Source organism: Heterodontus francisci, chromosome 14, assembly GCF_036365525.1.
Source record: "Heterodontus francisci isolate sHetFra1 chromosome 14, sHetFra1.hap1, whole genome shotgun sequence".
NCBI lineage: Eukaryota > Metazoa > Chordata > Chondrichthyes > Heterodontiformes > Heterodontidae > Heterodontus > Heterodontus francisci.
Window position 1 is genome coordinate 104,763,643 of NC_090384.1, and position 72,089 is coordinate 104,835,731.

Consider the following 72,089-nt stretch of genomic DNA (forward strand, 5'->3'; position numbering starts at 1 on the left):
GCACAAGCTAAAAATAACTGTAACAAAACCACCTTTTTAGTCCAAAAGTTAAATTAACATTGGAGCCATTTACCTGTGATAGAGTGTGTCCGACCCGGCCCGACCCGAGCCCGAGCCTGAGTGCCGGACTCGGAAATGCAACCCGACCCGACCCGAACCCGACACATGTCATCAGGTCCCATCGGGTTCGGGTCGGGCAGCAGGTCTTTAGTTGTGATCTGGAACGCGCTGCCTGAAAGGACAGTGGAAGCAGATTCAATAGTAACTTTCAAAAGGGAATCGGATAAATAATTAAAAAGGGAAAATTTGTAGGGATATGGGGGAAAGAGCAGAGGAGTGGGGCTAATTGGATAGCTCTTTCAAAGAGCCAGCACAGGCACAATGGGCCGAATGGCCACTTTCTGCGCTCTGAGTTTAAGATTCTTCAAATTAGGGCCGTTTCGTGCCTGGAGCCCATTCCCAACGAGACCATCAGTTGAAAGTGTCCTAAATTCACTTCACACTGGTCTCATACAGCCATCAGACACAGGATTGTGTAACTAGCACCATCACAGGTACAGTGCAGCAACCAGCCATTCAGCCCATCTTATCGGGTGTCAGGACTAGCTCCTTGGCTGGATCTATCTACTCTAATCCCATGGCCATTCGTTCCCTGCCTCCTTTTATATCCTTCCTTTTCAAGTACTTAACCTATTTCATTTTAAATGATGTTACAATCTCCGCTTCAATGGTCTTGTGATAACACAATTCATATATCCACCAGCACGGACACGATGGGCTGAATAGTTTCCTTCAGTGCTGTCAGAGTCTATGAATAACCATGTGTGTGCAAACATTATCTTCTCACTTCCCCGTTTGTTCTTCTATTGACAATCCTCAATCTGAGCCCCTGTGTTACCAATTCACCAACCAGTGGAAATACTCTCTCACTGTTTAACAAAGAACAAAGAACAGTACAGCACAGGAACAGGCCATTCGGCCCTCCAAGCCTGCGCCGATCTTGATGCCTGCCTAAACTAAAACCTTCTGTATTTCCAGGGATCGTATCCCTCTATTCCCATCCTATTCATGTATTTGTCAAGATGCCTCTTAAACGTGGCTATCGTATCTGCTTCCACCACCTCCCCCGGCAACAAGTTCCAGGCACTCACCACCCTCTGTGTAAAGAACTTGCCTCGCACATCCCCTCTAAACTTTGCCCCTCGCACCTAAAACCTATGCCCCCTAGTAACTGACTCTTCCACCCTGGGAAAAAGCTTCTGACTATCCACTCTGTCCATGCCGCTCATAACTTTGTAAACCTCTATCATGTCGCCCCTCCACCTCCGTCGTTCCAGTGGAAACAATCCGAGTTTTTCCAACCTCTCCTCATAGCTAATGCCCTCTAGACCAGACAACATCCTGGGAAACCTCTTCTGTACCCTCTCCAAAGCCTCCACGTCCTTCTGGTAGTGTGGCGACCAGAATTGCACGCAATATTCTAAGTGTGGCCTAACTAAGGTTCTGTACAGCTGCAACATGACTTGCCAATTTTTATACTCTATGCCCCGACCGATGAAGGCAAGCATGCCGTATGCCTTCTTGACTACCTTATCCACCTGCGTTGCCACTTTCAGTGACCTGTGGACCTGTACGCCCAGATCCCTCTGCCTGTCAATACTCTGAAGGGTTCTGTCATTTACTGTATACTTCCCACCTGCATTAGACCTTCCAAAATGCATTACCTCACATTTGTCCGGATTGAACTCCATCTGCCATTTCTCCGCCCAAGTCTCCAACCGATCTATATCCTGCTGTATCCTCTGACAATCCTCATCACTGTCCGCAACTCCACCAACCTTTGTGTCGTCCGCAAACTTACTAATCAGACCAGCTACATTTTGCTCCAAATCATTTATATATACTACAAACAGCAAAGGTCCCAGCACTGATCCCTGCGGAACACCACTAGTCACAGCCCTCCATTCAGAAAAGCACCCTTCCACTGCTACCCTCTGTCTTCTATGACCGAGCCAGTTCTGTATCCATCTTGCCAGCTCACCTCTGATCCCGTATGACTTCACCTTTTGTACCAGTCTGCCATGAGGGACCTTGTCAAAGGCTTTACTGAAGTCCATATAGATAACATCCACTGTCCTACCTTCATCAATCATCTTCGTCACTTCCTCAAAAAACTCAATCAAGTTAGTGAGACACGACCTCCCCTTCACAAAACCATGCTGTCTCTCGCTAATAAGTCCATTTGTTTCCAAATGGGAGTAAATCCTGTCCCGAAGAATCCTCTTTAATAATTTCCCTACCACCGACGTAAGACTCTCCGGCCTGTAATTTCCTGGATTTTCCTTGCTACCCTTCTTAAACAAAGGAACAACATTGGCTATTCTCCAGTCCTCTGGGACCTCACCTGTAGCCAATGAGGATACAAAGATTTCTGTCAAGGCACCAGCAATTTCCTCCCTTGCCTCCCTCAGTATTCTGGGGTAGATCCCATCAGGCCCTGGGCACTTATCTACCTTAATGTTTTACAAGACGCCCAACACCTCCTCCTTTTGATAGCGACATGACCCAGACTATCTACCCTCCCTTCCCTAGGCTCATCATCCACCAAGTCCTTGTGAAATTTTTCATTGTTTCGAGATAAAACATTTTCAGGTTTCTTAAGACGAACACAACTTTTTGAACCAGTGCTTTTTTAAAAGAAAATTCTCTTTATTGGGCTGTTCATTTAAATACGACAGCAAAATCCAGTAATCAGCAAAAACAAAAAACAACTGCAGTTAAAGAGTTAATTTAACGTACTGCAGCAATTCAAAATCTCATTTGAAAAGTCTTACATTTCTCTAGCCCTATAGCATTTTACAATGAATTTCTTTTCTTTTGTAGTGTAGGAAATGCAGCAGCCAATTTGCACACAGCAAGATCCCACAAGCAGCAATTTGATAATGACCAGATAATTTGTTTTAGTGATATTGATTGAGGGATAAATATTGGTCCAGGACACCTGGGAAAACTATGTTCATCTTTGAAAAAGTAACCATGGGATCTTTTACCTGAGAGGGCGGGCAGGGCCTCAGTTTAATGTTCTTTTTTATTCATTCGGGGGATGTGGGCATCGTTGGCTAGGCCAGCATTTATTGCCCATCCCTAATTGCCTTTGCAAAGGTGGTGGTGAGCTGCCTTCTTGAAGGCTGCTGTCATTGGGGTGCATGTACACCAACAGTGCTGTTAGGAAGGGAGTTCCAGGATTTTGACCCAGGGACAGTGAAGGAATATAGTTCCAAGTCAGGATGGTGTGTGGCTTGGAGGGGAACTTGCATATGGTGGTGTTCCCATGCATCTGCTGCCCTTGTCCTTCTAGGGGGTAGAGGTCGTAGGTTTGGAAGGTGCTGTCTAAGGAGCCTTGATGAGTTGCTGCAGTGCATATTGTAGATGGTACACACTGCTGACACTGTGCGCTAGTGGTGGAGGGAGTGAATGTTGAAGGTGGTGGATGGGGTGCCAATCAAGAGGGTTACTTTGTCCTGGATGGTGTCGAGCTTCTTGAGTGTTGTTGGAGCTGCAGCCATCCAGGCAAGTGGAGAGTATTCCATCACACTCCTGACTTGTGCTTTGTAGATGGCGGACAGGCTATGGAGATCCGTAGAATTCCCAGCCTCTGACCTGCTCTTATAACCACAGCATTTAATGTGGCTGGTCCATTTCAGTTTCTGGTCAATGGTGATCCCCAGGGTATTGATAGTGGTAAATTCAGTGATGGTAATGCCACTGAACATCAAAGGGGAGATATCTCATTCAAAAGGCGGCACCTCTGACAGTGCAGCAGTCTTTCAGTACTGCACTGGGAGATTCAGTCTAGATTTTGTGCTCAAGTCTCTGGGGTGGGACTTGAACCTCGGGGAGAGAGTGTTACCCATTGAGGCACAGCCAGCACAGTGTAGAGATTCAGTCGGTATTAGTGTATGTTAACACTGTCAGAAAATATCATTCTGGCTCTGATCATAAGGTCTAAAAGCTTTAATAACTGTGCAAAGGACTCTTTTAAAAATGCAAAAGCAAATCTGACCCTTTTGCCTGAGAAACCAGTGCCATTGTATTTGCTGGCCTCTGCTGTCCTCTGGTGGAGATTAATAGAATTGCAAGTCTTTCATCTCACACAGTTTGTTCTCCGTAACTAGTAATAGTTGATGAAAGAAATATGGGACTTTTGAGTGACTTACACAGATAGGTGGATCGATCATATTCCAGATTTATTTAGCATGTTATTAGAACCAAACATGTTTATAGCACAGGAGGTTGCCATTCACCCTATCATACCTGTGCTAGCTCTTTGGTAGAACAGTTCAAAACTAATCCAGTTGCCCTATACAGAGTCCTGTATATTTAAACCAGTGATCCTGGGATCATTCATGTCCACCTGAGGACAGACAGGGCCTCGATTTAACATCTCATCCAAAAGACAGCACCTCCAACACTCCCTCAGAAACTACACTGGAGTGTCAGTCTCTGAAGTTGGACTTGAACCCAGAACCTCCTGACTCAGAGGAGAGCGCTATCCCCTGAGCCACAGTATTGTAGGGATAGCCAAGGTGTCCTTGAAATTGCAATTGTAGCCTCGTGATCTCTTGGGACAATGCATGACAAGGCAGAAGGATCCCGAGAGAGGGGATAAAAACATCATTTCCCCTTTTCAATCCAAATATTCACCTCAGAAATGATAAGCCAGTCTATCTGATCTTCTGTCACCAACACTCGTACACATTCAATTGGTTCAGAGGTGCGGGTCGTAACGTTCTCCATTTCAAACTTTCCTGTGTTGAATGTGCCAAGTTGGCTGTAGGATTTGCAATTCTGATTGTTTTCTGGTCCCTTATCTCGGCCCACCTGCAGAATCCCAGAACGGAGAATGTCCCCTTTGTGTTCAGGCGATCCAGTCCAAATGCAGATTTTTATTATTTTAACCGGGTGCTCAAAGACGAGGAGGAAATAGTTTCCCTTCTTTGGGGACTTGCCCCAGAATTGGCCAGCTCCAAATCCGTAAGCCTTGCTGGGTAAGTGCTGATCATAAACTGGGATATCAGTGAGTACTGATGCAGGAGGGTTGTCAGGCAAACTGCCTGTAAACTCCCGGAACTCATCGTCCTTCAAATGGTTGTGCGTCCCTTTAAACGATGAGTAGGTGCCTATGTGTTGGAAGAGGGAAGGTTTAAATCTCATCTCGTTGGGTTGAGCCTTGGCCCTGTGGAAAAGTGCCAGCAGCCAGTCACAAGGCATTTCATCGTAAAACATCAGCAGGAACCTGGCCAGTTTGGGAAGGTCAGCACTGTGATAGAGCTTCCCAATGTAACCCAGCTTTGAGAAGGTTAAAGTTGTCCATGATGAACTCTTAGTCGAGTCGATAAATTTCTTCATAGAGGAGAGGAAGTTTTGAGCGGACAAAACGTCGTCCTCCAACATTAAGTAGTAATCGGATAGGTCAGAACAGAAGTTGACCAGGAAAGCATAATCCACGTTCTGCTTTGACCTGAACTGGACTCTCTCCTGAGCATCATTGTAATTTCTCTTGAGACCCTCCAATGTCGGGTAAATGTGCTTTGGACATCGGATGAGAAGTAGGTGCCCTGCACTGATGTGTGATGCAAATTTGTCTTTGACCTCTACAGCAGTCTTTAAGCTCCAGGACACATCAAATTCAGCGAGGTAAATTATCACCACCATCTGCTCCAGCTCTTCCAAGCTAGACTTCTCAAATATGGACCGGAGTGTGTCCATCAGGTAGTTTCCTCTTACTCGTCTGACTGATGAGATCCCTATTGACAAGTATTCTTGAGACAGCAAAAAAAAATTGCAAGTTTAAGGTAAAAGCCAGCAACACTCTAGTTTAGAAACTTCAGAAAGAAGGCACAAAGGGACAGAACTTGCTGGGAAATAACGGAGTGTTTAATGGCGTTCATTGTTATTAATGTGTAAACCGCCCGGCAATTTCTGACGCGGAAGATGCACGTCGGGCATTGCGAATCGTCACAACATACTGACCGATTTGCGTCAGTCTACTGTCAGCTAAAGCCTAGCTACCCGACCCGAACCCGACCAAACCTGACTACATGTGTTGGGTCGGGTCTGTATTCTGTGTCCAGCATTCGGGCTCGGGTCAGGTCGGGCTGGACTGTACTGTTTTGTTTCGTATTGTTTTCGTTTTAATCTACGATTTTTTTCTGTTTCATTAATATATTTGTTATTTTCGGGTCGGGTCGGGCATTTAAAAAGAAAAATAAAGGACTCGGGCCCGGGTCGAGTTCAGGTCAGGTCGGGTCGGGTCAGGTCGGGTTTTAATTTTATACCCGTGCCAGGCTTTACTGTCAGCCTTGTGAAAATGGATGCTCACCCTCAACTTCCCTGTGTGTTTCAAGAAGTTGTACATTATAATTACCCATTAAATGCACTACAGAAACATAGGACTGGTATTTAATAGAGTAGATTTATGTTCCTGTAATTCTATTCAACCTCTTTGTCCCAGAAAGAGAACTGAAACTGTTCAATCTAATTCCTGCAGGAAGTAAACTGATTATAGATCTTTAAAATTTAATTTCTTTAATTTTTTTAAATTAGTTTTCCTTTCTGTCTTTTTTTCTCTCTCAATTCAATCTTTCTTTCCCTCTCTTTATTTCTCTTTCTGGACCTGATTTGACTCGAATTTACCCGATTTCCTTCTCCATCGTTCCTCTGTTTCTTTCTCAATCCTTCATTCTCATTGGTTATGGAGACAAGACTGTTGCTCCCATCATTCACTGAGGTTCCAGATACCCAATTGCCTTCCCCACTCACATTACCAGCAAGCTGCAGGGCAAAAATCATTTTGAACTGAAGGATGCATGAAAAGTCTAACTAATGGGGTGTGTCACAAGATGCCCCTGACCTCCCAACCCCAGCAAAATCTGGGCCAATGTTACCTGCAGGTCAGAAAATGTTGCAAAAATAGTGAAAGCTTTAAGTTCCACATATCTTGGTTTCAACTCATCCAGAATTCTGCTGCCTGTATCCTAACTCACATCAAGTCCTGTTGACCCATCACCTCTGTGCTCACTGACCCATGTAGACTCCCAGTCTGGGAACGCTGCAATATTAAAATTCTCATCCTCATGTTCAAAAGCCTCCATGGTCTTGCCCCTGTCTCCTTCTGTAACGTAGTGGCTGGAGCAGACGACAGATATAGGGAGGGGCGAGGCTGTGGAGGGATTTGCAAACAAAGATCAGAATTTATTTTGAAATCGAGGCATTGCCAGACTGGAAGCTAATGTAGGTCAGCGAGCACAGTGGGGATGAGTGAATGGGAGCTAAGATATAATCAGCAAGCACTAGGATGAGCTGAAGTTCATATAGGATGGAAGATGGGAAGCTGGTCAGGATACAGTGTTGGTAGTCCAGGGAAGGAATGGACTTAATGCTCCAATTGTCTATCCTTATTCCGGTCCCACACATAGTTTTTGCCTCCTTCAAAAACTATCAGAGTGGAAAAATTGGGAACGAGATATTGACCAATGTTTCAGGACTGCGTACAGAATGTGTACAGGGACATTGAGCTGATGGGGACCAGATGTGGCGTAGTGATTTTGTTACTGGAGTAGCAATTCAAAACATAGACTAAATAATTCAGATAACATAAATTCAAATCCCACCGTAGGCAATTTGAGTTCAGTCTTTTAAAAAAAAAACCTGGGATCAGTAAGAATGATCAAGAAGCTGCTAGATTGTTGTCGAAACCAAATTAGTTCACTAATATCTTTAGGGAAGGAAACTCTCCGTCCTTACCCAGTCTGGGCCGATACGTGACTCCAGTCCCACACTAATATAGCTGACTCTGAAATGGCCTTGTAAAGCACTGGGTGATACCAGAGATGAACAATAAAAGATGGCCTTCTAGGTGATGCCACCATCCTGAGAATGAAACAAAAGGTAGAATGTGTTTGTTGGAGGGCTTGAAGGAAAGGAGCCTTAAATTCCATCCTCCGGGAGACAGGAAGTTGATGGTGAAGAGGAAAGTGTTGGGCCTCCAGTGCCAGGGTGATGCAGTTTACAGATGGTGAAAGTAAGGGGGAAATGGACTGGAGAAATCTAACCTGCATTCATGTTGGGCTGTATCTTAGATTAAATAAAGCCTAAAAAGTAACTGGACAAGAGAAATAAAATTCCCCATGAAAATTCTGCATACTTACTTCTACTTTTAGGAACAGTCCCTGCTAAATACAAGTAAGAAACATTCAAAGGTTTGGAAAACTCAATCTCCTCTGGGTTCCGCCATTGTTGTTTCGAAATTTTCACCATTTCTCTGCTTTTATTTTGTTCATTCCAAATAACGTCCTGAAATTGAAGCATTGTGAAGAAAATGGAAATGCGTAAGAGCCAAATTTTGTTGCAGAATGATATTTCCAATGTTTAAAAAAAACACTTGCTAAAACCAGGATAAAGCTGGAATCCTGGAGCATTTATATGGAAAGTCTTGAATTTCTACAGCTTTCTACCCTTTCATAACCTCAGGACCTCCCAAAGCGTTTTACAATCAATGAAGCACTTTAAGTGTAGTCACCGTTGTAATGTAGCAGCTAATTTGCGCACAGCAAGCTCCCACAAACAGCAAACTCATAATGACCAGATAATCTGTTTTTGTGATGTTCGACGAGATTAATATTGACAGGACTCTCGGAGGAAACTCTCCTGGCCACCTGTGAAATAGTGTCATGGGGTCTTTTATGGCCACCTGAGAGAGGAGACAGGACCACAGTTCGATGTGTCATCTGAAAAACAGCACCTCCAACAGTGCCGCACTCGCTCCGTACTGCACTGGGAGTGTCAGCCTGGATTCTGGGCTGAAGTCTCTGGAGTGGAGTTTGAACCCACAATCGTCTGACTCACAGGCAAGCGTGCTACCCACAGAACCACAACCGACACTAAACCAGAATGACTACCGTCTGCTTTGTGCGTCAGCCCTTTGCCAATTGTTGTTTGGCAGAGTTGTCTTTGTTTGATTTCCAAACCTGTTTTCTTTCTCTAAGTGTTTGTAAGATATTCTGAAGCCCTGTTTGTACAGTATAAATCTCTCCCTCTGATTTCATACACTATCTAACCTGCCAGTCTCAATAATACATCGGACGGCAAGGAGACAAAGAGGAAAAGTTGTAGAAGGAATAACTCTACATTTCTGGCAGTAGGAATACATATTCCTGGAAGTTTCAGCATAGGGCATTCCATTTTCAGCCTTTTTCTCACCATCTCCAATAGTTTTGTAATTTTTAAACAAAACAGCCCAAAGAAAATGAAAAAAAGCACAAAGTTCAAGATGTTGATTCCCCTGTCTTTTCCCGCCTCTGTACTTGCTTAAAACCGGTTACATCTCGAACATTTCCAGTTCTGATGGAAGGTCACTGAAACGTTAACTCTGCTTCTCTCTCCACAGATGCTGCCAGACCTGCCGAGTATTTCCAGCATTTTCTGTTTTTATTCCAGATTTCCAGTATATGCAGTATTTTGCTTTTGTTATTCAGGAATGGGGACTCACACATCCCATGGTTTTCCTACCATCTTACCAAAATACTGACAGGCAGAAATCTGAATTCTCAATGCAAACTCCTTCACGTGCAAAATTCATAGAATCATACAGCACAGAAGGAGGCCTTTCGGCCCATCATGTCTGTGCTGGCTCTTTGAACGAGCTATCCAGTTAGTCCTATTCCCCCCCCTGCTCTTTACTCATAGCCCAGCAAATTTCTTTCCTTTTCAAGTATCTCTCAAGGTTCTCCGAGCTCTCCACCACTGGGTCTGTTGCAGACTAGTTGATAGCGATTGTAATTAGGAACCTACTGACCCTGCTCTGACCTACTTGTGACTCCAGCCCCACTTGATGTAATTGATTACAGAGATAGTCCACATCAAAAAAGACAGATATAGTGGAAAGGATTCAGAGAACGACAATGAAAATTACTATGGATATTATTGAATGCTGCCCTTGGTCGAGGTAACATTCTCGCCTCAGAAGTTTATCCTTTATTAATTCTGTTTCCATTGATTCCCTGCAGCATCCTGTTAAAAAAATCACTGACCTTTATTTGTCTTTTAACCTCTTAAATGTCTCTATTTTAAAGAACCCGAGTCTCCTCATTACTAAAACTTCTTATCCTTGATGTCATCTTATTGAATCTCTTCTGTGCCGTTTCCATAGTCTCAACATTCTGCCTATTATGGTCTGTTGTGGAGCTGCACGTAACTCAGCCTGGGAGATGGATCCACACTGAACACAAGACAGGATACAGTTCCCCATTTGGGCGCAACAGGATAGTGTAACAGAACACCACCGTTTTTTATCCTCTCTTCCGATTCGAAAATATTCCTTGATATGTTTAGCAACTGTAACCTGGTGCAGTTCTATTAATGCAGCAGAAAACAGGCTCCTCCACAAAATTAAACATTTTTGACAAGGGTAGGCAGTGAGTAATCAAACTGAAAATCACTGACAAAAGAACTACACTGAACCATCGAATAGTTTCATTGGTGTACCCTAGTTAGTTTCCTAGTGAGTTAAATATTTTGAGTCATAGTGGCGTATGAGGCCATTCAGTCCATCAATTCCATGCTGGCTCTCTGTAGAGCAATCCAGTCACTCTCACTCCCCCACTCTTTCCCTGTAGTCCTGCAAGTTTATTTCTCTCAAGTGCCCATTCAATTTCCTTTTAAAATCATTCATTATCGCCGCTTCCACCACCCTCATGGGCAGCGAGTACCAGCTCATTACCACTCACTGCATTAGCAAATTCTTCCTCACATCCCCCCCTGTATCTCTTGCCCAAAAGTCCTTGTACGATCAGCTAATGGCAGCAGCATTGCGATGCCTACTTTATCTAAACTTTCCATAATCTTGTACACTGCGATGGGCAATCCACCACCGACACACAGTGGCAGCAGTGTGTACCATCTACAAGATACACGGCAGCAACTCGCCAAGCCTCCTAAGACAGCACCTTCCAAACCCACAACCTCTACCACCTAGAAGGACAAGGGCAGCAGATGCATGGGAACATCACCACCTGAAAGTTCCCCTCCAAGTCACACACCATCCTGACTTGGAACTATATCACCGTTCCTTCACTGTCATTGGGTCAAAATCCTGGAACTCCCTTCCTAACAGCACTGTGGGTGTACCTACCCCACATGGACTGCAGTGGTTCATGAAGGCAGCTCACCACCACCTTCTCAAGGGCAATTAGGGATGGATAATGAATGTTGGCCTAGCCAGCAATGCCCACATCCCATGAATGAATGTAAATAAAAACACCTCTATCAATCTCCCCTCGATCTCATTTGCTCCAAGGAGAGCAACCCCAGCTTCTCCAACCTAACCTTGTAGCTAAAATCCTCCATCCCCAGAACCATTCTGGTAAATCTCCTCTGCAGCCTCTCAAGGATCCTCACATCCTTCCTAAAGTGTGTTGACCAGAACTGGATGCAATCCTGCAGTTGGGGCCTAACCAGAGCTTTATAAAGGTTCAGCATAACTGCCCTGCTTTTGAACTCAATACCTCTATTTATGAAACCCAAGATTTTGTCACGGAACACTTTTAAAACTTATACAAAAGCAAAATACTGTGGATGCCAGAAATCTGAAATAAAGAAAAATAAAGACTTACAATTATTTGTGCTTTTCACAAAACTGGATGTCACAAAATGCTTTACAGCCGATGAAGTACTTCTGAAGTGTAGTCACCGTTGTAGGAAACGTGGCAGCCAACTTGCGCACAGAAAGCTCCCACAAACAGCAATGTGATAATGACCAGACAATCGGTTTTTGTGCTGTTGATTGAGGGATAAATATTCCAGGACAGTGGGGAGAACCCCCCCTGCTCTTTGACGAAATAGTACCACGGGATCTTTTACATCCACCCGAGTAGGCAGATGGGGCCTTGGTTTCACATCCCATCGAAAGACAGCACCACCAATAGTGCAGCACTCCCCCAGTATTACACTGGAGTGTCAGCCTTGATATTTGCAAGAATAACACAAGTGGAAGTGGTTTTGGGTGTAACTCACTTGTGCTTCAAATTCCCCCAATCTTTTGCGTGGGTTCGACTGATTTTGCCCTGATTGAGTTGTTTAGTAATGCAAACCCGACCCCAAAGCATTTATATTTTCACTAGCACATCTCCTGTGTTGTTGCTCAAATTGAATCAGAGATTGCATTGTTAACAAGGAAGGGTGGGTTGATGGTGAGGCTGCAGTTGGCAGGGGTCAGCAGGGATGGGTTTTGGGGGGGGGGGGGGGGTGGAAGTGGAGAACACACATAATTTATGGGCGGCACAGTGGTTAGCACCTGGCGCAGTGGTTAGCACCGCAGCCTCACAGCTCCAGCGACCCGGGTTCAACTCTGGGTACTGCCTGTGTGGAGTTTGCAAGTTCTCCCTGTGTCTGCGTGGGTTTCCTCCGGGTGCTCCGGTTTCCTCCCACAGCCAAAAGACTTGCAGGTTGATAGGTAAATTGACCATTATAAATTGCCCCTAGTATAGGTAGGTGGTAGGGAAACATAGGGACAGGTGAGGATGTGGTAGGAATATGGGATTAGTGTAGGATTAGTATAAATGGGTGGTTAATGGTCGGCACAGACTTGGTGGGCTGAAGGGCCTGTTTCAGTGCTGTATCTCTAAATCAAAAATCAAATAATTTGTGAAAGAATTTTCTCAAAGGACAGACATAGTGGAAAAAAAAATCTCTCAGCCTCTCCTCACTGTTTTTATGTGACTTCATGTATTAAGATCTGTTCAGCCTGAAAAGGCTTTGCGTTTTAAGTGAATGGTGTAGTTTTAAAAAAAAATTTATTCATGGGATGTGGGCATCGCTGGCCAGGCCAGCATTTGTCGCCCATCCCTAATTGCCCTCGAGAAGGTGGTGGTGAGCTGCCTTCTTGAACCGCTGCAGCCCAGTGTGAAGGTACACCCCCAGTGCTGTTAAGGAGGGAGTTCCAGGATTTTGACCCAGCGACAGTGAAGGAACGGCGATGTAGTTCCAAGTCAGGATGATGTGTGGCTTGGAGAGGCTTGCAGGTGGTGCTGTTTCCGTGTGTCTTTAAACACACCTTTTCGACTTAAAGTATTTTAATTACTGTTTTTTTTGGATCACTGAAAGCTGGGTGCCACCTGTCAAGCCCTGACTCACTCTGGGAAAGTAGCTAGATCGCTGTCACAAGGCAGCGCTGGATTAATTTGTGATGCATTGGCACCATACTTCTGTCATTAGGGTATTCTGGTTCTGCACTTAGTGTTAGATATCCAGGCACAGGGTATGGGTTAGAAATTGGACTGAAATGGTAACATTCGGGCTGTTGTACAGAGTTTTAAGATGGCTGTTGCATTTTTTAAATTTGCACTAGGTAGAGGTTTCTAAAATCACAATTCTCACTGATGATGTTTTGAAGTTTTATTTTTTAACATGAGCCAAGTTTCCATTTCTCTCTTTATTTCAGATTTCCAGCAACTCCAGTATTTTACTCCGGTGTTCCTTTTAAATGTGTCTTTTTTTGTATCGGATATTTATTCGGACACTTGTGGTTCAAACAGGCCTTGGTGAGGTCACACCTGAAACATTGTGTGCAGTTTTGGTCTCCTTATCTGAGGAAGGATGTTCTTGCTATAGAGGGAGTGCAGCGAAGGTTTACCAGACTAATTCCTGGGATGGCGGGACTGACGTATGAGGAGAGATTGAGTCGGTTCGGATTATATTCGCTGGAGTTCAGAAGAGCGAGGGGGGATCTCATGGAAACCTATAAAACTCTAACAGGACTTGACAGGGTAGATGCAGGAAGGATGTTCCCGATGATGGGGGAGTCCAGAACTAGGGGTCATAGTCTAAGGATACCGTGTAAACCTTTCAGGACTGGGATGAGGAGAAATTACTTCACCCAGAGAGTAGTGAGCCTGTGGAATTCACTACCACAGAAAGCAGTTGAGGCCAAAACAGTGTATGTTTTCAAGAAGGAGTTAGATATAGCTCTTGGGTCTAAAGGGATCAAAGGATATGGGGGGAAAGTGGGAACAGGTTACTGAGTTGGATGATCAGTCATGATCACAATGTATGGTGGAACAGGCTCGAAGGACCGAATGGTCTACTCCTGCTCCTATTTTCTATATGATTGGTGAGACCAAAGGAGTTTGACTTAATGGGCCGTTATTTTGTATAATTTCTGCTGAATTTGCTCCCCGCATGTTGTTCGATCATCGGAACAGCCTCCAGCTGTTGCCAGGAGAACTCAAGACCGGGCATCCCATAACTTGTCTTGTGACACTGCTGATTGGTCATTACATTTAGCTGAATCAACGTTCAGCACCTACCGTGAACGTACTTTGCACACAGATTATAGAAAATCAAAAGGGTGAAGATCTAAAATAGAGAAATAATGTTGCAGAGATATTCCTATTGAGGGATTAAAGGATTAAGTCACAGGACAAGGGCATACAAAATGTTCATGGTGATTATTCATTGACTGGGTGACTTGTCAAGGGACTCGAGTGGGTGGATGCTGGGAGGGTGTTTCTTCTGGTTGGGAAATCAGGCTCAACATCTCAGGATCGAGGGTTGTCCGTTTAGGACTGAGATGAGGAGAAATTTCTTCACTCAAAGGGTTGTGAACCTTTGGAATTTTCTATCCCAGAGGGGTGTGGATGCTCAGTCATTGAGTATATTCAAGATTGAGATCAAGAGAGTTTTGGATACTAGGAGAATCCAGGGATGTGGGGATAGTGCGGGAAGGTGGAGTTGAGCTTACTGAATGCTCAAAGGCCAAATAGCCTATTGTAGCTCTTGCTTCTTATGTTCTTATGTTAGGGACAGTCATGGAAGTTATGGTTTTGTTTGCAGGAGGAGGAGGGGTCTATTTTTTTATTCATTCATGGGATGTGAATGTCACTGGCAAGGCCAGAATTTATTGTCCATCCCTAATTGCCCTTGAGAAGGTGGTGGTGAGCTGTCTTCTTGAACTGCTGCAGTCCTTGGGGTGTAGGTGCACCCACAGTGCTGTTAAGGAGGGAGTTCCAGGATTTTGAACCAGCGACAGTGAAGGAACAGCAATATAGTTCCAAGTCAGGATGGTGTGTGGCTTGGAGGAGAACTTACAGGTGGTGGTGTTCCCATGCATCTGCTGCCCTTGTCCTTCTAGGTGGTAGAGTGGTTTTTATACTAGCTTCCCAAACCAAACCAAACTACTTCAAGGAGATCTCTTTTTTTCATGTAGGAATTTAACAGTAAGGTCCAAAGTGAAACATTAGGAATTCTGTTAATCTAACAAGTCTAATTAAGCAAAGTGAGAAAAATAATCGTGGACAAAAGTACAAAGTCCAAGCACTAAAACAGAAAATGCTGAAATACTCAGCAGGTCAGGCAGCAGCTGTGGAGAGAAAAACGAGAGTTAACGTTTCAGGTCCATGTGACCTTTCATCAGAATTGGCAAAAGTTAGAAATGTAATCAGTTTTGAGCGAGTGAAAGGGGAGAGGGGGGGTGGGGGGTGTGGAAGAAGAACTAAGGGGAAGGTCTGTGATAGGGTGGTGAGCAGGACATCAAATTGAAAGAAAAGGTGCACAATGCTACAAAGAAGATTGGGGAAAAAATTTAGAAACCAGCAGAGGATGACTAAAAAATAAAGAGGGATGAAGTAGAGTATGAGAGTAAACTAGCAAGAAATATAAACATAGACAGTAAAAGCTTCTACAAATATATAAAAAGGAAGAGAGTAGCTAAAGCAAGTGTTGGCCTCTTGGAGGATGAGACTGGGGAATTAATAATGGGAAACAAAAAAATGGCAGAGACTTTGAACAAGTATTTTGTAACTGTCTTCACAGTAGAAGGGTCAAAAAGCAGCCCAAGAATAGCAGATCAAGAGGCAAAAGGGAGGGAGGAACTTAAATCACTATCAAGTACTAGGAAAACTAATGAGACTAAAGGCTGACAAGTCTCCTGGACTTGATGGCCTGCATCTGAGGGTCTTAAAAGAAGTGACTGCAGAGACAGTGGATGCATTGGTTGTAATCTTCCAAATTTCCATTGATTCTGTAAAAAGTCCCAACAGATTGGAAAACCACAAATGTAACACCTTCTATTGAAGAAAGTGTGTGTGTGGGGGTGGGGGGGGGGGGGGGGTGACAGAAAGCAGGAAACTACAGGCCAGTTAGCCTAAAGTCTGTCATTGAGAAAATGCTAGAATCCATTATTTAGGAAGTAATAGCAGGACATTTAGAAAATCATAATACAATCAGGCAGAGTCAACATAGTTTTATGAAAGGGAAATAGTGTTTGACAATTTTATTAGAGATCTTTGATGCAACAAGCAGGGTGGATAAAGGGCAACCAGTAGATGTAGTATATTTGGATTTCCAAAAGGCATTCGATAAGGTGCCACATAAAAGGTTACTACACAAGATAAGAGCTCATAGTGTTGGGGGTGATTTAGTCACATGAATAGAGGATTGGCTAACTAACAGGAAACAGAGAGTCGGGATAAATGGGTCATTTTCAGTTTGGCAAACTGTAACTAGTGGAGTGCCACAGGTATCAGTGCTGGGGCCTCAACTATTTATAATCTATATTAATGACTTGGATGAAGGGACCAAGTGTATCATAGTCAAATTTGTGAACAATACAAAGATAGGCTGGAAAGCAAGTTGTGAGGAGGACACAAAGTGTCTGCAATGAGATAGGTTAAGTGAGTGGGCAAAAATTTGGCAGATGGAGAATAATGTAAGAAAATGTGAGGTTGTTCACTTTGGCAAGAAGTATAGAAAAGCAGATTATTTACATGGAGAGAGATTGCAGAATTCTGCAGTAGAGAGAGATCTGGATGTCCTTGTACATGAATCACAAAAAAGTTAGCATGCAGGTACTTAGGAACATAGGAGCAGGAGTAGGCCATTCAGCCCATCGAGCCTGCTCTGCCATTCAATACGATCATGGCTGATCATCCACTTCAATGCCTTTTTCCATACAGCAAGTAATTAGGAAGGCAAATGGAATGTTAGCATTTATTGCAAGGGGGGTGGAGCACAAAAGTAGGAAAGTCTTTGTACAACTGTACAGGGCATGGGTGACACTGCACGTAGAGTACTGTATACAGCTTTGGTCTCCTTACTTAAAGAGGGATATACTTGCATTGGAAGCAGTTCAGAGAAGGTTCACTAGGCTGATTCCTGGGATGAACATACAAATATACAAATTAGGAGCAGGAGTAGGCCACTCGGCCCCTTGAGCCTGCTCCGCCATTCAACAAGATCTTGGCTGATCGGATTGTAACCTTGACTCCACATTCCTGATAACCTTTCACGATAACCTTTCACCCGGTTTCATACCACCAAGTCAAGGGGAGTCATAATGGGACAAGTAAAGCAACAAAAGATGTGTCTGGATGAGGGATACAGAAGAAGAAATAGGAGCAGGAGTAGGCCATTCAGCCCTTCGAGCTCCTCTGCCATTCAATGAGATCATGGCTGATCTACTTCAACACCATTTTACTGCTCTACCCCCGTATCCCTTGATGTTTTTAATATGTAGAAATCTGTCGATCTCATTCTTGAACATACTCAACAACTGAAGCCCCACAACCCTCTGGGGCAGAGAATTCCAAAGATTCACCACCCTCTGAGCGAAGAAATTCCTCCTCATCTCAGTCCTAAATGGACTGTCCCTTATTCGGAGACTGTGTCCCCTGGTTCTGGACTCCCCAGCTGAGGGGGGGCAGGGAAGATCCTTCCAGCATCTACCTCACTAGTTTACTCTCATATTCTATTTTCCCTTTCTTAATCCTTTTCTTGGTCCTCCTTTACAGAATTCTGAAATACTCCCAATCCTCAGGCTTCCCATTTTTTGGCAACTTTATTTGCCTCTTCCTTTGCTCTAATACAATCCTTGATTTCATTTGTTAGCCACAGTTGGAACACTTCTCTTGCTGGGTTTTTGTGCATTAAAGGAATTTTTTTTTTGTAATCTATGCATTTGTTCTGTAAATGTTAGCCATTGCCTGTCCACTGTCATACTTATTTTTACACAGTTTCCCAATCCACCATAGCCAATTTGCCCCTCATACCTTCATCGTTTCCTTGCTTAGATTTAAGACCCTGGTTTCTGATTGAACAACATCACTTTCAAAGGTAATGTAAAATTCTAATGTAAATGGCAGGATTGCAGACACAAAGTAAAGGATTAAAAAAGAAACAATGCAGGGGAGGGAGTGCGAGGAACCAAAAAAAGAAACAGCAAATAAAATACAAAAAACAAAAAAAGGTAGGCAGAGGTTATGATCTACAATTATTGAACTCAGTGTTGAGTCCAGAGGCTGTAAAGTGTCCGATCGAAAGATGAGGTGCTGTTCCTCGAGATTATGTTAATCTTCATTGGAACACTGGCAGCAGGCCCAGGACAGAAAGGTCAGAGTGGGAGCAAGGTAGAGAATTAAAATGACAAGCGACTGGAAGCTCGGGGTGGCGCTTGTGGGCTGAACTGTGGTGGTGAGCCGCCTTCTTGAACCGCTGCAGTCCATGGGAGGTAGGTATGCCCACAGTGCTGTTAGGAAGGGAGTTCCAGGATTTTGACCCAGTAACAATGAAGGAACAGCGATATAGTTCCAAGTAAGAATGGTGTGTGACTTGGAGGGGAACTTGCAGGTGGTGGTGTTCCCATGCATCTGCTGCCCTTGTCCTTCTAGGTGGTAGAGGTTGTGGGTTTGGAAGGTGCTGTCGAAGGAGCCTTGGTGAGTTGCTGCAGTGCATCTTGTAGATGGTACGCACTGCTGCCACTGTGCGTCGGTGGTGGAGGGAGTGAATGTTGAAGGTGGTGGAATGGGTACCAATCAAGCGGCCGCTTTGTCCTGGATGGTGTCGAGCTTCTTGAGTGTTGTCGGAACTGCACCCATCCAGGCTAGTGGAGAGAATTCCATCACACTCCTGACTTGTGCCTTGTAGATGGTGGACAGGCTTTGGGGAGTCAGGAGGTGAGTTACTCGCTGCAGAATTCCCAGCCTCTGACCTGCTCTTATTGCCACAGTATTTATGTGGCTGCTCCAGTTCAATATCTGGTCAATCATAACCCCCAGGATGTTGCAGGCCTGCCAACATTTGGCAAGCTTCAAATTGTAATGATCCATGGGATCAGCAGTGTGCCAAAGACACATGACCAGAATAGGTTAGATCCTATCGAGTCCACCCAAGATTTACAAGCAATGTACCCAGACCATTTCGACAAAGTGGGAGGTTTCAAAGGAGAAGCTGCCCTACAGGTGAGGGACAACATGTTTCCTTCAATAGATCAACCAAGGAAATAGAGCGACCAAGTCATGGACAAGCTGAAAACAGCTGGTTACTATGGAGAGGCAAAGAATCATCAGGCGTGTTCAACAGCACACAGATTGGTGCAGCTCGGTAACAGCTATAGTCAAACAGATAGCATCATCCGGGTGTGTTTGGACCCCAGATGGCCTAACAAGGTGTTGAAACACTGTCCTCACAAAATCCCCACATTAGAAGAGCTAAATCCAAAATTCGCAAAGTCCAAGTTTTTTTTTTGAAACAGATGCAAAGCAACACGAGTTGAGGGCTTTCAGGACTCCGTTTGGGCAATATTGCTTCTTGCACCTACCATTTGGCTTATCAGTAAGCTCGGATTTATTTCAGCAATGCATGGATCACATTACAGAGAATGTGCCAGGATGTGTATGTATTGCTGGTGATATTGAAGTTGTGGACACCACAAAAGAAGAATGTGACAGGAATTTACATATCCTGATATTTAACAGTGAGAAATGTGCCATAAACATGATACACATTAACTTCGTTGGCTCCTTTTATTATGACACAGGCATTAGATTGGATCCCAGCAAAGTAGAGGATATCCAGTTTATGCCAAGCTTGCAGGGTAAAGACTCTTCAGTCTCTTCAATTTCTTGGCTCCTTACATTTCAAACTTCTCCGAGAAGTGTTTAATTCTACGGGAACTCCTCAGATAGGAAACACCATTTCTGTGGCATAAGGAACACCAGCATGCACTCAATTTGTTGAAGAAGTCATTATCAGCGGATGCATGTTTATGATCCCAACAAAGGCACCATTCTCAAAGTAGATCCCTCGCTTGTTGCAAGACAGATATCTGATAGCTCTCGGTTCAAAAAGCTTATCCCCCCACACAGGCTAACTATTCGAATCTAGAAAGGGAAACACTAGCACTGGTGTTCAGAATCACAAGCTTTCACACTTATCTCTTCGGGAAACACTTTGTGGCCAAAACAGATCATGAGCCATTAGCGATGATCTGGCAGAAGCCACTCACAAGCACGCCTCCCTGGCTGCAAAGGCTGTTGATAAAAGTGCAAGAATATGACTGCGAGGCCAGATACAAGCCAGAGAATCTCATGGTGATCTCTGATGCTTCAAGCAGGTTACCTAATCGCAGAAAGTGCAAAGATGTTCCACTAGACGTCCAGGTTGACATCAAGCTAGAGGTTGTATTCCAGATCGATTTGATGCATTTTGGGCAGAAAAAAACGTGAAGAGTTACAGGAAGAAACATCAAAAGACTCAGTCTTGAAGATGCTATGGCAACTCATCATTGAAGGATGGTCCTGACAGCATCCAGGAGGTTCCTGCGGAGCTCAGAACTTTTTGGCTATAACGGGATGAATTGGGCATTTCTAGCAGTGTTATCTTCGAAGGCCAGCAGGTAAGCATGCAGGTGCAGCAGGCAGTTAAAAAGGCAAATGGTATGTTGGCCTTCACAGCGAGACGATTCGAGTACAGGAGCAAGGATGTCTTGCTGCAATTATACAAGGCCTTGGTGAGACCACATCTGGAATATTGTGTGCAGTTCTGGTCCCCTTATCTGAGGAAGGATGTTCTTGCTATAGAGGGAGTGCAGCGAAGGTTCACCAGACTGATTCCTGGGATGGCAGGACTGACGTATGAAGAGAGATTGGGTCGATTAGGCTTGTATTCACTAGAGTTCAGAAGAATGAGAGGGGATCTCATTGAAACCTACAAAATTCTAACAGGACTGGACAGACTAGATACAGGAAGGATGTTCTCGATGGTGGGGGAGTCCAGAATCAGGGGTCACAGTCTAAGGATAAGGGGTAAACCATTTAGGACTGAGATGAGGAGGGATTTCTTCACCCCGAGAGTGGCGAACCTGTGGAATTCTCTACTACAGAAAGCAGTTGGGGCCAAATCATTAAAAATATTCAAGAAAGAGTTAGATATAGCTCTTCGGGCTAAAGGGATCAAGGGATACGGGGAGAAAGCGGGAACAGGGTACTGAGTTTGGATGATCAGCTGTGATCGTACTGAATGGCAATGCAGGCTCGAAGGGCCAAAGGGCCTATTCCTGCTCCTATTTTTCGATGTTTCTGTGTAGTAATTCTGCAGACGTTTCGCTCTGACATCCTCTCTCAGTTACATATTGAGAAGTCTAGAAGACTTGCTCGGGAGACAGTCTATTGGCCGGGTATGAACATTGAGTGAGTGGTAAAGTCATGTGATGCTTGCCAGCAGCACCAACCATGGCAGCACGAAGACCCACTCCTTCCTCACGACATCTTGTCATGTCCTTGGTCAAGGATAGCTGCCGATGTCTTCACAATCAAAGGTGATGATAACTTGTTGGTCTTGGATTACTACTCTAAATTTCCAGTAGTCAAGGGACACTTCGAGCGCATAAATTTGCCAACATCATAAGTGCAATTTTCAGCTTGTTTGGTCCCCCAGAAGAGACAGTATCGGACAATGGTCCACAATATGTTGCCAAGCCATTCCAAGACATGCAGGAGATGGGGGTGTAAACCATGTCACTTCTTCACCTCATTACTCTCGGTCAAATGGCCTAGCAGAAAGAATGGCTCATACAGTCAAATCAACCCCTGGGCAGCACAGTGGCTAGCACCGCAGCCTCACAGCTCCAGCGACCCAGGTTCAGTTCTGGGTACTACCTGTGTGGAGTTTGCAAGTTCTCCCTGTGACTGCATGGGTTTCCTCCGGGTGCTCCGGTTTCCTCCCACAGTCAAAGACTTGCAGGTTGATAGGTAAATTGGCCATTGTAAAAATTGCCCCTAGTGTAGGTAGGTGGTAGGGGAATGGTGGGAATGTGGTAAGGAATATGGGATTAATGTAGGGTTAGTATAAATGGGTGGTTGTTGGTCTGCACAGACTCGGTGGGCCGAAGGACCTATTTCAGTGCTGTATCTCTCTATGATTTACTGATGGTAACGTGTCATAAAACAAGACAGGATCTACATATAGCCATGTTACATCTGAGGGTGACACCAATTAACACAGGGCTGCCATCCCCTGCTGAAATCATGTTTGGAAGACAGGTTAAGACAACACTTCCAAGTTACCATCTCATGAAATCCTCCTCAATACAAGACAGGCTCTTAGCAAAATAAGATAAGATGAAGACGATGCACTAAAGCACGTGGGTGTAAAACTCCCACCATTACAGATAGGGCAGAAAGTCAGGGTAATCCATCCACAAGAAAAAGTGAGGTTCCTGCAGAAGTGTCCAAAGTCTTTGATGAACCAAGAACTTATGAAGTAACCACCCCTAATGGAGCAGTGCTAAGAAGAAATTGGAGTGAGCTAAGAGAACTAGCTAACAACACTATGCCTGACAACCCTATTGCATCAAAGGAGAGTCACACTCAGAGAAAATGACCAGCTTAACAAGCAAGCACAGGATGACTGTCAGAATACACACAGAATCCAAGCAAAGAAAGCTGATAAGCTGAGTTCTCTATCAATTTACACTGACAAGATCAAGTTGAGTCAGTAGACCACCTGTTGTGTTCAGAGATGATTAACGAAAGAGAGTGCAGGGAGAGGCTTCACTTCAAAAAGAGTGCGGAGTGTGGGGAGAGGCTTCATTGAAAAGAGCGCGGAGTGTGGGGAGAGGCTTCATTGAAAAGAGCGCAGAGTGCGGGGAGAGGCTAGCCTAGCCTAGCCCCAGTATAGCCCCTAGCCTAGCCTCTCCAGTATACTATCCAGTTCAGTGCAATGAGCCCTTCAAAGAAAATTAAGTGTGACAACACAGGCAAGCAGGTAGGTGATTGGTTGAAGAAGCAGCTAGCTGTTTGGTGAGTATCTGGTAAGTGGTTACGGTTATTCAAATCCTTCCTTTTAAAATAGTAATGGAACTAGTGGTAAGCTTAATAAAATATATAAAAAGAGGAAAATAAAATAAATAATTGAATAAAATAATTAAGTAGTTAATTGAAACACATTAAGGATGGCAGGACAGGTGATGTGACACAGCTGCAGCATGTGGGACCTCCTGGGTGGGTGCCAGTGTGATCCAGGGCAAACATGCCTGCAGTAAGTGTTTGCGGCTCGAAGAGCTTCGGCTCAGAGTCATTGAACTGGAGTCCGAGCTGCAGACACATAAGGGAGGGGGAAGTTACATGGACACTTTGTACCAGGAGGAGGTCACACCCCTCAGGATAGAGTCTTCTGATTTGGTCAGTAGTCAGGGACAGGAGAGGGTGGCTACAGCTGAGGCAGGTAAGAGGTGCCAGAGGGCAGGAGTCTCAGCCTTTGCGATTGTCCAACAGGTTTTAGGTTCTTTCAGCTTGTTTGGATGAGAGTGAGGGCTGCAGGGTGGATGAGCAACCTGACCATGGTACAGGAAGCCATTCAAGTGGAAGGAGGAAAAAGGAATGTAGTGGTAGTAGGGGACAGTATAGTTAGGGGGGTTGACACTGTTCTCTGCAGCAAAGAGCGAGAGTCCAGACTGCTGTGCTGCCTGCCCGGTGCCAGGGTTCAGGACATCTGCTCAGAGCTGGAGAGGAACTTACAGTGGGAGGGGGAGGATCCAGTCGTCGTGGTCCATGTAGGTACCACTGACATAGGCAGGACAAGGAAAGAGGTTCTGCATAGTCAGTATGACGAATTAGGCACAAAATTAATAAATGGAACCTCAAAAAGGTAATAATCTCTGGATTATCTGAACCATGTGCAAATTGGCATTGGGCAAATAAGATTAGAGAAATTAATGTGTGGTTCAAAGACTGGTGTGGTAGAAGTGGGTTCCGGTTCGTGTGGCACTGGCACCAGTACTGGGGAAAGTGGTGGCTGTACCATTGGGATGGTCTACACCTGAATCGTGCTGGGTCCGGTATTCTAGCGAGTCGAATAACTAGGGAAGTGGAGAGGGTTTTAAACTGAATAGTGGGGGCAAGGGATGAAATTTGGGTAGATAGGTTAAATTAAAGAGTGGAGACAAGGCAAGAGAGAAAGGTATTAATATGGGAAATGATAAACAGACTATGACAGGAAAGGACAGAGCATACAAATCTAAGAGCAAATCAACAGATAAGGCTAGAGGTTACAAAAATAATAAAAAGGACAAAACTAAAGACTCTGTATCTGAATGCATGTAGCAAATAGAAATAAATAAGTATGATCTGATAGCCATTACAGAGACATGGCTGCAGGATGACCTGGATTGGGACCTGAATATTGAAGGGTACATGGCATTTAGGAAGGACAAGATGAAAGGAAAAGGTGGAGGGATGACTCTGTTAATTAATGATGGTATTAACACAATAGAGAAGGATGGCCTAAGTTCAGGAAACCAGGATGTAGGAGCAGTTTGGGTAGAGATGAGAAAACAAAGGCAAAAAGTCACTTGTTAGGTGGCCTGTACACCACTCCCACATTAACCACTCTGTAGGATAGAATATAAAGGAAGAAATAATGGCAGCCAGTCAGAAAGGTACGGTGATATTCATGGGGGATTTTAACCTACATATAGACTGGAAAAATTCAGATGGAAAGAGGTCGCCTAGCTGAGGAGTACATAGGATGTTTTCGGGATAATTTCTTGGAACAGTATGTTCTGGAGCCAACCAGACAGCAGACTATACTAGACCTGGTATGGTGCAACTAGATAGGATTAATTAATGACCTCATAGTTAAGGCGCCCCTAGGTAGCAGCAATCATAATATGACTGAATTTTACATTCAGTTTGAGGGAGAGAAGAGTGGGTCCAAGACCTGTATTTTAAACTAAAATAAGGGAAATTATGAGGGCATGAAAGCAGAGCTAGCTAAAGTAAACTGGTAAATTAGATTAAGGGATAGGTCAATAGAGACGCAGTCGCAGACATTTAAGGGGATATTTCAGAATACACAGAATAAATACATTCCAATGAGAAAGAAAAATTCCAAGGGTGGGACCCACCATCTGTGGTTAACTAAAACAGTTAAAGATAGGGCGGCACAGTGGTTAGTACCGCAGCCTCTCAGCTCCAGCGACCCGGGTTAATTTCTGGGTACAGCCTGTGCCGAGTTTGCAAGTTCTCCCTATGACCGCGTGGGTTTCCACCGGGTGCTCCAGTTTCCTCCCACAGCCAAAGACTTGCAGGTTGATAGGTAAATTGGCCATTGTAAATTGCCCCTAGTGTAGGTAGGTGGTAGGAAAATTGAGGGAAGGTGGGGATGTGATAGGAATACGCGATCAATGTAGGATTAGTATAAATGAGTGGTTGATGGTCGGCACAGACTCGGTGGGCCGAAGGGCTTGTTTCAGTGCTGTATCTAATAAATAAAAAAAATTAAAATATTCAAAGACTCTGCTTCCACCGCCTTTTGAGGAAGAGAGTTCCAAAGACTCACAACACTCAGAAAAAATTTCTCCTCGTCTCTGTCTTAAATGGGCGACCCCTTATTTTTAAACTGTGACCCCCCTAGTTCCAGATTCTCCCACAAGGATAAACATCTTTTCCACATCCACCCTGTCAAGATAACTTGCAATAGTGAGGTTGGTTGAGAGGTAAATATTGGCCAGGACATTGGGGAGAACCCCCCTGCTCTTTGAAATCGTGCCATTTATATAATTCTCTCCCTTGTTTTTCAAATCCCTCCTTGGCTGCTCCCTCTCTCTAGTCTCCTCCAGGTCTACAGCCTTCCAAGATCTGTGCACATCCATCTGAGAGGGCAGACAGGTCCTGGGTTTAATGTCTCATCCGAAAGACAGCACCACTGACAGTGCCGCACTCCCTCAGCACTGCACTGGAGTCTCAGCCTTGATTTTGTGCTCAGATCTTAGGAGTGGGACTTGAACCCACAACTTTATGACTCCGAGACAACAACATGACTGAGAAATAGAAGTTAATTCTCTCTTGACCCTCAGTGTTCGATGCACTGACTCACTTTTCTCTTTTCTGATAATGACTGACCTGTTGTGTGTTTTCAGCAATCCCTGTTCTAATTTCAAATCTTACTTTTCTACTTTTAATTGTTTAGCTGTTTTGAAAGCAAGCTGCGCTGGCTCTTTTTGTTGTGTTACCTTGATGTCCTTTCCTCTTACTTGCAAGCTGACTGCTCTCTTGACTTGTTGAGTGTTTATTCTGCAGTGGAGGATTACAATGACTGCCAGGAACAGGATGAGCCAACACAGATTCCTGCATCGAATACACCGGGTAAACAATCTCCTTTTCATTGCACCTTTCCAACCTCCTGAAAATGCACACACAATCACAGAAATATTTATAACCTTCCATTGGTTCTGTTGCAAGAGCAATCAATCAGTAATCAATCTATTATCGTCCAAGAACAAACTTTCATTTCTAAAGCGTCTTTCATATCCTCAGTAAGTCCCAAAGTGCTTCACAGCCAATGAAATACTTTTGAAATGTAGTCACTGTTGTAAAGTAGGAAATGAAACGGCCAATTTGTGCACAGTGAGATCCCACAATAGCTATGTGATAATGGGCAATCTGTTTTAGTGATATTGGTTGAGGGATAAATGTTAACCTCTGTGAAACTTGCTGAAACTGCAGACTCAACTATTCCAACGCTCTCCTAGGCAGCCTCCCATCCTCCAGAAACTTCGGCTTATCCAAAATCTCCACTGCCCGTATCCCGATTCGCAATAAGTCCCATTCACGCAGCACCCCTGTGCCTTTGGCTCCAGGTCTGGCAATGCCATAAATTGAAATTTCTCATTCTTGTGTTCAAATCTCTCCATGGCCTCGCCCCTCCCTAACCATGGTACCCTCGGGGAACACAAAAACTGACTGTAAAAGTTTCTATAGGTATGTGAAGAGAAAAAGATTGGTGAAGACAAATGTAGGTCCCTTACAGTCAGAAACAGGGGAATTTATTATGGGGAACAAAGAAATGGCTGACCAACTAAATGCATACTTTGGTTCTGTCTTCACAAAGGAGGACACAAATATCACACCAGAAATGTTGGGGAACACTTGGCTTAGTGAAAGAGAGGAACTGAAGGAAATCAGTATTAGTAGAGAAATTGTGTTGGGCAAGTTGATTGGATTGAAGACCAATAAATCCCCAGGGCCTGTTGATATGCATCCCAGAGTACTTAAGGAAGTGGCCGTAGAAATAATGGATGCATTGGTGGTCATCTTCCAAGATTCTATAGACTCTGAAACAGTTTCTACAGATTGGAGGGTAGCTAATGTAACCCCACTATTTAAAAAGGGAGGTAGAGAGAAAGCAGGGAATTACAGACCAGTCAGCCTGACGACGGTAGTGGGGAAAATGCTAGAGTCCATTATCAATGATTTTATAGCAGAGCACTTAGAGAACAGTGGTAGAATCAGGCAGAGTCAGCATGGATTTACGAAAGGGAAATCATGCTTGACAAATCTGCTAGAATTCTTCGAGGATATAACAAGTAGAGTTGATGAGGGGGAGCCAGTGGATGTGGTTTATTTGGACTTTCAAAAGGCTTTCGACAAAGTCCCGCATAAGAGGTTAGCATGTAAAATTAAAGTGCATGAGATTGGGGGTAGTGTATTGCGATGGATAGAAAATTGGTCAGCGGACAGTAAACAAAGAGTAGGGATAAATGGGTCTTTTTCCGAATGGGTCTAAAGGGATCAAAGATATGGGGCGAAAGCGTGAACAGGCTACTGAGTTGGATGATCAGCCATGATCATAATGAATGGCGGAGCAGGCTCGAAGGGCCGAATGGCCTACTCCTGCTCCTATTTTCTACGTTTCTATGTATCCCTCTGCAACCTCCTCCGGCCTTACAACCATTTGAGATCGTTGCTTTCCACCAATTCTGACCTCTTGTAGAATTCCCTGCTTCGTTTCTCTCTCTCTCTCTCTCTCTCTCATATCCCTTAATACCTTTGATTAACAAAAATCTATCAATCTCAGATTTGGTATTAACAATTAATCGAGAGGGAGCGCTAGCGAAAGAGAGCGAGAGAATACATTGAACTAAAATGACCCTCACTCTACCAGTTGAATCTTGAGGCCATTGAAACAATATGCCTTTTTACAATTTTATGGCAGCGAGGCCTGGACAATGTATGTCAGCCAAGAGTGACGTCTCCATTCATTCCATCTTTGCTGCCTCCGGAGAATCCTTGGCATCAGGTGGCAGGACCGTATCTCTAACACAGAAGTCCTCGAGGCGGCCAACATCCCCAGCATATACACCCTACTGAGCCAGCGGCGCTTGAGATGGCTTGGCCATGTGACCCACATGGAAGATGGCAGGATCCCCAAGGACACATTGTACAGCGAGCTCGTCACTGGTATCAGACCCACCAGCCGTCCATGTCTCCACTTTAAAGACGTCTGCAAACATGACATGAAGTCCTGTGACATTTATCACAAGTCGTGGGAGTCAGTTGCCGGTGATCACCAGAGCTGGTGGACAGCCATAAAGACGGGGCTAAAGAGTGGCGAGTCAAAGAGACTTCTTTTTTTATTCATTCATGGGATGTGGGCATCACTGGCTATGCCAGCATTTATTGCCCATCCCGAATTGCCCTTGAGAAGGTGGTGGTAAGCTGCCTTCGCAGTTGGCAAGAAAAAAAAGACAGAAGCGCAAAGGGAGAGTCAACTGTGTAACAGCCCCGACAACCAATTTTTTCTGCAGCACCTGTGGGAGAGCCTGTCACTCCAGAATTGGCCTTTATAGCCACTCCAGGCGCTGCTCCACAAACCACTGACCACCTCCAGGCGCTTACCCATTGTCTCTCGAGACAAGGAGGCCAAAGAAGAAGAAAAGGAAGATGATTACAATTTTATAACAGATTCCCTCCCACCACATTAACAGCTCTTTTCTACCTTGTACTGCTTTAAAAGCTAAATAGGAAGGTGCTGACTTACACAACACGATCTGGAATATATAGTTGGTGTGACGCTGGTTGCCAACAGAAGGAATTAATCCAACTTCTCAATCAGTTTGTGTCTAGTAGTGGACCAGAACATGAGCTGTGGAAACATCAAGATTAATATAAAACATAAGCACTGCTTCCAAATAAATAAGGACCTAAACCCATACTGCAGGCTGTCACACTCCACGCAGTACTGAAGGTGTGCTGCCTTTTGTATGAGGCATTAAACTAAGGCCCCCATCTGCCCTCAGAGATGGTTGTAAATTATCCCATGGCACTATTCGAAGAAGAGCAGGGGAGTTTAACATAGACAATATAGAATGGTTACACTACAGGAGGAGGCCATTCGGCCCATCATGTCCATGCCAGTTCTCTGCAAGTACAACTCCAGTCCCCAACCTTTTCCCAGTAGCCCTACAAATTTTTTCTCTTCAGATTATTACCCAGTTCTCTTTTGAAGGCCTTGTTTGAATCTGCCTTCTCCACACTTTTAGGCAGCGCATTCCAGATCCTAACCACTCGCTGTGTAAAAATGTTTTTCCTCATGTCATTGTTGCTTTCGCCAATCGCCTTAAATCTGTGCTCTCTGATTCTCAATCCTTCCGCCAATGGGAACAGTTTCGCAATCTACTCTGTCCAGACCTTTCATGATTTTGAACACCTCTATCAAATCTCCTCAATCTTTTCTTCTCCAAGGAGAACAGACCCAACTTCTCCAACCCCACATAACTGAAGTTCCTCATCCCTGGTACAATACTCCAGCTGAGGCAGAACCAGTGTTTTATACAGGTTTACCATAACCTCCTAGTTCTTGTACTCTATGCCCCTATTTATATGGATCACATATGCTTTATTAACTGCTCTCTCAGCCTGCTCTGCAACCTTCAATAATTTGTGCACATATACCCCCAGGTCCCTCTGCTCTTGCACCCCATTTAGAATTGTATCCTTTATTTTATATTGCCTCTCCTCTTCGTACTAAAATGAATGACTTCACACATCGCTGCATTAAATTTAATCTGCCACTTGTCTGCCCTTTCCACCAGCCTGTCTATATTTTCTTGAAGTTCATCACCATCCTCCTCACAGTTCACAATACTTCCAAGTTGTGTGTCCTCCGCAAAGTTTGAAATTGTGCCCTGCACACCCTAGTCTGGGTCATTCATATCTATCAAGAAAAGCAGGGTCCCAACATCGACTCCTGGGAAACCCCACTATATACCTTCTTCCAGTCTGAAAAAAAAACGTTCACAAGTACTCTGTTTCCTGTTTCACTCAGCCAGTGTCGTATCCATGCTGCTACTGTGATCTTTATTCTATCGGCTCTAACTTTTACTGGCAAGCCTATTATATGGCACTTTATCAAATGCCTTTTTGAAGTCCATGTACACCACATCAACCACATTAACCTCATCAACACTCTTTGTTACTTCATCAAAAAATTCAAGCAAGTTAATTAAACACGATTTGCCCTTGACAAATCCGTGCTGGATTTCCTTAGTTAATCCACATTTGACTATTAATTTTGTTGCAAATTATTGTTTCTAAAAGCTTTCCCACCATCAGGGTTAAACTGACTGGCCTGTAGTTGCTGGGTTTATCCTTACAACCTTTTTGAACAAGGATGTAACATTTGCAATTCTCCAGTCCTCTGGCGCCACCCCTGTATCTAAGGAGGATTGGAAGATTATGGCCAGTGCCTACGCATTTTCCACTCTTAATTTTCTAAGTATCCTTGGATGTATCTCATTTGGTCCCGATGACTTATCAACTTTAAGTACAGCCAGCCTACCTAATACCTCCTTTTTACCAATTTTTAGCCCATCCAGTGTCTCAATTACCTCCTCTTTCACCATGACTGTCAGCATCTTCTTCCTTGTTAAAGACAGATGCAAAGTACTTATTTAGTACCTCAGCCATGTCCTCTGCCTCCATGCGTAAATCCCCTTTTAGGTCCCTAATCGGCCTGACTCAGCCTTTTACCACCCTTTTACTATTTATGTGCCTATAGAAAAGTTCCTTTGAGCCACGAGACTCTTCTCATACTCTCTCTTTTCTTCTCTTATTTGTATTTCACTTCCCCTCTGAACTTTCTATAATCGGCCTGGTTCTCAAATGTATTAATCAACCTGACATCTGTCATACGCACCCTTTTTCTGCTTCATCTTACTCTCTATCTCTCTCGTCATCCAGGGAGCTCTGGATCTGTTTGCCCTACCTTTCCCCCTCATGGGAATGTACCTCAACTGTACCCGAGCTATCGCCTCTTTAAACGCAACCTATTGTTCAGTTACAGTTTTGTCTTCCAATCTTTGATTGCAATTTACTTGGGCGAGTTTCATGCTCACTCCATTGAAGTTGAACCTTCCCCAATTAATTATCTTTACTCTGGTTTTCTCCTTGTCTTTTTCCATAGCTAATCTAAATCTTATAATACTATAGTCACTGTCCTCTAAACATTCCCCTACTGTCACCATACTGTCACCACTTGACCCACCTCATTCTCCAGAACCAGGTCCAGCAATGCCTCCTTCCTTGTTGAACTGGAAACATACTGATGTAGAAAATTCTCCGGAACACACTCTACAAACTCTTGCCCCTCTCTGCCCTTTACACAATTACTATCCCAGTCTATATTAGGATACAATACCCCATTATTACTATAATCCTTTCACCTCTCTAATTTCATTGCAAATTTGTTCCTCTACTTCCTTCCCACTAGTTGGTGGTCTCTAGAAACCCCCAGTAGTGTAATGGTATCTCTATTGTTTCTTAGCTCTAACTAAATAGATTCTGTCCCTGCCTGCTCTAGGCCATCCTCTCTCTCCAGCACTGTAATGTTCTCCTTAATCAATACAGCTGCTCCTTCCCCTTTCCTTCCTTCCCGATCTTCCTTGAACACCTTATATCCAGGAATATTGAATACCCAGTCCTGTCCTTTTTTGAACCATGTCTCCGTTATTGCCACAACATCATATTTCAATGTGGCTATCTGCACCTACAGCTCATCAACCTTACTTACCACACTCCGTGCATTCATATACATGCACAGTAAACCTAATTTAGACCTTATTACATTCCCCCTTACTCTGACCCCACCTTAATGCCTTACTATTTCCTACTCTAGTGCTATCTGTCTCTCCCAATTCTCTGTGCATCTTGATTTTTCTCTCTAAATTTACCTCCTGGTTTCCACACCCCTGACAAGTTTGTGCTGTTGCTGAGGCTGTAAATTAACAAATCGCCACACATGGACAATGGTCCCAGCCCTCTTGAGATGCCACCCGTCTGGCCTGTACAGGTCCCATCTCCCCTAGAACCGATCTCCCCGCTGTCCAGGCCAATATTTTTCCCCTCAACCAACATCACTAAAACGGATTACCTGCTCATTATCACATTGCTGTTTGTGGGATCTCACCGTGTGCAAATTGGCTGCCACATTTCCTACATTACAACAGTGACTCCACTTCACTAAAGCATTTGATTAGCTGTAAAGCACTTTGGGACATCCAGAGGTTGTTGAAGGTGTTTTAGAAATGCAAGTTTGTTTTTTATTTGAACAGGTGCTGGAAAGAATGCCTGGCCTAACTCCCATATAAAGTAGGTCCAACGCTGTACATTGTGTGGAACGATAGCATAAATTGGCAGATCTCCTGCAGTGCTGCTAACAGTAAGTCAGTTAATGCGCTGTTTTATAATGATGGGCATGTTACATTATGCAGTGCTAATTATTTTAAAATGGCATGAGGTATGTTCACAGTTAAATTACTACTAGTGGGTAAAATTGATAGATTGGCTCTTATATTCTGAGCTCTGGGTCTAAAGAAACCGGTTGAGAGAATGACATTCTCTTTCGGTTATGTTTTCTTGCAGCAGTGTCCAGGAGATTGATCTTTAATTCATAGGGAATCCAGGATATCCTGGAGCATTGGTGCTTCGAGGTTCTGAACTCAGAACTTGCCTTCTTGGCAAGATGAACACTCTTTACTTGACTTGGGTGCTGTGTGGTTGTGGTTCCAATTATCTTGTCCAGCAGTGAAAGCTCAATATAATATAAAATAAAAACAAGAAATGCTGGGACCACTCAGCAGGTCTGGTAGCATCTGTGGAAAGAGAAGCAGAGTTACCAGACCTGCTGAGTGGTCCCAGCATTTCTTGTTTTTATTTCATATTTCCAGCATCCGCAGTATTTTGCTTTTATTTTAGTGAAAGCTCAATGCCTGCCTGGCAAAGTGCCAATCGGACACAGGCAGTTTGAGAGGTAAAGGTTTGTAGGGCAGGGCAGGGGAGAATCACAAGTCTCTAATCAATGAAATCAAAGTTAGTCCAGCTTGCTAAACATCCCCTAAAATAAAAAGCAAAATACTGCGGATGCTGGAAATCAAACAAAAACAAATGCTGCCAGACCTGCTGTGTATTTCCTGCAGGAGCACTTTGCAAGCCTTTCTTGGGACATTTCATTGTACGCACAGTCTGTGCAAGGACAAGCCCTAAATTTGTTTTCACATTACTCGTTTTGCATCAATGCAAAACAGAATTCACTGGTCTTGCAAGTCCATCATACAACAAGGAGATGAAACATTCAGAAACGAGGGAAAGACTTTCTTTTGGACACTTCTCCTCCCCCACCCAACCCTGAGCCCATTCCCAAGAAATGAGGGCACTAATAATGCAATGCACCCTCTAATTTTTTTTTTTGGTTGCACGGTTGATTTATTTAAGTGCACAGCCCCTTTAAATTTTTTGCACAGCCATGCATGCGCAGTAACTTAAAGCAGCCAACTTGTGCGTGGCCTGCTTCTGGGTAGCTGTGCAGTTGAGGAGGAACATTGCTTATGAGTATGCTGCTTGGTGGATATATCTCAATTCTGAGACAGCGGTTGTGGATTCACATCCCACTCTAGAGGCCTGAGCACAAAAATCAAGGCTAATACCCAGTGCCGTACTGAGGGAGTGCTGCACTGTCAGAGGTACTGTCTTTCGGGTGAGATGTTAAGCCAAGTCCCCGTCTGCCCCTTCAGGGGAATGTCAATGATTCCATAGCCACTATTTTGAAGAAGAGCAGGGGGGGTCTCCGCGGAGTCCTGAACCTCAAATCAACATCACTAAAAAGAACAGATTATCTGGCGACTATCATATTGCTGTTTGTGGGATCTTGATGTATGTAAATTGGCTACTGCATTTCCTACATTACAACAATGACTGCACTTCAAAAGTACTTTATTGGCTGTGAATTGCTTTGGGAAGTCCTGAGGTTGTGAAAGGCGCTCGATCAATGCAAGTCTTTCTTCTCCTAATGGAGTTCTGCTCAATAAAGTGTCATTTCCCTCAGGGCTGTTCCTGTAACTCAATAGGCCATTACTAAAAACCACCTAAGACAAGCTTAAACAGGCAGTTGTAACCACTATTCTAAATAGACTGGACTACTTCTTGATGTTATCACAGAATCTGTTGATTGCTGAAAATAAAACAGTGCAACAAGTCTCCTCATCGCTGAACAAAACAAAGAGAGATAAGAACACCAATAGCCCCCAGTCAAGTGAGGCACGAGGCCAGACTCCCAAAACAGATTGAGAAACGCAATGAATGGGCGACAACCCATGGCCAAATTACACAGATTTTTGAAGATGGCAGGACAAGTTGAGAGGTTTTTTTTAATTCATTCATGGCACGTGGGCGTCGCTGGTCAGACCAGGATTTATTGCCCATCCCCAATTGCCCTTGAGAAGGTGGTGGTGAGCTGCCTTCTTGAACCGCTGCGGTCCATGTGGGGTAGGTACACCCACAGTGCTGTTAGGAAGGAATTTCCAGGATTTTGACCCAGTGACAGTGAAGGAACAGCGATATAGTTTCAAGTCAGGATGGTCTGTGACTTGGACAGGAACTTGCAGGTGGTGGTGTTCCCACACATTTGCTGCCCTGGTCCTTCTAGTTGGTAGAGGTCGCGGGTTTGGAAGGTGCTGTCTAAGGAGCCTTGGTGAGTTGCTGCAGTGCATCTTGTAGATGGTACACACTGCTGCCACTGTGCGTCGGTGGTGAAGGGAGTGAATGTTTGTAGATGGGGTGCCAATCAAGCGGGCTGCTTTGTCCTGGATGGTGTCGAGCTTCTTGAGCGTTGTTGGAGCTGCACCCATCCAGGCAAGTGGAGAGTATTCCATCACACTTCTGATTTGTGCCTTGTAGATGGTGAACAGGCCTTGGGGAGTCAGGAGATGAGTTACTCGCTGCAAGATTCCTAGCCTCTGACCTGCTCTTGTAGCCACTGTATTCATATGGCTACTCCAGTTCAATTTCTGGTCAACGGTAGCCCTTAGGATGTTGATAGTGGGGGATTCAGCGATGGCAATGCCATTGAATGTCAAGGGGAGATGGTTAGATTCTCTCGTTGCTTGTTGGAGATGGTCATTGCCTGGCACTTGTGTGGTAAATGTTACTTGCCACATAGCAGCCCAAGCCTGGATATTGTCCATGCTTTGCTGCATTTCTACACGGACTGCTTCAGTATCTGAGGAGTCACGAATGGTGCTGAACATTGTGCATTCATCAGCGAACATTCCCACTTCTGACCTTATGATTGAAGGAAGGTCATTGATGAAGCAGCTGAAGATGCTTGGGCCTAGGACACTACGCTGAGGAACTCCTGCAGTGAGGTCCTGGAGCTCAGATGATTGACCTCCAACAACCACAACCATCTTCCTTTGCGCCAAGTATGACTTCAACCAGTAGACGGTTTTCCCCAATTCCCATTGACCTCAGTTTTGCTAGGGCTCCTTGATGCCATACTCAGTCAAATGCTGCATTGATGTCAAGGGCAGTTACTCTCACCTCACCTCTGGAGTTCAGCTCTTTTGTCCATGTTTGAACCAAGGCTGTAATCAGGTCTGGAGCTGAGTAGCCCTGGCAGAACCCAAACAGAGCATCACTGAGCAGGTTATTGCTAAGCAAGTGCCGCTTGATGGCACTGTTGATGACACCTTCCATCACTTTGCTGATGATTGAGAGTAGGCTGTTGGGGCGGTAATTGGCCGGGTTGGACTTGTCCTGCTTTTTGTGTACAGGACATACCTGGGCAATTTTCCACATTGCAGGGTAGATGCCAGTGTTGCAGCTGTACTGGAACAGCTTGGATAGGGGCGTGGCAAGTTCTGGAGCACAGGTCTTCAGTACTATTGCCAGAATATTGTCAGGGCCCATAGCCTTTGCAGTATCCAGTGCCTTCAGTCGTTTCTTGATGTCACGCAGAGTAAATCGAATTGGCTGAAGTCTGGCATCTGTGATGCTGGGGACTTCAGGAGGAAGCCGAGATGGATCATCAGCATGGCACTTCTGACTGAAGATTGTTGCAAATGCTTTCAGTTATGTGGAGGGACTGGAAAGGCTGGAACTTTTCCCCTTAGAGTAGGGAATCTTCAGAGGAGATTTAATAGAGGTGTTTAAAATTATAAAAGGACTTTGATAGAGTAAATAAGGAAAAGATGTTTCCACTGGCAGGACGGTCGATAACCAGAGGGCAGATTTAAGTCAAAGAACTGGAGGGGGACGTGAGGTTTTTTTTTGTGATCTAGAATGTACTGCCTGACAGGGTAATGGAAGCAGATTTAATAATTTTCAAAAGGGAAATGGGTAAATGCCCAAAATGGAAAAATTTGCAGGGCTATGGGGAAAGAGCAAGTGGTAGTAGGACAAATTGGGCCACTCTTTCAAAGAGCCAGCACAGGTGTGTTGGGCCGAATGGCCTCCTTCTGTGCTGTATAAATCAAAGCCAAACCGGGGACTGTGCCGCACCTCTGTCATTGCCAACCATAACCCACCTCGAGGTGAGTGAATACCACCATGCATAAACCTCTGACCCTAGCAAGTTGAGGATAACAGGCTTGCAGACATTGAAGTCCATCAAAAAAGGAGGAAGATCCAAAATGTGGAATCTAAAAGGATCTTCCATCAATAGCCCAGCGCATACATTCACTCCCTCCATCTCTGGCACACAGTGGCAGCAGTGTGAACCATCTACAAGATGTACTGCAGGGGTGGTGCAGTGGTTAGCACCGCAGCCTCACAGCTCCAGCGACCCCAGTTCAATTCTGGGTACTGCCTGTGTGGAGTTTGCAAGTTCTCCCTGTGACCGCGTGGGTTTCCGCCGGGTGCTCCGGTTTCCTCCCACAGCCAAAGACTTGCAGGTTGATAGGTAAATTGGCCATTATAAATTGCCCCTAGTGTAGGTAGGTGGTAGGAGAATGGTGGGGATGTGGTAGAGAATATGGGATTAATGTAGGATTAGTATAAAAGGGTGGTTGTTGGTCGGCACAGCCTCGGTGGGCCGAAGGGCCTGTTTCAGTGCTGTATCTCTAAATAAATAAAACTTGCAAAATCTCTTTTGACAGCACCTTCCAAACCCATGACCTCTACCACCAGAGATGCATGGGAACACCACCCCCTGCAAGTTCCCCTCCAAGTCACACACCATCCTGAGTTGGAACTATATCACCGTTCCTCCATTGTCACTGGGTCAAAATCCTGGAACTCCCTCCCTAACAGCATTGTGGGTATACCTACACTCCAAGGACTGCAGTGGTTCAAAAAGCCGACTCACCATCTTCTCAAGGGCGACTGGGATGGGCAATAAATGCTGGCCTTGCTAGCGATGCTCACATCCCATGAACGAAACAAAAAACATTATAGATTGGACTGGCCTTAATCGCAAAGATTTACAACCACCTTAGGGTGCATTTTGTTTGTTGAGTACCTCTTGGAACGGGCTGCGAGAGGTCTGCTGAAAGTTAAATTCAATTAAATAATAAAAAACTCAATTAATTAATAAAACTCTGGAATTGAAAGCTAATCTCAGTCATGGTGCCATGAAACTATCATCGATGGTCATAAAAACCCAACTAATGTCCTTTTAGGGAAGGAAAGCCCTTAGCCGGTCTGGCCTACATGTGACTCCAGACTCTCAGCAATGTGATTGACTCTTCACTGCCCTCTAAAATTGCCTAGCAAACCAGTCAGTTGTCAAAGGCAATTACGGATGGGCAACAAATGCTGCCCTTGCCAGTGATGCTCACATAAGATCAGAACATAAGAAACAGAAGCAGGAGTAGGCCATTCGGCCCCTCGAGCCTGCTGCCCTTTAATAAGATCATGGCTGATCGGACTGTGGCCTGAACTCCACTTTCCTGTCTGTCCCCCATAACCCTCGACTCCCTCATAAATCAAGAATCTAACTCAGCTTTGACTATATTCAATGTCCCAGCCTCCACTGCTCTCTGGAGAAGAGAATTTCAAAGATTTACCTCCTCCTGAGAAGAAATTCCTCCTCATCTTCATCTTAAAAGGGAGAACCCTTATTTTGAAACTGTGCTCCCTAGCTCTAGATACCCCCAAGAGGAGAAACATCCTCTCAGCATCTACCCTGTCAAGCCCCCTCAGAATCTTACATTCTTCAATAAGATCACCTCTCATTCTTCTAAACTCCAATGAGTACAGACCCAACCTGTTCAAACTTTCCTCACAAGACAACCCCTTCAACCCAGGAATCAGCCTAGTGAACCTTCTCTGAACTGCTTCCACTGCAAGTAGATCACTCCCTAAGATGGGGGACCAAAACTGTACACAGTACTCTAGGTGTGGTCTCACCAATGTCCTGTATAGTTGTAGCAAGACTTCCCTACTTTTGAACTCCATCCCCTTGCAATAAATGCAAACATTCCATTTGCCTTCCTGATTACTTCCTGTACCCGCATGCTAACTTTGCATGTACAAGGACACTCAGTTCTCTCTGCATTGCAGCATTCTGCAGTCTCTTCCATGTAAATAATATTCTGCCTTTCTATTCTTCCTGCCAAAGTGAACAACCTCACATTTTCCCACATTATTCTCCATCTACCAAATTTTTGCCCACTCACTTAACCTATCTATAAGCTCGTTGCAGGCACTTAGTGTCCTCCTCACAACCCGCTTTCCTACTTATCTTTGTATTGTTCACAAATTTGGCTACAATACACTCGGGTCCCTTCATCCAAGTCATTAATATAGATTGTAAATAGTTGAGGCCCCAGCACTAATATCTCTGGCACTCCACTAGTTACCGTTTGCCAACCTGAAAACGCCCCATTTATCCTGACTTTCTATTTCCTGTTAGTTAGCCAATCCTCTATCCATGCCAATATATTACTCCCAACATCATGAGCTCTTATCTTGTGTAGTAACCTTTTACATAGCACCTTATCAAATGCCTTTTGGAAACCCAAATACACTACATAGAGTCATACAGCACAGTAACAGGCCCTTCGGCCCATCGTGTCTGTGCCGGCCATCAAGCACCTAACTGTTCTAATCCCATTTTCCAGCACTTGGCCCGTAGCCTTGTATGCTATGGCATTTCAAGTGCTCATCTAAATACTTCTTAAATGTCGTGAGGGTTCCTGTCTCTACCACCTCTTCAGGCAGTGTGTTCCAGATTCCAGCCATCCTCTGGGTGCAAAGATTTTTCCTCAAATCCCCTCTAAACTTCTTGCACCTTACCTTAAATCTATACCCCCTGGTTATTGACCCCTCCGCTAAGGGAAAAAGTTTCTTCCTATCTAACCTATCAATGCCCCTCAATTTTGTAGACCTCAATTATAGCTCCCCTCAGCCTTCTCTGCTCTAAAGGAAACAACCCCATCCTTTTCAGTCTCCCTTCATAGCTGAAATGCTCCAGCCCAGGCAACATCCCGGTGAATCTCCTCTGCACCTTCTCCAGTGCAATCACATCCTTCCTATAGTGTGGTGCCCAGAACTGTACACAGTACTCCAGCTGTGGCCTAACTAGCGTTTTATACAGCTCTATCATAACCTCCCTGCTCTTATATTCTATGCCTTGGCTAATAAAGGCAAGTATCCCATATGCTTTCCTAGCCACCTTATCTACCTGTGCTGCTGTCTTCAGTGATATATGGACAAGTACACCAAGGTTCATCTGACCCTCTGTACTTCCTAGGGTCCTACAATCCATTGTATATTCCCTTGCCTTGTTTGTCCTCCCAAAATACATCACCTCACACTTCTCAGGATTAAATTCCATTTGCCACAGCTCTGCCCATCTCACCAACCCATCTATATCATCCTGTAATCTGAGGCTTTCCTCCTCCCCATTTACAACACCACGAATTTTCGTGTCATTTGCAAATTTACTGATCATACCTCCTATTCTTTTGGGCCTCCTTATCTCGAGAGACAATGGATACGCGCCTGGAGGTGGTCAGTGGTTTGTGAAGCAGCGCCTGGAGTGACTATAAAGGCCAATTCTGGAGTGACAGGCTCTTCCACAGGTGCTGCAGAGAAATTTGTTTGTTGGGGCTGTTGCACAGTTGGCTCTCCCCTTGCGCCTCTGTCTTTTTTCCTGCCAACTACTAAGTCTCTTCGACTCGCCACAATTTAGCCCTGTCTTTATGGCTGCCCGCCAGCTCTGGCGAATGCTGGCAACTGACTCCCACGACTTGTGATCAATGTCACACGATTTCATGTCGCGTTTGCAGACGTCTTTATAACGGAGACATGGACGGCCGGTGGGTCTGATACCAGTGGCGAGCTCGCTGTACAATGTGTCTTTGGGGATCCTGCCATCTTCCATGCGGCTCACATGGCCAAGCCATCTCAAGCGCCGCTGACTCAGTAGTGTGTATAAGCTGGGGATGTTGGCCGCTTCAAGGACTTCTGTGTTGGAGATATAGTCCTGCCACCTGATGCCAAGTATTCTCCGAAGGCAGCGAAGATGGAATGAATTGAGACGTCGCTCTTGGCTGGCATACGTTGTCCAGGCCTCGCTGCCGTAGAGCAAGGTACTGAGGACACAGGCCTGATACACTCGGACTTTTGTGTTCCGTGTCAGTGCGCCATTTTCCCACACTCTCTTGGCCAGTCCTCCTATATACCTCCTATATTCACGTCTAAATCATTAATGTGCACTACAAACAGCAAATGGTCCCAGCACCGATCCCTACTAGTTCCCCTTTATCCACTCTGCTTGTGACATCCATAAAGATCTCTAATAAATTTGTCAAACATGATTTCCCTTTCACAAAACCATGTTGACTCTGCCTGATTGCATTATGATTTTCTAAATGTCCTGCTATTACTTCCTTTATTATGGATTCCAGCATTTTCCCAATGCCAGGTGTTAGGCTAACTGACCTATGGTTTCCTGCTTTCTGTCTCCCTCCTTTCTTGAATAAAAGATGTTACATTTGTGGTTTTCCAATCTGCTGGGACCTTTACAGAATCTAGGGAATTTTGGAAGTTAACGACCAATCATCCACTATCTCTGCAGCCACTTCTTTTAAGACCCTAGAATGCAGGGGATTTGTCAGCCTTTAGTCCCACTAGTTTTCCTAGTACTTGTTCTCTAGTGATAGTGATTCAAGTTCCTCCCTCCCTTTTGCCTCTTGATTTTCTGCTATTCTTCAGATGCTTTTTGTGGCTTCTACTGTGAAGGCAGATGCAAAATACTTGTTCAAAGTCTCTGCCATTTTTTTGTTTCCCATTATTAATTCCCCAGTCCCATCCTCTAAGGGACCAACACTTACTATAGCCACTCTCTTCCTTTTTATATATTTGTAGAAACTTTTATTGTTTGTTTTTATATTCTGTGCTAGTTTACTCTCATACTCTAATTTCTCACTCTTTATTAATTTTTTGGTCATCCTTTGTTGGTTTCTAAAATTTTCCTAATCTTCTGGCCTAGCACTAATCTTTGCAGCATTGTACACCTTTTCTTTCAATTTAATACCATCCTTAAATTCCTTAGTTAGCCACAGATGGTGCATCCTTCTCATGGTGTGTTACCTTCTCAATGGAATATATCTTTGTTGAGAGTTATGAAATATCTCAACTGTCTTAACTTTTAACTTATTTTCCCAGTCCACTTTAGCAAACACTGTTTTCATACCCTTGTAATTATTTAACTTTCAGACACTAGTTTCAGACCCAAATTTCCCACCCTCAAACTGAATGTGAAATTCTGTCATGTTATGATCACTCTGGCCTAGAGGATCCTTTACTTTGAGGTCAATTATTAATCCTGTCTTATTACACATTACCAGTTTAAAAAAAGCCTCCTCCCGGTTGGTTGCTGAAAGTATTGTTCTAAGAATTGTCCCTAATACAGTCTTTGAACTCATTCTCCAGGCTACCTTTGCCACTTTGGTTAGTCCAATCGATAAGAAGATTAAAATCGCCCACAATTATTACGGTACCTTTCCTACAAGCTCCCATTATTTCTTGATTTATACTCTGTCCTACAGTGTATCTACTGTTAGGGGGCCTATAATCTACTCCAGTGATTTCTTTCCTTTGCTATTTCTTATTTTCACCCAAACTGATTCTACATCTTGATCTTCCAAGCCAAGATCATTTCTCACTACTGTACTGATCACATTCTTTATTAACCCACCTCCTGTTCCTTTCTTCCTTCCTAAATGTCAAACACCCCTGAATATTTAGTTCCCAGCCTTGGTCACCTTGCAACCATGTCTCTCTAATTGCAATCATATCATACCCATTTATTTCTATTTGTGCTGCAAATCTTTTACCATTGTTTAAAAAGGGTGCGAGGGATAGGCCAAATAATTATAGGCCGGTCAGTCTGACCTCAGTGGTGGGTAAGTTATTAGAATCAATTCTGAGAGATAGGATAAACTGCCACTTAGAAAGGAACAGATTAATCAGGGATAGTCAGCATGGATTTGTTAAGGGAACGTCGTGTCTTACTAACTTGATTGAATTTTTGAGGAAGTAACAAGGAAGATTGATGAGGGTGGTGCAGTGGATGTGGTCTGCATGGATTATAGTAAGGCATTTGACAAGGTCCCGCATGGCAGACTGGTCAGAAAAATAAAAGCCCATGGGATACAGGGAAATGTGGTAAGTTGGATCCAAAATTGGCTCAGTGACAGGAAACAAAGGGTAATAGTTGACGGATGGAAAGCGGTTTCCAGTGGCATTCTGCAGGGATCAGTGTTGGGTCCCTTGCTGTTTGTGGTATATATTAATGATTTGGACTTAAATGTTGGAGGGATGATTGGGAAATTTGCAGATGATACAAAAATTGGCCGTGAAGTTGATAGCGAAGAGGATAGCTGTAGACTCCAGAATGATATCAATGGTTTGGTTGGGTGGAAAAGTGGCAAATGGAATTAAATGCGGAGAAGTGTGAGGTGATACATTTGGGGAGGACAAACAAAGCAAGAGAATACACAATAAATGGGAGGATATTGAGAGGGATAAAAGAAGTGAGAGACCTTGGAGTGCATGTCCACAGGTATTGGCCGAGATATGGAATACAAAAGTAGGGATGTAATGCTGGAACTGTATAAAATGCTGGTTAGGCCACAGTTGGAGTATTGTGTACAGTTCTGGTCGCCACATTACAGGAAGGACATAGTTGCTCTAGAGTACAGAGGAGATTTACAAGAATGTTGCCAGGGCTCGAAAGTTTCAGCTACGAGGAAAGATTGGATCAGCTTGGGTTGTTTTCCTTAGAACAGAGGAGGCTGAGGGGTGACTTAATTCAGGTGGACAAAATTATGAAGGGCCTAAATAGAGTAAACAGGAAGGACCGGTTTCTCCTAGCAGAGAGGTCAATTACCACGGGGGCACAGGTTTAAGGTGATTGATAGAAGGATTAGAGGGAACATGTGCAAAACCTTTTTCACCCGGAGGGTGGTGAGTGTCTGGAATTCACTGCCCAGATGGGTGGTGGAGGCAGAAACCCTCAGTTCATTTAAAAAGGTACCTGGACATGCACCTGAAGTGTTATAACCTGCAAGGCTGCGGACCAGGTTTTGGAAGGTGGGATTAGAATGGACAGATAGATTTTTTCAGCCAGTGTAGACACGACGGGCTGAATGGCCTCCTTCTGTGCTGTAACTTTTCTTTGGTTCTCATTCATCCATCTTGTTATGACTGTTGCACACATGAGCAGAGATGCAGGGTAATGAAGAGGCATACATTAATCAGAGTGTGGCAGGAAGGGACAGAAAATACAAACGTAAGAGTACAGCAGAAATTAGAACCAAAGTAGGTAAAAATGGTAAAAAGTCAAAGCTTAAGGCTCTTTATCTGAATGCACGTAGCATTTGTAACAAGATAGATGAGCTGATGGCACAAATAGAAATAAATGAATATGATTTGATAGCTATCGCAGAGAAATAGTTGCAGGATGACCAGGATTAGAAACTCAACGTTCAAGGATATTCGACGTTCTGGAAGAATAGGCAGAAAGGAAAAGGAGGTGGGGTAGCTTTGTTATTAAAGGAAGGGATCAGTGCAGTTGTGAGTAATGATATAGGTGTAAAAGATTGTGATGTAGAATCTGTTTGGGTAGAAATAAGGAATAGCAAGGGAAAGAAATCACGGATGGGAGTGATCTATAGGCCCCCAAGGAGTTGCCTCTTTGTAGGACAAAGTATTAATCAGGAAATAATGGAGGCGTATAAGAAGGGCACTGCAATTATCATGGGTGATTTTAATATGCATATAGACTGGACAAATCAAATTGGCTAGGGTAGCATGGAAGACGAATTTGTAGAGTGCATCGGGGATTGTTACTTAGAGCAGTACGTTGCAGAATCTGCCTGGGAATAGGCTATTTTAGATTTGGTATTGTGTAATGAGGTAGGATTAATAAGAGATCTCATAGTTAAGGATCCTCTAGGGGGAAGTGATCATAACATGGTCGAATTTCAAATTCAGTTTGAAGGCGAGCAACTCGGGTCTCAAACCAGTGTCTTCAACTTGAACAAGGGCAATTACAGAGGTATGAAGAATGAGTTGTCTAAAGTGGGCTGGGAAGATAGACTACAGGGAAAGTCAGTAGATGATCAGTGGCAGACTTTTAAGCAGATATTTCGTAACATTCGGCAAACATTTATTCCTGTCAGAAGGAAAGACTCGATGAGAACGATGAATCACCCGTGGATAACAAAAGGAAGTTAAGGAGAGTATCAAATCAAAAACAAAGGCGTACAAAGCAGCGAAAGCTATTGGTAGGCCAGAGGATTGGGAATTTTTTAGAAAACAGCAGTGGATGACTAAAAAACTAATAAAGAGGGAGAAAACTGATTACGAGTGTAAATTGGCAAGAAATATAAACACAAACAGTCAGAGCTTCTACAGCTATATAAAAAGGAAGAGAGTAGCTAAAGTGTGGGACTCTTAGAGGATGAGACTCGGGAATTAATAACAGGGAACAGGGAAATGGCAGATAATTTAAACCAATATTTTGCTTCATGGAGGACACTATAAACATCACAATAATAGATGAACAAGGTGTAAATGGGAGAGAGGAACTTATAACAATCTCTATCATGAGGGAAAAGGTGCTGGACAAACTGATGGGACTAAAGGCAGACTAGTCGCCAGGACCTGATGGTCTGATTCCAAGGGTTTTAAAAGAAGTGGCTGCAGAGATAGTGGAGGCATTGGTCATAATATACCAAACTCACTGGATTCCGATAGGGTACCAGCGGATTGGAAAACCACTAACGTGACACCCCTATTCAAGAAAGGAGGGAGACAGAAAGCAGGAAACTATAGACCAGTTAGCTTAACATTGGTAATTGGGAAAATGCTAGAGTCCATTACGAAGGAAGAAATAGCAGGACATTTAGAAAAACATAATGCAATCAAACAGAGTCAACATGGTTTTATGAAAGGGAAATCATATTTGACAATTTTGTTACAGTTCTTTGAGGATATAACAAGCAGAGTGGATAAAGGGGAACCAGTAGATGTTGTGTATTTGGATTTTCAGAAAGCTTTCAATAAGGTGCCACATAAAAGGTTATTGCACAAAATAAGAACTCAGGATATTGGAGGTAATGTGTTGGCATGGATTGAGGATTGGCTAACACACAGAAGTCACAGAGTCGGGATCAATGGGTCTCTTTCAGGTTGGAAAGCTGTAACTAGTGGGGTGCCACAAGGATCGGTCCTAGGGCCTCAACTATTTACGATCTATATTAAATGACTTGCAGGAAGGGACAGAGTGTAGTGTATCCAAATTTGCTGATGATACAAAAATAGGTGGGAAGGCATGTTGTGATGAGGACACAAAGAATCTGCAAAGGGATATAGATAGGTTAAGTGAGTGGGCAAAAACCTGGCAGATGGAGTTCGATGTGGGCAAGTGTGAGGTCATCCTCTTTGGTAGGAAAAATAAAAAGGCAGATTATTATTTAGATGCAGAAAGACGACAAAATACTGCAGTACAGAGGGATCTGGGTGTTCTTGTACAGGAAACACAAAAAGTTAGCATGCAGGTGCAGCAAGTAATTAGGAAGGCAAATGGAATTTTGGCCTTTATTGCTAAGGGGTTAGAGTTTTAAAAAAGGGAACTCGTTACAACTGTTCATGGTGTTGGGGAGGCCACACCTGGAGTACTGCATACAGTTGTGGTCCCCTTATTTAAAGAAGGATATACTAGCATTGGAGGCAGTTCAGAAAAGGTTCACTGGGCTGATTCCTGGGATGAAGGGGTTGTCTTATCAAGAATGGCTAAACAGGTTAGGCCTTTATTCATTGGAATTTAGAAGAATGAGAGGTGATCTTATAGAAACATATAAGATTCCAAAATGGCTTGACAGGGTAGATGTTGAGAATATGTTTCCACTAGTGGGGGAATCTCGAACTAGGGGACATAGTTACAGAATAAGGGGGCACACATTTAAAACTGAGATGCGAAGGAATTTCTTCTCTCAGAGGGTGGTGAATCTCTGGAATTCTCTACCTCAGAGTTGTGGAGGCTAGGTCACTCAATGTATTTAAGGAGGAGGTAGATAGATATTTGAAATCTCGGGGAGTCGAGGGTTCGGCAGAGCAGGCCTGAAAGAGGAGTTGAGTCCTGGGGCAGATCAGCCATGATCTTATTGAATGGCGGGGCAGGCTTGAGGGGCTGAATGGCCTACTCCTGCTCCTATTTCTTATGTTCTTATGCATTCAGATAAAGAGCCTTCAATTCTGTCTTTTTACCATTTTCCCATTCTCTGACCTTATTTGCTGGTGCACTCTTGGGCGGGATTTTATTCGGAAAAAGCGATGCAGAGGACCCCACGTCACCTCTTCTCTGGAGAAGAGCCAATTAGGCACTTAAGTGGACAGCAATGAGCCTTCCATGGAAACAAAGACGCCGGTGATGGAATTCCGCCCTCTGAGAGATGCTGGCCAATCAGTGGCCAGCAGGTCTTTCACTGAGCAGCCCCACCGCAGAGGCGGTGGCTGCTGTCGGTGGAGCACCCACCCGAGGCCAGGAGCGGTGCTGGACCCAGGCCACAGGTAGATCAGGGTGGGACGGGTCTTGTGGGGTGAGTGTCACAGGGGAGAGGGGTGTGGGGGGGGGGGGGATCGTTAGCAAGGGCAGGGGGGGTGGCTGTCAGCGGGCTCCTCGCTTCCCGATGTCAGAACCCTTATTCAGGCGCGAAGTGCCTTTTAATGAGGGGTCCACCCAAGCCCCCAACCCCTGGAGCCGGAAAACAGCCCACATGGTTTATCGTGCTGTACTTACCAAACGGCGACAGGGCCACCTGCTGTCCGGCTAATTGCAGCAGCAGAGGAATGAGGCACTTAATTGGGCATTAATTGCCCTGTTAAGGGCCTCGATTGGCAGCAGGACGGGAAGGCCGTTCACAGACCTCCCCGCCCTGGACTTAATTTTGGCTGATTGAATGCTCTCCAAGCCTCCATACCCACTGCACGGGAGAGCATAAAATTCCCCCCTTATGTTTGTACGCTCGGTCCCTTCCTGTCACGCTTTAGTTATCGTTACTCATTACCCTTATCGCTACCCTGCACTATTGCCTTGTCCTTTATCATTGATCTTCTTAACTTTCCCCTCACCTGAAGCCCCCTCCCCCACTATTTTGTTTAAAGCCTCCTCCAACTACTGCCCTAGATATATGATTCACCAGAACACTTGTCCCAACAAAGACCAATCCAATGACACAGCTCCCACTTTCCCCAGTACTGGTGCCAGTGCCCATGAATCAAACCCCAATTCTCCCACACCAATCTTTGAGCCACACTTTCTGATCTTATTTACCTTATGCCAATTTGCTCTCATGAAAATTTTTTTTTTTTTTTAAAAAGGTGGAAAGGCATTGCAGAACATTGCTTACTGATGTTCTGTTAACCCACGAACACAGCAGAGAAAGAGGAGCAAGTCCAATTCATCACATTCACCCCAGTTCAAAATAAGCAACAGGGACATCCCACCTCCTTTCCACCTCGGGGCCTCAGTCCAATAAGTCAAGGAATTGATACATAGAGATCCACAAAAGGTAGATTGTGGGATCTTGACAGGAGCATTTGAAATAGGTGAACTCTGAAAATGGACCAACTTCAAAATAGCAACACTGCACAATGGAAGCTAGGAAATGAACTCACAGACTATGTCCTCAAGATGTTTCGAAGGTAGGAGGGAAATTGACGCAGTATTAATGGGGCACATCTTGGGTAATCAATTTTCCCCAAAATAACACAATCCCAAACTGGTCCAATATCTCGAGATTCAGGCACACTGGACTGCACAGTCCCAAATTCAGGGCAGGAAAGGAAGAGAGAAGGCAGCCAAGAAATTCAACTTGCACCTAAAACAAGTGCAAAGTTGGCCAAGCGTCGTCACTAGAACGGCAGCTAAATCCAGGCTCTGGGCATGAGAAAACTGGCACAGGCGAACTGCGGGAGCCAAACCGGCCCTCACTGCAGCTCGTCCATCGGGTAGTAACATAGAAATACGAGGTCATTCAGCCCCTCGAGCCTGTTCCGTCATTCAATCTCAACTCCATCCTTGGCTTTTTATGCCCATGTCCAGCAAAAATCTATCACTCTCAGATTTAAAATTATTATTTGAGCTAGTATCGATTGCTTTTTGTGGGAGAGTGTTTCACATTTCAACCACCCTTTGCATGAAGTGTTTCCTAACTTCTGCCCTGAATGGCCCGACTCTGATTTTAGGTTATGACCCCTTGTCCTAGACTCCCCCACTGGCAGAAAAAGTTTCTCTCTCTCTCTACCCTATCAATTCTTTTTGAAACCCGAAAAATATCAATCAAATCACCCCTTCCATTCTATATTCCAGGGAATACAAGCCTAGTTTATGTAATCTAAAGGGCAGCATCATTCTGTACTAATATAAAAGCAAAATACTGCGGATGCTGGAAATCTGAAATAAAAACAAGAAATGCTGGAACCACTCAGCAGGTCTGGCAGCATCTGTGAAAAGAGAAGCAGAGTTAACGTTTCGGGTCAGTGACCCTTCATCATTCTGTACTGAGCTGGTTAGCTCTGGTGTAGGGAGATGGAGGGTTTGGTGGGTGAGGGGAAGAGGTGGGTGAAGGCAAGGGGCATTCAGTCTTTTGTGGCAAACAAGTGCTGTTTTCCAGTCATAGCTAAAACTTACAAAACCAGTCAGATCAGAAGAGACAGGAATTCCTACCAGAGCTGATGACAGATTAATGTTCATTCAATGTCATGCAATGCGGGTAAACCTCAATTTGAAGTCAATGGAATGGGAAATTGAGCGGGGTACAGAATGGACAGTTAGTCACCAACATTCATAGGAACAGGATGAGGCCATTCAGCCCCTTGAGCCTGCTCCGCCATTCACCTAGATCATGGCTGATCGGTATCTTAACCCCATTTACTTGCCTTGGTTCCGTAACCCACAATACCCTTGCCTAACAAAAATTGATCACAGTTTTGATATTTTCAATTGACCCCCAGCCTCAACAGCTTTTTGAGGGACAGAGTTCCTGACTTCCACTACCCTTTGTGTGAAGAAGTGCTTCCAGACATTACCCCTGAATGACCCAGCTCTAATTTTAAGATTATGCCCCTTGTTCTGGACTTCCTCATCCTATCATATCCTTTATTCGTAGAATTACAGAATGTTGGGGGGGTTTAAACTAATTTGGCAGGGGGATGGGAGACAGAGTGGAGGTATAGTAGGGGGTAATGCACAGTCAAATGTAGAAGAGAAACTAAGTCAGTCTGGAAGGCAGAGTAAATAGAGACCTGTTAAGACACAAGCGAATAATGCAAGGTTGGATTGCATCTATTTCAATGCAAGGAGTCTTACAAGTAAGGCAAATGAATTGAGTTGATTAACACATGGGAATATGATATTATCGCTATCACAGAGACATGGTTGAGGGAAGGGCAGGACTGGAAGCGCAATAATCCAGGGTATAGAATCTTCAGGCGTGACAGGGAGGGGTTAAAAGAGGAGGTGGCATTGCACTGTTGATCAAGGAGTCAATTACTGCAGTAAGGAGGGATGATATCTTAGAAGGTTCCTCTAATGAGGCCATATGGGTAGAACTTAAAAACAAAAAGGGGGCAATCACTTGGCTGGGAGTGTACTACAGGCCTCCAAACAAACAAACAGTCAGGGAGAGTTAAAGGAGCAGATATGCAGGCAAATCTCAGACAGGTGTAAAAATAATAGGGTAATAATAGTAGGGGATTTCAACTTCCCCAATATCAGCTGGGATGGTCTTAGTGCAAAAGGCTTAAAGGGGGCAGAATTCTTCAAGTGCATACAGGAGAGCTTTTTGAGACAGCACGTAGAAAGTCCTACAAGAGAAGGGGCAGTACTGGACCTAATCCTAGAGAATGAAGCCTGGCAAGTGGTAGAAGTGTCAGTGGGGGAGCATTTCGGGGATAGTGACCATAACTCTAAGATTTAAGGTAGTAATGGAAAAGGACAAAGATGGATGTCGAGGGATATAGAGGATTGGATAAAAAAAAAAGGCAGGCTTATGGCAGATTCGGAGCGCTGAAAACAGTGGAGGCCCTAGAGGAATATAGAAAGTGTAAGGGGGTACTTAAAAAAGTAATTAGGAGAGCAAAGAGGGGACATGAAAAAACACTGGCGGGCAAGATAAAGGAAAGTCCTAAGGCATTTTATAAGTATATTAAGGGCAAGAGGATAACAAGGGAAAGAGTAGGGCCCATTAGGGACCACAGTGGCAATCTGTGTGTGGAGCTGGAGGACATAGGTGAGGTTTTAAATGATTATTTTTCATCTGTGTTCACTATGGAGAAGGACGATGTAGGTGTAGAGATCAGGAAGGGGGATTGTGATATACTCGAACAAATTAGCATTGAAGGGAGGAAGTATTAGAAGTTTTAGTAGGCTTAAATGTGGATAAATCCCCAGGCCCAGATGAGATGTATCCAGGCTGTTATGTGAGGCAAGGAAGGAGATAGCAGGGGCTCAGACAAAAATTTTCAAATCCTCTCTGGCCACAGGAGAGGTACCAGATGACTGGAGGACAGTGAATGTGGTACCATTATTCAAGAAGGGTAGCAGGGATAAACTAGGAAATTACAGGCCGGTGAGTCTAACATCAGTGGTAGGGAAACTATTAGAAAAAATTCTGAGGGACAGGGTTAATCTCCACTTGGAGAGGCAGGGATTAATCAGGAATAGTCAGCATGGCTTTGTCAGGGGGAGATCCTGTCTAATAAACTTGATTGAATTTTTCGAGGAGGTGACCAGATGTGTAGATGAGGGTAAAACAGTTGATGTAGTATACATGGATTTCAGTAAGGCTTTTGGTAAGGTCCCGCCTGGGAGATTGGTTAAGAAGGTAAGAGCCCATGGGATCCAGGCCAATTTGGCAAATTGGATCCAAAATTGGCTTAGTGGCAGGAAGCAGAGGGTGATGGTCAAGGGTCGTTTTTGCGAGTAGAAGCCTGTGACCAGTGGTGTACCATATAGATCAGTGCTGGGACCCTTTCTGTTTGTTGTGTACATTAATGATTTAGACGTGCGTATAGGAGGTATGACCAGTAAGTTCACAGATGACACAAAAGTTGGTGGTAAATAGTGAGGAGGAAAGCCTTAGATTACAGGACGATATAGATGGGCTGGTAAGATGGGCGGAGCAGTGGCAAATGGAATTTAATCCGGAGAATGCAGAGGTGATGCATTTTGGGAGGACTAACAAGGCAAGGGAATATACAATGGATGGTAGGACCCTAGGAATTACAGAGGGTCAGAGGGACCTTGGTGTACTTGTCCATAGATCACTGAAGGCAGCAGCACAGGTAGATAAGGTGGTTAGGAAGGCATCTGGGATACTTGCCTTTATCAGCCGAGGCATAGAATATAAGAGCAGGGAGGTTATGATGGAACTGTATAAAAGCTAGTTAGGCCACAGCTGGAGTACTGTGTACAGTTCTGGGAACCACACTATAGGAAGGATGTGATTGCACTGGAGAGGGTGCAGAGGAGATTCACAAGGATGTTGCCTGGGCTGGAGCATTTCAGCTATGAAGAGAGACTGAAAAGGCTAGAGTTGTTTTTCTTAGAGCAGAGAAGGCTGAGGCCGGTGGTGGGGGGGGGGGGGGGGTGGGGGGGGGGGGGGAACCTGATTGAGGTATAAAAAATTATGAGGATAGGATAGATAGGAAGAAACTTTTTCCTTTAGCGGAGGAGTCAATAACCAGAGGCATAGATTTAAGGTAAGGGGCAAAAGGTTTAGAGAGGATTTGAGGAAAAAAAGATTTCACCCAGAGGGTGATTGGAATCTGGAACACACTGCCTGAAGGATGTGGTAGAGGCAGGAACCCTCACAACAATTAAGAAGTATTTAGATGAGCACTTGAAACGCCATAGCATACAAGGCTACGGGCCAAGTGCTGGAAAATGTGATTAGAATAATTAGGTGCTTGATGGCCGGCACAGACACGATGGGCCTCATGGCTTGTTTCTGTGCTGTATAACTCTATGACTCTAATGTCTACATCACAGAAGGAGGCCATTCAGCTTGTTGTGTCTGTGCCAGTTTTCTGCAAGAGCAGCTCACCTAATCCCACTCTCCTGCCTTTTCTCTGTAGCCCTGCATTTTTTTTTATGCTTCAGATAATTATCCAGTTCTCTTTTCAATGTCTCGATTGAATCTGCCTCCACCACACTCTCAAAATCAGAGAATCACAGAATTGTTATGGTGCAGAAGGAGGCCATTCGTCCCATCGTGTCTGCACCAGCTCTCTGAAAGAGCAATTCACTTTGAGCCAATTCCCCTGCCTTCTCCCTGTAACCCTGTACATTCTTCCTTCTAGTTCCTTTTTGAATTCTTCAGTTGAACCTGCCTCCACCACACTCTCAAGCAGTGCATTCCAAACTTTAACCACTCGCAGTGTTTTTTTTTAAATTCATTCATGGGATGTGGGCGACGCTGGCTAGGCCAGCATTTATTGCCCATCCCTAATTGCCCTTGAGAAGGTGGTGGTGAGCTGCCTTCTTGAACCACTGCAGTCCATGTGGGGTAGGTACACCCACAGTGCTGTTAGGAAGGAATTTCCAGGATTTTGACCCAGTGACAGTGAAGGAACAGCGAACTAGTTTCAAGTCAGGATGGTGTGCGACTTGGAGGGGAACTTGCAGGTGGTGATGTTCCCATGTATTTGCTGCCCTTGTCCTTCTAGTAGGTAGAGGTCACGGGTTTGGAAGGTGCTGTCTAAGGAGCCTTGGTGCATTGCATCTTGTAGATGGTACACACTGCTACCACTGTGCGTCGGCAGTGGAGGGAGTGAATGTTTGTAGATGGGGTGCTAATCAAGCGGGGTGCTTTGTCCTGGATGGTGTCGAGCTTCTGGAGTGTTGTTGGAGCTGCACCCTTCCAGGCAACTGGAGAGTATTCCATCACACTCCTGACTTGTGCCTTGTAGATGGTGGACAGGATTTGGGGAGTCAGGAGGTGAGTTACTCGCCTCAGGATTCCTAGCCTATGGGGCGATATCGGTGTAAATATGATTTTCCTCATGTTGCCTTTGATTCTTTTGCCAATCACCTTAAATCGGTGTCCTCTGGTTCTCAACCCTTCCACCAAGGGAACAGTTTCTCTCTAACTACGCTGTTCAGACCCTTCATCATTTTGAACACCTCTACCAAATCTCCCCTTAATTTTCTCTTCTCCAAGGCGAATAGCCCCAGCTTCTCCAATCTAATCACGCAACTGAAGTTCCTCATCACGGAACCATTCTCGTGAATTATTTCTGCACCCTCTCCATGCCTTCACAACCTTCATAACGTATGAAGCCCAGAATTGGACACAGTACTCAGTTGAAGCCGATCCAGGGTTTTATACAGGTTCATCATAACTTCCTTGCTTTTATATTCCATGCCCTTATTTATAAAGCCTAGGATCCCGTATGCTTTATGGAGTCATTTATGCTGGGGATATTGGCCACCTCGAGGACTTCTGCATTGGGGATACTGTCCTGCCACCTGATGCCAAGGATTCTCCGGAGGCAACGAAGATGGAATGAGTTGAGTCCTCACTCTTGGTTGACATACGTTGTCCAGGCCTTGCTGCCATAGAGCAAGGTACTGAGGACACAGGATTGAAACACTCGGACTTTTGTGTTCCGTGTCAGTGCGCCATTTTCCCACTCTCTTGGCTAGTCTGGACATAGCAGCGGACGCCTTTCCCATGCACTTGTTGATTTCTGCATCGAGAGACAGGTTACTGGTGATAGTTGAGCCTAGGTTGGTGGACTCTTGAACTACTTCCAGAGTGTGGTCGCCAATAATGATGGAATGCAGAAGTCCTCGAGGCGGCCAACATCCCTAGCATATACACCCTACTGAACCAGCGGTGCTGGAGATGGCTTGGCCATGTGAGCCGCATGGAAGATGGCAGGATCCCCAAGGATGCATTGTACAGCGAGCTCGTAACTGGTATCAGACCCACTGGCTGTCCATGTCTCCGCTTTAAAGACGTCTGCAAATGTGACATGAAGTCCTGTGACATTGACCACAAGTCGTGGGAGTCAGTTGCCAGTGATTGCCAGAGCTGGCGGACAGCCATAACGGCGGGGCTAAAGAGTGGCGAGCCAAAGAGACTTAGCAGTTGGCAGGAAAAAAGACAGAAGTGCAAGGAGAGAGCCAACTGTGTAACAGCCCAGAAAACCAATTTTATCTGCAGTGTCTGTGGAAGAGTCTGTCACTCTAGAATTGGCCTTTATAGCCACTCCAGGCACTGCTTCACAAACCACTGACCACCTCTAGGCGCTTACCCATTGTCTCTCGAGACAAGGAGGCCAAAGAAGAGTCATTTATGGCACAGAAGGCAGCCATTTGGCCCATTGTCTTGGTTTTGGCCTTCAGCTAGTTGAGGTTGAAGAGTTTACCATCAGTGCAATATGTTATTACCTCATCCGGGGGGGAGCCTGTCAGTAATAAGTTGCACCATTGCTACCAGAAAGATTGAGAATAGTGTTGGTGCAATGATACACCCGTTTGATGCCTACTTTGACAGGGATGGGGTCTGTGGTGAAGCCATTGCACTGTACTGTCATTTGCATATTGTCATGTCAGAGACGGAATATATTTGTGAATTCAGCTGAGCATCCACATCACTGTAGCACCTTCCAAAGGACAGTTTGATTCACTGAGTCAAATGCTTATGTGAGATGGAAGAAAGCCATGTACAAATGGATGGTCTGCTCTCTATACATTTCCTGAAGTTGACATGCTGTGAAGATGATGTTGGTTATTCCTCTGGCGGGTTGGAAGCCACACTGGAACTCTGGAAGGATCTCCTCTGCAAGTGATGAAAGGTGATTAAGAAGCATCCTAGCTAGGATTTTGACAACAGTTGAAAGCAATGCTATACCTCTAATTTCAACTGGTCTCCTTTCTTGAAGATTGTGATCAGCTCTAAAGTCATCTGGAATTTCTTAATTCTGCAAGAGCTTCACAAGTAGGCCATGTATGCGAGAGATCAGTATGTCTCCTCCTTGTTTCAGTACTTCGGCAGGGATATTGTCAGGATCAGAAGCTTTGTTGATTTTTGTTGACAGCAGTTATCATTTTGTCAAGTGTTGGATCATCATCTAGCTCACCTCTGATTGGATGTTTTGGGGGGTTCTCCAGCATCTACAGGTCCACCATGGAGTTCTGATTGGGTAGTTCTACAAAGTGCACTTTCCAGAGGGTGTTGAAACTGCCTGTGTCTTTGAGGAGAGTCTCTTCATCTTTGGATCTTACTGATGGGGCGGGTTGCAGCGACCAACTCCGTTGGCAGCTGATGAATAACCAGAACAGCCTCCAGATACGGAGGCCAGCTGCTAATTAAACAGGACCTGTCCTGACTAGTTAGTAGACACGGGTCGCAAGGGCAGGGAGTTTAGGGTGAGGTAGAAGGGGGTGATGAGCGAAAAATATTGGGCCAGGACATTGAGAAGAATTCCCAGAATCACAGAACATAGGAACAGCAGTAGGCCATTCTGCCCATCGAGCCTGCTCCGCCATTCAAACAGATCATGGACGATCATCTACCTCAACACCACTTTCCCGTGCTATCTCCATATCCCTTGATGTCATTCATTTCCAGAAATCTATCGATCTCTGTCCTGAACATGCTCAAAGATTGAGATTCCACAGCCCTCTGGGGTCGAGAATTCCACATATTCACCATCGTCTGAGTGAAGAAACTCCTCCTCATCTCAGTCCTAAATGGCCTGCTCCTTATTCTGAGACTGTGTCCCCTGGTTCTAGAGTCACCGGCCAGGGGAAACATCCTATCTACATCTACCCTGTCACGCCCTGTCAGAATTTTGTAAGTTTCAATGAGATCACCTCTCACTCTTCAAAACTCGAGAGAATACAGGCCCAGTTTATGCAATCTCTCCTCATAAGACAATCCCTCCATCCCAGAGATTAGTCTGGTGAACCTCCGTTGCACTCCCTTTATGGTAAATATATCCTTCTTTACATAAGGAGACCAAAACAGTACACAATACTCCAGGTGTGGCCTCTGACTACAAAATACTGCAGTACAGAGGGATCTGGGTGTTCTTGTACATGAAACACAAAAAGTTAGCACGCAGGTGCAGCAAGTAATTAGGAAGGCAAATGGAATTTTGGCTTTTATTGCTAGGGGGTTGGAGTTTAAAAATAGGGAAGTTTTGTTACAACTGTACAGGCTGTGAGGCCACACCTGGAAAACTGTATGCAGTTCTGGTCCCTGTATTTAAGGAAGGATATACTAGCATTGGAGGCAGTTCAGAAAAGGTTCACTAGGCGGATTCCTGGGATGAAGGGGTTGGCTTATCAAGAACAACCAGTTAGGCCTTTATTCATTGGAGTTTAGAAGAATGAGAGGTGATCTTATCAAAACGTACAAGATTCTAAGGGGACTTGACAGGGTAGATGTTGAGAAGATGTTTCCACTGGTGGGGGAATCTCAAACGAGGGGACATAGTTACAGAATAAGGGGGCACACATTTAAAACTGAGATGCAAAGGAATTTCTTCTCTCAGAGGGTGATGAATCTCTGGAATTCTCTGCCTCAGAGAGTTGTAGAGGCTAGGTCATTAAATGTATTTAAGGAGGAGGTAGATAGATTTTTGAAATCTCGGGGAGTCGAGGGTTTGGCGGAGCAGGCCCGAAAGAGGAGTTGAGGCCCGGGACAGATCAGCCATGATCTCATTGAATGGCGGGGCAGGCTTGAGGGGCTGAATGGCCTACTCTTGCTACTATTTCTTATAGAACATAGAACATTACAGCGCAGTACAGGCCCTTCGGCCCTCGATGTTGCGCCGACCTGTGAAACCATCTGACCTACACTATTCCATTTTCATCCACATGTCTATCCAATGACCACTTAAATGCCCTTAAAGTTGGCGAGTCCACTACTGTTCCAGGCAGGGCGTTCCACGCCCCTACTACTCTCTGAGTAAAGAAACTACTTCTAACATCTGTCCTATATCTATCACTCCTCAACTTAAAGCTATGTCCCCTCGTGTTTGCCATCACCATCCGAGGAAAAAGACTCTCACTATCCACCCTATCTCACCCTCTGATTATCTTATATGTCTCTATTAAGTCACCTCTCCTCCTCCTTCTCTCCAACGAAAACAACCTCAAGTCCCTCAGCCTTTCCTCGTAAGACCTTCCCTCCATACCAGGCAACATCCTAGTAAATCTCCTCTGCACCCTTTCCAAAGCTTCCACATCCTTCCAATAATGCGGTGACCAGAACTGCACGCAATACTCCAGGTGCGGTCTCACCAGAGTTTTGTACAACTGCAGCATGACCTCGTGGCTCCGAAACTCGATCCCCCTACTAATAAAGGCTAACACACCATATGCCTTCTTAACAGCCCTATTAACCTGGGTGGCAACTTTCAGGGATTTATGTATCTGGACACCAAGATCTCTCTGTTCATCTACACTACCAAGAATATTCCCATTAGCCCAGTACTCTGCATTCCTGTTACTCCTTCCAAAGTGAATCACCTCACACTTTTGCACATTAAACTCCATTTGCCATCTTATGTTCTTATGTCCTCACTAAGGCGCTATACAATTGCAGCAAGACTTCTTTACTCCACTACTCAAAATTCTCTTGCGATGAAGGCCAACATAGCACTTGCCTTCCTAATTGATTTTTACACCTGCAGAACTCCCCTCCTCTTCTTCAAAATAGTGGAGGTGGGGTCTTTAACTTCGCCTGAGAGATGGTTTAAGGTCTCATCCAAAAGATGAAAGGAGTACACCTTCAGTACGGCACTGGCAGTGTCCGCCTGGATTATGTGCTCAAATCTCTGGAATGGGCTTCAATGTACAACCTTCTGACTCAGAGGCAAGAGTGCTGCAGCTTTATTTCACTAGGATATCATAGGTTGTAAAAGTACTTCAGGACAGCTAGACCACATCAAAGGGGCCCTTTAATTCCACATTTACTTTTTTCTACAGTCAATGTTTAACTGTACCATACACAAGTAGATTCACAGGATGCAATTAGACAAATGGAGCTGTGCCAGCTCTCAAAGTGCTACCCATTTAATCCCATTCTCCTGCTCTCACAACCTCCAATGTTGCTTTTCCCCAAGTATTGATCTATATTTCTCAAGGATCATTAGTAAACAGAGAGTAGATCACAATACTGATGAAAGGTCACAAACCTGAAACGTTAACTCGGTTTCTCTCCACAGATAATGCCAGACCTGCTGAGTGTTTCCAGCACTTTCTGTTTATGTTTGAGATTTCCAGCATCCGCAGTATTTTGCTTGTGTACGAGATCAGAGTGACTGGATTGTGAGTAAACAGATCCCAGATAAATATTCCAAGTCGGACCCTCACCGTCGTCTCTGAAGTTAGAGCCCCAGTTCTTTGTTTAGAAAATAGTTAAACCTCAGAGGCACTTGCTTCCTCTCCAGTTTTGTTGAAAACAAATTAAAACTTCGTACCTTCAAGCTGTAGTGATTAGAAAGGGCACCAAAAGTTCAGTTCAGTGCTGTGCTCGCCTGGATATGCTAAAAGTTCTTTAGCTTTCCTTGCAGCGCTTTTATGAGGCTCCTCCCCTACCCAACATCACACAATCTGTCTGCCTTTCAACTTTTTTTGGGCTCTTGGTTTGATTAAGCAGCCGCAGCTGACCGTTTCAGCACACACCATGTGTTCCGAGTTTCGGATCAGTTTGACAGGGGCTGATCGCGTGTTTGGCGAGTGCGCTGTGAGTTTGAACCCCGGCTGCAACAGGAAAGAGCCACTTTCTACAACGCCTTCATTTGAAGCTGACTCCCTCCTAGTCATAGAGTTAGACAGCACAGAAACAGGTCCTTTGGCCCATCATGTCCGTGCCAGCCATCAAGCACCGATCTATTCAAAATCCATTTTCCTGCACTTGGCCCCTAGCCTTGGATGCTGTGACGTTTCAAATCCTCAGCTAAATACTTCTTAAATGTTGTGAGGGTTCCTGCCTCTACCACCCCTTCAGGCAGTGTGTTCCAGATTCCAACCACCTTCTGGGTGAAATCTTTTTTCCTCAAATCCCCTCTAAACCTCCTGCCCCTTACCTTAAATCTATGGCCCCTGGTTATTGACATCTCCGCTAAGGGAAAAAGTTTCTTCCTATCTACCTTATCTATCCGGCACAGTGGCGCAATGGTTAGCACCGCAGCCTCACAGCTCCAGTGACCCGGGTTCAATTCTGGGTACTGCCTGTGCGGAGTTTGCAAGTTCTCCCTGTGTCTGCGTGGGTTTTCGCCGGGTGCTCCGGTTTCCTCCCACCTCCAAAGGCTTGCAGGTTGATAGGTAAATTGGCCATTGTAAATTGCCCCTAGTGTACGTAGGTGACTGGTGGGGATGTGGTAGCGAATATGGGGTTAATGTAGGATTAGTATAAATGGGTGGTTGTTGGTTGGCACAGACCTAGTGGGCCGAAGGGCCTGTTTCAGTGCTGTATCTCTAAAATAAAAAAAATGCCCCTCATAATTTTGTATACCTCAATCAGGTCCCCCCTCAGCCTTCTCTGCTCCAAGGAAAACAACCCTAGCCTATCCAGTCTCTCTTCATAGCTGAAATGCTCCAGCCCAGGCAACATCCTGGTGAATCTCCTCTGCACCCTCTCCAGTGCAATCACATCCTTCCTATAGTGTGGCGCCCAGAACTGTACACAGTGGTCCAGCTGTGGCCTAACTAGCGTTTTATACAGCTCCATCATAACCTCCCTGCTCTTATATTCTATGCCTCGGCTAATAAAGGCAAGTATCCCATATGCCTTCCTAACCACCTTATTTACCTGTGCTGCTGCCTTCAGTGATCTATGGACAAGTACACCAAGGTCTCTCTGACCCTCTGTACTTCCTAGGGCCCTACCATCCATTGTATATTCCCTTGCCTTGTTTGTCCTTCCAAAATGCATCACCTCACACTTCTCAGGATTAAATTCCATTTGCCACTGCTCCGCCCATCTTACCAGCCCATCTATATTGTCCTGTAATCTAAGGCTTTCCTCCTCACTATTTACAACACCACCAATTAAGTGTCATCTGCAAACTTACTGATCATACCTCATATATTCATGTCTAAGTCATTAATGTACACTACAAACAGCAAGGGTCCCAGCACCGATCTATATAGTACACCACAGGTCACAGGCTTCTACTCGCAAAAACAACTCTCGACCATCACCCCCTACCTCCTGCCACTAAGCCAACTTTGGATCCAATTTGCCAAATTGTCCTGGATCCCATGGGCTCTTACCTTCTTAACCAATCTCCCGTGCGGGACCTTATCAAAAGCCTTACTGAAGTCCATGTAGTCTATATCAACTGCTTTACCCTCATATACACATCTAGTTATCTCCTCGAAAAATTCAGTCAAGTTTGTTAGACATGATCTCCCACTGACAAAGTCATGCTGAGTATCCCTGATTAATCTCTGCCTCTCCAAGTCGTGATTAATCCTGCCCCTCAGAATTTTTTCTAATAGTTTCCCTACCACTGATGTTAAATTCACTGGCCTGTAATTACCTGGTTTATCCCTGCTATTCCTTACCTGGAATCATACAATGGTTACAGCACAGAAGGAGGCCATTCAGTCCATCATGTCTGTGCTAGCTCTCTGTAAGAGCAACTCACCTGGTCCCACTACCATGCCTTTTCCCGTGGTCCTGCAGATATTTTTCTCTTCAGATAATTGTCTATTTCCACTTTCAAAGCCTGGATTGAACCTGCCTTCACCACACTCTCAGGCAGTGCATTCCAGATCCTAACCACTCGCGGTGTAAACATGTTTTCCTCATGTCGCCATTGGTCCTTTGCCAATCACCTTAAATTGGTGTCCTCTGGTTCTCAATCCTTCCACCAATGGGAACAGTTTCTCCCTATCTACTCTGTCCAGACCCCTCATCATTTTGAAAACCTTTATCAAATCTCCTCTTAATCTTCTGTTCTCCAAGGGGAACAGCCCCAGCTTCTCCAATCTATCCACATAACTGAAATTCATCATCCCTGGAAACATTCTCATTAATCTTTTCTGCACCCTCTCTAATGCCTTCACATCCTTCCTAAAGTGAATCACTTCACACTTCTCTGCTTTAAATTTCATCTGCCACTTGTCCACCCATTCCACCAACCTGTCTATGTCCTCTTGAAGTTTATCACTGTCGTCCTCACAGTTCACAATACTTCGAAATCTTGTATCATCTGCAAATTTTGAAATTGTACTCTGTACCCCCAAGTCTAGGTCTTTAATATATGTCAAGAAAAGCAGGGGTCCTAACATTGACCCCTGGGAAACCCCACTATCTACCTTCCTTCGGTCCAAAAAACAACCATTCACCACTACACTCTGTTTCCTGTCACTCAGACAACTTTGTACCCATGTTGCCACTGTCCCTTTTATCCCATGTGTTTTAACTTTGCTGACAAGCTGTTATGTGGCACTTTATCAAATGTACACCACACCAACTGCATTACCCTAAAATAAAAGCAAATAAAAACAAGAAATGCTGGAACCACTCAGTAGGTCTGGCAGCATCTGTGGAAAGAGAAGCAGAGTTAACGTTTCGGGTCAGTGACCCTTCTTCGGAACCTTATCAATTCTCTATATTACCACATCAAAAACTCAAGCAAGTTAGTTAAATCCCTTTTTGCACTTAATAAATCCATGCTAGCTTACCTTAATTAGTCCACATTAGTCCAAGTGACCGTTAATTTTGTCCCCAATTATCTTTTCTAAAAGCTTCCCGACGACACAGGTTAAACTGACTGGCCTATAGTTTCTGGACTCATCCTTACACCCTTTCTTGAACAAGGGTGAAACATTTGCAATTCTCCAGTCATCTGGCATCATTCCTGTATTTTTTTTTATTCTTTCGTGGGATGTGAGCATTGCTGGCAAAGCCAGCATTTATTGCCCATCCCTAATTGCCCTTGAGAAGGTGGTGGTGAGCTGCCTTCTTGAACCGCTTCAGTCCATTTGGGGTAGGTACACCCACAGTGCTGTTAGGAAGGGAGTTCCAGGATTTTGACCCAGTGACAGTGAGGGAACAGCGATATAGTTCCAAGTCAGGATGGTGGCTTGGAGGGAAAATTGCAGGTGGTGGTGTTCCCAGGCATCTACTGCCCTTGTCCTTCTAGGTGGTAGAGACCGTGGGTTTGGAAGGTGCTGTCTAAGGAGCCTTGATGAGTTGCTGAAGTGCATCTTGTAGATGGTACACACTGCTGCCACTGTGCATCACTGTTGAAGGGAGTGAATGTTGAAGGTGGTGGATGGGGTCCCAATCAAGCGGGCTGCTTTGTCTTGGATGCTGTTGAGCTTCTTGAGTTTTGTTGGAGCTGCACCCATCCAGGCAAGTGGAGAGTATTCCATCACATTCCTGACTTGTTGCTTGTAGATGGTGGACAGGCTTTGGGGAGTCAAGAGATGAGTTACTCGCCGCAGGATTCCGAGCTTCTGACCTGCTCTGGTAGCCACAGTATTTATATGGCCACTCCAGTTCAGTTTCTGGTCAATGGTAAGCCCCCAGAATGTTGATAGTGGGGAATTCAGCGATGGTAATGCTGTTGAATGTCAAGGGGAGATGGTTAGATTCTCTCTTGTTGGGGATGGCCATTGCCTGGCATGTGTGGCGCGAATGTTACTTGCCACTTATCAGCCCAAGCCTGGATATTGTCCAGGTCTTGCTGCATTTCTACACGGACTGCTTCAGTATCTGAGGAGTCACGAATGGTGCTGAACATTGTACAGTCATCAGTGATCATTCCCACTTCTGACCTTATGATTGAAGGAATGTCATTGATGAAGCAGCTGAAGATGGTTGGGCCTAGGACACTACCCTGAGGAACTCCTGCAGTGATGTCCTGGAGCTGAGATGATTGACCTCCAACAACCATAACCATCTTCTTTTGCGCTAGGTACGATTCCAACTAGCAGAGAGCTTTCCCCCCCCCTCCCCCGATTCCCATTGACTCCAGTTTTGCTGGGGCTCCTTGATGCAATACTCAGTCAAATGCTGCCTAGATGTCAAGGGCGGTCACTGTCACCTCACCTCTTGTGTTCAGTACTTTTGTCCATGTTTGCACCAAGATTGTAATGAGGTCAGGAGCTGAGTGGCCCTGGCGGAACCCAAACTGAGCGTCACTGAGCAGGTTATTGCTAAGCAAGTGCTGCTTGATGGCACTGTCAATGACATCTTTCATTACTTTATTGATGATCGAGAGTAGGCTGATGGGGCAGTAATTGGCTGGGTTGGATTTGTCCTGCTTTTTGTGTACAGGACATACCTGGGCAATTTTCCACATTGCCGGGTAGATGCCAGTGTTGAAGCTGTACTGGAACAGCTTGGCTAGGGGCGCAGCAAGTTCTGAAGCACAGGTCTTCAGTAATATTGCCGGAATGTTGTCAGGGCCCGTAGCTTTTGCAGTATCCATTGCCTTCAGCCGTTTCTTGATATCACGTGGAGTGAATTGGATTTGCTGAAGAATGGCATCTGTGATGCTGGGGACTTCATGGGGAGACCGAGATGGATCATCAAATGCTTCAGCCTTATCTTTTGCACCGTTGTGCTGGGCTGCACCATCATTGGGGTTTGGGATATTTGTGTAGCCACCTCCTCAAATTAGTTGTTTAATTGTCCACCACGATTCACCACTGGATGTGGCAGGGCAACAGAGCTAAGATCTGATCCGTTGGTTGTGGGATCGCTTAGCTCTGTCTATCGCGTGATGTTTACGCTGTTTGGCATGGTGATTGTGCCACACAACACAATGGAAAGTATCCTTAATGTGAAGACGGGACGTCATCTCAACAAGGACTGTGCGGTGGTCACTCCTACCAATACTGTCATGGACAGATGTATCTGCGGCAGGCAGATTGGTGAGGATGAGGTCAAGTACTTTTTTCCCTCATGTTGGTTCCCTCACCACCTGCCACAGACCTAATCTAGGAGCTATGTCCTTCAGGACTCAGCCAGCTTGGTCAGTAGTGGTGCTACCGAGCCACTCTTGGTGATGGACATTGAAGTCCCCCACCCAGAGTATATTCTATGCCCTTGCTACCCTCAGTGCTTCCTCCAAGTGGTGTTCAACATGGAGGAGTACTGATTCATCAGTTGAGGGAGGGCGGTAGGTGGTAATCAGCAGGAGGTTCCCTTGCCCATGTTTAACCTGATCCACGAGACTTCATGGTGTCTGGAGTCGATGTTGAGGAATCTCATGGCAACTCCCTCCTGACTGTATGCTACTGTGCTGTAAACTCTGCTGGGTCTGTCCTGCCGGTGGGACAGGACATACCCAGGGATGGTGATGGTCGTGTATGGGACATTGTGAGGTATTTTTAAAAATTTATAGGGCGGCACAGTGGCGCAGTGGTTAGCACCGCAGCCTCACAGCTCCAGTGACCCGGGTTCAGTTCTGGGTACTGCCTGTGCGGAGTTTGCAAGTTCTCCCTGTGACCCCGTGGGTTTCCGCCGGGTGCTCCGGTTTCCTCCCACAGCCAAAGACTTGCGGGTTGATAGGTAAATTGGCCATTGTAAATTGCCCCTAGTGGTGGTAGGAGAATGGTGGGGATGTGGTAGGGAATATGGGATTAATGTAGGATTAGTATAAATGGGTGGTTGTTGGTCGGCACAGACTCGGTGGGCCGAAGGGCCTGTTTCAGTGCTGTATATCTAAACTAAACTAAACTAATTCATGGGATGTGGGTGTCGCTGGCTAGGCCAGCATTTATTACCCATCCTTAATTGCCCCTGAACTGAGTGGCTTGCTAGGTCACTTCAGAGGGCAGTTAAGATTCAACCACATTGCTGTGGGTCTGGAGTCACATGTAGACTAGACCAGGTAAGGATGGTAGATTTCTTTCCCTAAAGGACATTAGTGAACCAGATGGATTTTTACAACAATCGACAATGGTTTCATGGTCACCATTCGACGAGCTTTTAATTCCAGATTTTTTATCAATTGAATTCAAATTTCACCATCTGCCATGGTGGGATTTGAACCCTTGTTCTCAGAGCATTAGCCAGGGCCTCTGAATTACTAGTCCAGTGACATTACCACTACGCCACCACCTCCCCATATTCAGTGAGTATGACTATGTCAGGCTGTTGCTTGACTAGTCTGTGGGACAGCTCTCCCAACTTTGGCACAAGCCCCCACATATTAGTAAGGAGGACTTTGCAGGATCGACAGGGCTGGGTTTGCCGTTGTCCCTCATGGCAGACTGGTGCAAAAGGTGAAGTCACACGGGATCAGAGGGGAGCTGGCAAGATGGATACAGAACTGGCTCGGTCATAGAAGACAGAGGGTAGCAGTGGAAGGTGCTTTTCTGAATGGAGGGCTGTGACTAGTGGTGTTCCGCAGGGATCAGTGCTGGGACCTTTGCTGTTTGTAGTATATATAAATGATTTGGAGGAAAATGTAGCTGGTCTGATTAGTAAGTTTGCGGACGACACAAAGGTTGGTGGAGTTGCGGATAATGATGAGGATTGTCAGAGGATACAGCAGGATATAGATCGGTTGGAGACTTGGGCGGAGAAATGGCAGATGGAGTTTAATCTGGACAAATGTGAGGTAATGCATTTTGGAAGGTCTAATGCAGGTGGAAAGTATACAGTAAATGGCAGAACCCTTAGGAGTATTGACAGGCAGAGAGATCTGGGCGTACAGGTCCACAGGTCACTGAAAGTGGCAATGCAGGTGGATAAGGTAGTCAAGAAGGCGTACGGCATGCTTGCCTTCATCGGTCGGGGCATAGAGTATAAAAATTGGCAAGTCTTGCTGCAGCTGCACAGAACTTTAGTTAGGCCACACTTAGAATATTGCGTGCAATTCTGGTCACCACACTACCAGAAGGACGTGGAGGCTTTGGAGAGGGTACAGAGGAGGTTTACCAGGATGTTGCCTGGTCTGGAGGGCATTAGCTATGAGGAGAGGTTGGATAGACCCGTATTTTTTTCACTGGAACGACGGAGGTGGAGGGGTGACATGATAGAGGTTTACAAAGTTATGAGCGGCATGGACAGAGTGGATAGTCAGAAGCTTTTTCCCAGGGTGGAAGAGTCAGTTACTGGGGGACATAGGTTTAAGGTGAGAGGGGCAAAGTTTAGAGGGGATGTGCGAGGCAAGTTCTTTACACAGAGGGTGGTGAGTGCCTGGAACTTGTTGCCGGGGGAGGTGGTGGAAGCAGGTACCACAGAGATGTTTAAGAGGCATCTTGACAAATACATGAATAGGATGGGAATAGAGGGATACGGACCCCGGAAGTGCAGAAGGTTTTCGTTTAGGCAGGCGTCAAGATCTGTGCAGGCTTGGAGGGCCGAATGGCCTGTTCCTGTGCTGTACTGTTCTTTGTTCTTTGTTCTTTGTTTCCGGTGCCTAGTTCTATGCCAGGTGGTCCGTCCAGTTTCATTCCTTTATTAACTTTTAGCGGTTAGGTACAACTGAGTGGCTTGCTAGGCCATTTCAGAGGGCATGTAAGAGTCAACCACATTGCTGTCGGTCTGGAGTCACATGTAGGCCAGACCAGGTAAGGACAGCAGATTTCCTTCCCTAAAGGATATTAGTGAACCAGATGGATTTTTGCGACAATCGACAATGCAGACACGGATGTGGATTTGAGTGCAAGAGATGCTGAGGGTCTTGTGTCTCCATTTTGATGTACCAGTCTCTTTAAAATTTTTCCAATGTTTTGGAACTCCAGTTTGGTTCTGTATTTTCATCACTGCACTTCTCTTGAGCGTGACATATTCAAACTGTTAAAGTAATATCACAACAAACGTCATTGCCTGGAACTTGCGTGGTGTGAATGTTACTTGCCAATTATCAGCCCAATCCTGAATGTTTTCCAGATGCTGCTGCATGTGGACACAGACTGCTTAAGTAACTGAGGAGTCATGAATGGTCCTGCACACTAAGCAGCGTTATGATCCCCGTGGGGACCAACAACAAACCAAAAAATTCAAATCCACCAACTGACACCAATTTAAGAAACAAAGTGGACAAGATTTCACATATAAATTTTACTTGAACACTCAAACCAAAACCAACATAAATTAAACATGGACCAACAGTTAAATCACAGTCAATATATATCTTAAAGGTTGCACGTTAATTATCAGTTGCAACAAGGATATATCTCAAAAGTCCTTTGACAATCCTTTCAGTAAAATGACATCAAACAGTTCCAAAGTCCTTCAGGTCTTTCAACATTTCAAGTAGATCTCCAGATCCCGTCTGCCCAAGCTGCAAATATTGGCTTCCACTCAATGGTAGCTTCTCTTCAATCCAAACCTCGCCGATAACGTCTCCACTAAAATTGCACATCCTTCTGGCACTTCTGTGGTTTTGCTTGCAACAGTCCTGGTGGTGTAGCTTCACCAGTCTTGACTTAGGTGCCTCTTGCACCAGAAACAATTGTAGTGACTTTTATTTTCCAAAGGGTAGCTCCCAGAAAACAGGTTCAGTTTAGCAGCTCTGGGAAACTTTTTAAAACAACACTCAGCTTTATAGCTTTTGTAGTCTCTTTAAACAACCACTCTCAAACGTCTGCTTGTGAAACTGAAACCCTAAGATCCAATCACATGCTTCTGGTAAAAAAAAAACTGCGTGTTTGTTCTCAGTCATCAGACTGTTTGTTTGACTCCCCAGAACCTGGAAGCCCTTTATTTTCAATTTCAAATCAGAGACTGTCTCCAAAAAAACAAACAAACACAAGCTGTATAGAACTCAGTCTACACATGAAGATTCCATCACAGCAGTCATCAGCAAACATCCCCAATTCTGACCTTATGATCGAGGGAAGGTCTCAGGAGGATTGGAAGATTGCCATCGCCAGTGCCTCTGCAATTTCAACCCCTACTTCCCTCATAATGCTTGGATGCATCTTATCTGGTCCTGGTGACTTACCATCTTTAAGTATAGCCACCCTATCTAATACATCTTCCTTGTCAATTTATAGCCCAATAAGTTTCTCAACTACCTCCTCTTTCACTATGACTTGGGCAGCATCTTCTTCCTTGGTAAAGACAGATGGAAAGTATTCACTTAATAGATCAGCCATACCCTCTGCCTCCATGTGTAAACCCCCTTTTAGGTCCCTCTTTGGTCCCACTCCTCCTTTTACCACCCTTTTACTATTTATATGCTTTAGAAGACTTTTGGATACCTTTTTTATGTTGGCTACCAGTCTCTTCTCATACTCTCCCTTTGCTTCTCTTATTTGTTGTTTCATTTCCCCTCTGAATCTTCTATATTTAGGTTCTTACTCGTATTAGCTACCTGACAACTGTCTTATGCACCCGTTTTCTGCTTCATGTTACTCTCTTTCTGTCTTATCATCCAGGGAGCTCTGACTTTGTTTGCCCTACCTTTACCCCTTATGAGAATGTACCTTGACTGTACCCGAGCTATAGAAACATAGAAAATAGGAGCAGGAGTAGGCCATTCAGCCCATAGAGACTGCTCCGCCATTCATTATGATCATGGCTGATCATCCAACTCAGTAACCTGTTCCCGCTTTCCCCCATATCCTTTGATCCCTCTCGCTCCAAAAGCTATATCTAACTCCTTCTTGAAAACATACAATGTTTTGGCCTCAACTGCTTTCTGTGGTAGTGAATTCCACAGATTCACCACCCTCTGGGTGAAGAAATTACTCCTCATCTCAGTCCTGAAAGGTTTACCCTGTATCCTTAGACTATGACCCCTGGTTCTAGACTCCCCCACCATCAGGAACATCCTTCCTGCATCTACCCTGTCATGTCCTGTTAGAATTTTATAGGTTTCTATGAGATCCCCCCTCACTCTTCTGTACTCCAGCGAATATAATCCTAACCAACTCAATCTCTCCTCATATGTCAGTCCCACCATCTCAGAAATCAGTATGGTGAACCTTACTACACTAGCCCTAATCCCATGCACTTTAATTTTACATGCTAATCTCTTATGTGGGACTTTGTCAAAAGCCTTCTGAAAGTCCAAATAAACCACATCCACCGGCTCCCCCTCATCAACTCTACTAATTACATAGTCATAGACATACAGCACTGAAACAGGCCCTTTGGCCCACTGAGTCTGTGCCAACCAACAACCATCCATTTATACTAATCCTACATTGATCCCATATTCCCTACCACGTCCCCACCATTCTCCTACCTATACTAGGGGCAATTTACAATGGCCAATTTACCTATCAACCTGCAAGTCTTTGGGAGGAAACCGGAGCAGCTGGCAGAAACCCACACGGTCACAGGGAGAGCTTGCAAACTCCGCACAGGCAGTACCCAGAATCGAGCCCAGGTCGCTGAAGCTGTGAGGCTGCAGTACTAACCACTGCGCCACTGTGCTGCCGATCCTTGAAGAATTCCAGTAGATTTGTCAAGCACGATTTCCCTTTCGTAAATCCATGCTGACTCTGCCCGATTCTACCACTGTTCTCTAAGTGCTCTGCTGTAAAATCTTTGATAATGGACTCTAGAATTTTCCCCACTACCGACGTCAGGCTGACTGGTCTGTAATTCCCTGCTTTCTCTCTACCTCCCTTTTTTAAATAGTGGGGTTACATTAGCTACCTCCAATCTGTAGGAACTGTTCCAGAGTCTATAGAATCTTGGAAGATGATCACCAATGCATCCACTATTTCTGGAGCCACTTCCTTAAGTACTCTGGGATGTAGATTTTCAGGCCCTGGGGATTTATCGGTCTTCAATCCCATCAATTTCCCCAACACCATTTCTCTACTAATACTGATTTCCTTCAGTTCCTCCCTCTTACTAAATCCTGTATTCCCCAACATTTCTGGTATGATATTTGTGTCCTCCTTTGTGAAGACAGAACCAAAGTATGCATTTGGTTGGTCAGCCATTTCTTTGGTCCCAATAATAAATTCCCCTGTTTCTGACTGTAAGGGACCTACATTTGTCTTCACCAATCTTTTTCTCTTCACATACCTATAGAAACTTTTACAGTCAGTTTTTATGTTCCCTGCAAGCTTACTCTCGATTTTCCCCTTCTTAATCAATCCTTTGGTCCTCCTTTGCTGAATTCTAAACTGCTCCCAATCCTCAGGTCTGTTGTTTTTTTCTGGCGAATTTATATGCCTCTTCCTTGGATCTAATGCTATCTCTAATTTCCCTTGTAAGCCATGGTTTGGCTACCTTTCCCGTTTTACTTAAGCGCCAGACAGGAATAAACAATTGTTTCCCTAATGACACTTGATACACTTGACCCACCTCATTCCCCAGAACCAGATCCAACAATGCCTCTTTCCTCATTGAACTGGAAACATACTGATGTAGAAAATTCTCCTGTACACACTTGTTACGATCAGGTGAGGAGGGGTCGAAAGGCTGCCCTCTTGTCCCTCTTCTTGTTTCACCGCAACTGGGTTTATCTCTTTTAAAAAATGGATATGCTTACCAATTCAGTGAGTGTTTAACCATTTACATGTTATGCTCATAAAAGAACCAATCAGATAGGTTTTCTTGAGTTTAAACAAGAAAGAGGTTAGCTTTATTGTACTTAAAACAAAACCCAATCTAAATAAAATAATAAACTACACTCCAACACACACACACAGACACATGAGAATCGCACAGATGCAAATAGATTACAAGGTGGAGAAGAATAGATTGGTTGGTTCAGGGTCCAGATCAATAAAAAAGAGTATACAGGCTGTGGAGTTTGGTAACTCAGTTGTCTTCCAGATGAGCTGGGGTGGTCTTGAGGGTTCCAGTTTGTAGATATGGCCAACTGATTCAAGGTTCTCTTGGAGACAGTGATGCAGATGGTTTTCTTCATGGGGTCTCTGTCTGCAAGAATGTTAGGTTTGGATGGTTGCAGCCAGCAGGCAGGGTTCGAACTTGCAAGGTGGCCTGGAGAGAGAGAGTCAGAGGGAACCCCACTTGGGTCCTTTACTGGTCAGTCTCAGGTACTTGTCTGTCTGCAACAAGAAAGAGCAGCTAGTTTCACACAGGTGGCTGGTCTGTCACATGATGGAACAATGTATTCTCTCTCTTGCAGCTTAATTAGATCATGCCTAAGAATGTCAGTCTCTCTCAGGGTCCATTGTTCCAGTGATTACCCTTTGAGTGGTCCGTCTCCACCAATGTTAATGTTCCAAGATTGCCTTTAATGTCTTGTTAATGAAGGCAGGAT

General features: G+C 44.7%; 1 protein-coding gene across 3 annotated transcripts; it reads right to left on the reverse strand.

The window, feature by feature from the left end:
- Positions 1–2,750: 2,750 nt before the first annotated feature.
- Positions 2,751–59,528, reverse strand: LOC137377358 (alpha-1,3-mannosyl-glycoprotein 4-beta-N-acetylglucosaminyltransferase C-like). Of its 3 annotated transcripts, none has more exons than XM_068046954.1 (5): positions 59,397–59,528; positions 29,149–29,253; positions 26,342–26,511; positions 8,211–8,355; positions 2,751–5,822 (listed from the first exon to the last, which is right to left on the reverse strand). In XM_068046954.1, the coding sequence occupies exons 3-5, from the start codon at positions 26,492–26,494 to the stop codon at positions 4,675–4,677; spliced, it is 1,446 nt and encodes a 481-aa protein (XP_067903055.1). In that variant the 5' UTR covers positions 26,495–26,511; positions 29,149–29,253; positions 59,397–59,528; the 3' UTR covers positions 2,751–4,674. The 3 variants fall into 3 exon arrangements, with proteins under 3 accessions (XP_067903055.1, XP_067903054.1, XP_067903056.1); XM_068046953.1 differs by having other exon boundaries at positions 59,112–59,528; XM_068046955.1 differs by lacking the exon at positions 26,342–26,511 and having other exon boundaries at positions 59,112–59,528.
- Between the last annotated feature and the right edge of the window lie 12,561 nt (positions 59,529–72,089).

Excerpts from the sequence above, each read along its gene's own strand:
- LOC137377358 (XM_068046954.1), bottom strand. The coding sequence starts at position 26,494 with ATGAAAAGGAGATTGTTTACCCGGTGTATTCGATGCAGGAATCTGTGT. Across the intron at positions 8,356-26,341 it reads TAAGAGGAAAGGACATCAAG|GACGTTATTTGGAATGAACA; the intron begins GTAACACAACAA and ends CTTCAATTTCAG. Across the intron at positions 5,823-8,210 it reads GACTGTTCCTAAAAGTAGAA|AATACTTGTCAATAGGGATC; the intron begins GTAAGTATGCAG and ends TGCTGTCTCAAG.